Consider the following 72,089-nt stretch of genomic DNA (forward strand, 5'->3'; position numbering starts at 1 on the left):
CCTCCCGTATTGTAGGCTTTAGACACGTCTTTACATATAGACAGACTCCACCCCCTTTCCGACTTCTTCGATCCCTTCTAAACAGACTGTAACCCTGTAAGTTAACTGCCCAGTCATAGCTTTCATCTAACCATGTCTCGGTTATTCCCACTATGTCATAGTTACCTGTAGATATTTCTGCTTCCAGTTCATCCATCTTGTTTGTCAGGCTCCTGGCATTTGCTAGCACGCAGTTTACAAGATTTTGTTTTGTTCCAATCTTCTCCCTGTGGATTGTATTAGAAATTTTCTTACCTCCCTTCCAAGTATCTTGTCTTGGACCTTCTTTGTCGCACTTCATATCTTTCATTAGTATGTTCTCTGGTTGCATGTTCGTGTCCAGCGTTTTTCTTCCCATCCCCTCTTCTTCTAGTTTAACGCCCTCCTGATGAGTGTTGCGAGTCTCCTGGCGAATGTGTGTTTCCCGGGTTTGTTGAGGTGTAGTCCGTCTCTGGCAAGGAGTCCGTCATAGAGGTAATTCACACCGTGGTCCAGGAATCCAAATCCTTGTTGTCTGCACCATCGTCTCAGCCAGTTGTTCACCTCAAGCATCCTGTTCCATCTCCTGACGCCATGCCCGTCTACTGGAAGGATAGAAGAAAAAACTACCTGCGCATCCAGTTCTTTTACTTTCTTCCCCAATGCTTCAAAGTCCTTGCAGATTGTCGGTAGGTCCTTCTTTGCCGTGTCATTGGTGCCAACATGTATCAGAAGAAATGGGTGGACATCCTTGGAACTGATGAGCTTCGGTATCCTATCGGTAACATCCTTGATCTTCGCCCCTGGGAGGCAGCATACTTCTCTTGCGGTTATGTCCGGTCTGCAGATAGCTGCTTCTGTTCCTCTCAGTAGTGAGTCTCCCACCACCACCACTCTTCTTCCCTTCTTGGCTGTCCTTTTTCTTGTCACTTCTGGGTGTTTCTGGGTGCTCTTTCCTTTTTTGCTTGCTGGTAGTTCCTCATCCTTAGTAGTCTTGAGCCACCCCCGTAGTGTTCGAGTTCGGTTCGGTTCGTCGAACACCCGTGTGTTCGCCGAACTGTTCGTCGAACTGTTCGTCGAACACCTTCGAACACCGTTAAAACCAATGGCAGGCAAACAAAAACACATAGAAACACATAGAAAACACCTTCAAAGGTGTCCAAAAGCTGACAAACTGCTCAGAAGACACAACTAACACATGGAAAAGTGACAAGTACATATAGTCATGCGAAAAGAAAAGAGGTGGAGGAGTAAAAGGAGGGGGAGACACAGATATAGGCATGTCATGCCCTTCTAAAATCCAAAAAGCGAGAAGCCGACACGGCCAGTCCGCTCCTGCCCGTGCCACCTCCGTGTCGCCGGGTTTGTGCCAGAGCCGCGGTGAACCCTGATGGCCAGCCCCCCTCTCCCAATACTGGTGCCTGTCCGCTGGTGGGTCGAGCGAGCCCCCCTGTGGTGGAGGCAGCTCTAAGCTTTTTAATTTAAATTGTCTCTCTAATTTGAATGAATACACTTTAAATCCATTTACAAGGATCTATTGGAGGGCAAGTCTCATGCCAGCAGCCGCGTAATTCCAGCTCCAGTAGCGTCCACTAAAGCTGCTGCAGTTAAAAAGCTTTTATAAGGATCGAGCTCGGCTGTGCACCGCAAGGCATCCTACTGCCAGTCCCAGCCCCTATGCCTTGGGGTGCCTCCTGATGCTCTTCACTGAGTATCCCATGGTCCCGAAGCATTTCCTTTGAAAAAATTAAGTGTCTAAACTACAGGTGGTGTAGCTTGCTTAACAGCCGGGATAATCCGCTGACTAGCAGACACTGCTACTAGGCACAAAGTATTTCCTGGGCTAGATGCAGTTAAAAATTTGTAATTAGATACTCTCGTTGGATGCTGAGAAAGCATTCCATAGAGTCTCCTGGCACGCCATATATGATTCTCTTAAAAAGCTTGGGGTAGGGGTCTAGGGGACCCTTTTATAGCCAAAATCACGGCCCTGTATCGCAATACGTCACCTAGGCAGAAGATAAATGGAACTGTAGCACCCTGAGGGCTCGGTTGCTACAGACGTATTGCACCTCACCCAGAGGTGTGATATCTCACTCTCAGGTAAGGATGGAGTGTGGATCAGGACCCCGACACCTGCATGCATTACACCACATTGCCGTGGGGCAGGGCGACCAATATGCCCCTGAGATGGGCACGACAGTCCCTGTCCCTGGCTGGAGTGGGGGGAGGGAACACTGAGGAAGGGGAACCCTGTAGTGCAGGAGCAGGGAGGAAGCAGTTCCTGGGTGCATTGAGAAGGGAGTATAAAAGGTGGGCACCATCTTAGTTCAGTGCAGAGAAGCCTGAGCAGAAGTGAGAGGGAGCAGGGGCTCTGCATGAGCTCTGCTCCAGAGGCGGGCCTAGTAACAGAGGCCCAGGCCTGGAAGAGGGAGAAGGAAGGAAGAGGAGCGGAGAAGGCTCCAGGAACGAGGAATGAAGGGATCCCAGGGGTGCGGACGGGCGAGTCGCCACCGCACGCCCGAATCCACCTGCGTGGAGGGGTCAGGCCAAAGGGGGAGACCGGTCCCCGAACTAGTGGAGGCAGGAAACGACCCTCAGCTAGAAACCGGAGGCTCTGACATTTTATGTGGCGCAGCCCCTCGCTACACCCGCTAGGAAGGCACCACATAGGGTCAGGGAAACTGGCGCCAAGTTTACCAAGAGGAGGCCCGAGGCAGCCTGACAGAAGTGTTGGTAAGAAAGGCCAGACAAAGGACACACAAAGGGGGTCCTGTGAAGTGCTCCAAAGTTATCTGGGAGTTGTCTGAGCCCCTCACCTGGTGAGCACAGTACGACGTGGGCAGCCGTTACCTGCAGACGTGGTCTGGATAATAAGAACTGTGAGTAAAGGCCCTGGACTGCATCACTGACTCCGTGTCGTTACTGCTGCTGCCCTGCACCATCACCCCCATCCTCCGCATACACTGCCCTGAGGCTATACTCCTCCCGTGGGGAGTTATGCTACGCTCTGCTGCACCCACAACACCAGCCTCAGCGGCCTGCCCTGTAGCGGCGGTTCACTCTGACCGCAATCCACGGGTGGCGTAGTCGGACATTTAAACATCAAAACCACATAAATAGTTCCGCCACTGGTTTGACCGCCCTGAGCCACGGAACCGGGTCGCCGCCACGAAGACTACAACCACCAGCATCCACCAAAAAGGGTCCGGCTCCGGGTGTCCCAAGGCCCAGGGGGCGCGTCAGAACATTTTCATCACCTTTCACAATCACCAATGGGACAAGGCAGGGATGTTCTCTGTCCCCTCTCTTATACATCCTAGTGACGGAGCACCTGCTCTCATCAATTCGCCATAACCCCAATATTAGGTGGATTGAGGTGGGAGGCACCGAGTATAAGTGCTCTCTATTTGCTGATGATGTCCTAGTATATATCACTCAATCACATATATCCATCCATGCTGTTATGGCTGAAATAGATCACTTTGTTACATGGTCAAATTTTAAAATCAATGCAGCGAAGTCTGAGGCCCTCGATGTCTCCCTCCCCAAATCCATATAGGATTCCATCCAGTCCAACTTTCCCTTTGCCTGGCCCTCACAGGGTATCAAATACTTAGGAATTCCTATTCATAGAGACCTCTCCCATCTATGTTATCTTAATTTTGGGCCCTTTATTGAACAACTCCATACAGACCACGGTTGGCAAGTTAGAACTGTAAGATTCACTACGTGAACCACTGGTGTTTTGTGGAAAAGCACATGTACACTGTGTTCCAAATTATTATGCAAAAAGTGTTTAGGAGTGATAAGGGAAGAATTTGTTTGTTTGTCAGTTAAACTCATTGATGGTGATGTGTGTCAGGGCTCTTTATATCACTGTAAGCAATTGCAGACACCAGTGCTAATTAGTTTGTCAGGTGTGTCCAATGAAAGGCAAGACTACTTAAGAAGGCTCTCTCACATTATTCAGCAGCCTACATTTTCTGCCAAAATGGGAAAGAAAAAGGATGTGTCGGCTGCTGAGAAGCAACAAATTGTGGAGTGTTTAGGTCAAGGCATGACTACAATCAACATTGTGCGATGATCAGGATGAAGTGTCTTGGCAATCAAGAAGTATGTAGCTGATTCACGGTACACACGTGTGCGTGCTGATAAGGGCAAAATGAGGACTCTTTCCTACAGGCAATTACGTCAGGTTGAAAGAGCAGCGGCAAAAAAGCCTTGTCATAGCAGCAGACAAGTTTTTGAAGCTGCTTGTTCCTCCAACGTCCCCCGAACAATAAGATGCAGGGTCCTTCAGAGGTTTGCAGCTGTGCATACGCCATCCTGTCGACCTCCTCTATCCACTTCACACAAGCAGAAACGGCTCCAGTGGGCCAAACATTACATGAAGACTGATTTCAAAACTGTTTTGTTCACGGATGAGTGCCGTGCAGCGCTCGATGGTCCAGATGGATGGAGTGGAGGATGGCTGGTTGATGGACACCCCACGCAAACACGGCTACAGCGCCAACAAGGAGGAGGTGGAGTAATGTTTTGGGCTGGAATCATGGGGAGAGAGATTGTCGGCCCCTTTAGGATCCCTGAAGGCGCTAAAGATGAACTCCATAATGTATGTGGATTTTCTCAAACAGCACTTCCTGCCATGGTTCAAGAAGAAGAACCGTGTATTTCACAGCAAGATCATTTTTCTGCATGATAATGCACCATCTCATGCTGCACATAAAACATCTGCATCTCTGGCTGATATGGGCATAAAAGGGGACAAACTTATGTTGTGACCCCCATGCTCCCCTGACCTCTACCCCATTCCGAACCTTTGGAGCATCATTAAAAGGAGTGTCTATGATGGCGGGAGGCAGTTCACATCTAAGCAACAGCTCTGGGAGGGTATTCTGTCCTCATGCAAAACAATTGAAGCAGAAACCACCAAAAACCTGACAAATTCAATGGACGAGAGAGTTCAGAAGCTCCTTTCGAACAAGGGGTCCTATGTGAAAATGTAACATCACCTAGAATAAAGTTTTGAGTTGAAAACTGTTTGATTTCAGTTTCTAACAACCTGCTAATGCTTATAATTTCAAAAATGACCATTTTTTTGGTCTTTATTAAAATGAAAAGGTTGATCGAAAAGTTTGGGGGATCTAAGAGTGTGGCAACCCAGTAGTCATGATTACTTCGAATTCTGACAATATGAGGGTCATGCTGCAGGTAGTGCAGCAAGAAGGCACTTATGTGTCTTGCGCATCTCGGAGCCCCAAAATTATTTTCCGGGCTAGATGCAGCTAAAAATTATTTTTAATTTTAAATCTGGTGGAGCTTATTATAGATGGCCTAATAGGATCAGTGCTGCACACTGCTACAAAGCCCAAATTATTTTCCAGTCAAGATACAGATAAACATGATTAGTAATTTGAAAGCTTAAAACATTTGGTAGGGTGATTTTAACCAATCATCAAGCTTTTACTCTCCCCAGGATGACACAGGGGTAGAAAAGTCATTTCGGATCCATGATTTGTTCATCTTTATGAACGTGAGTCTGTCTACATTATCAGTGGAGAGCCGCGTGCGCTTATCTGTCAGCACACCACCAGCAGCGCTGAACACACGTTCAGACAGAACGCTGGCTGCGGGGCATGACAAGATCTCCAAGGCGTAAGTGGCTAGCTCCGGCCATTTATCCAGATTGGAAGCCCAAAAAGAGCAAGGGTCCAGTGACACAGTCGTGGCTTCAATGTTTACTTGGAGATACTCCTGTACCATCGTCTCTAGGCGTTGACTATGTGTCAGACTTCTTGTCTCCTGTGGCCTTGCAAAGGATGGGCTAAAAAAGTGGTGAAATGATTCCGCAAAATTGATGTTACCAGCAGATACTGTGGTTCTGTTACGGTTTGAGTGCTGAACACTTGACGGTCCCACGGTTGGCAAGTTGGAACTGTGAGATTCACTACGTGCACCACTGGTATTTTGTGGAAAAGCACATGTAAGATTCTGCAACAGTCTCTGCTGATACTCCTGCATGCGTGCATCCGTTTCTATGGCAGGAATAATTTCTGCAAATTTACTTTTGTACCGGGGATCTAACAGTGTGGCAACCCAGTAGTCAGGATTATTTCTAATTCTCACAATTCGAGGGTCATGTTGCAGGTAGTGCAGCAAGAAGGCACTCATGTGTGTTGCGCATCCAGGAGCACCAAGTCCCTGCTGTGTTGGTGGCGAGGTAACAATCATGCTTCCTTCCTCTGTCCTCTCCCCCCAACCTCGCACAACAGAAATGTGATCAAGGTCTCCCTCATCTGATGAGTCTTCCATCAGTGCGTCCTCCACTTCTTCCTGGGCTCCTGCACCTTCCTCACTAGTTTGGCTGCTACCATGCGCCCTGGTAAAACCATCTCCCCCACCCTCACATGCCTGCCGCCTTGGTGCTGCCGACCTTCTGGACCTTGCAGATGTTAGCCCTTCCGCATACAACTCCTCCTCCTCTACTTCCTCCACCTCCTCTTGTGCCACCACCTGACTCCGAATTCTGTTTAACATGTGCTCCAGCATGTAAATCACCGGAATAGTCATGCTGATAATGGCATCGTCAGCACTAAACATCTTCGTCGCCATTTCAAAACTGTGCAGAAGGGTGCATAGGTCCCTGATCTGAGACCACTCCTCCAGCGTGATTTGCCCCACCTCTGAATCTCGTTGGCCCAGGCTATACGTCAGAACGTATTGCACAAGGGCTTGTCAGTGCTGCCACAGTCGCTGCAACATGTGCAGAGTTGAATTCCACCGGGTAGGCACATCGCATTTTAGCCGGTGAAGTGGCAGGCCCAACGACTTCTGTAGAGATGTAAGTCGCTGAGCTGCGGGATGCGAACGGCGGAAGTGAGCACACAGCGACCGTGCCCTCTGCAGAAGGCCATCTAGTCTGGGATAGTGGGCTAAAAATTGCTGGACAACCAGGTTCAACACGTGAGCCATACAAGGCACGTGTGTGACATTGCCCCCGGCGAAGGGCCGCACCCAGGTTTGCAGCATTGTCGCACACGGCCTTCCCTGGTTTCAGGTCCAGTGGAGACAACCATTCATGAAATTGGTTCTCCAGAGCTGACCACAACTCCTCAGCTGTGTGACTCACATTTCCCAGACATTTCAATGTAAAAACCGCCTGATGACGTTGAGCCCTACTGCCAGCATAGTAAGGAGGTGTGCAGGATCCCTTCTGCGCAGTTAGAAAGCTTGTGGCATGACCAGACAGGCTTTGGGTGCAGGTGGAAGACCGAGAGGAGGTTGAGGAGGCAGAAGCAGTGGAGGAACTTTGACATAAAGAGGATTGACGCACAACTCGTGGGGACGGCAAGACTTGGACAGCAGCCCCTTGTCCTGCTGTCACCATAGTTACCCAGTGCCCAGTCAGCGACATGTAACGCCCCTGTCCATGCCTACTCGTCCAAGTGTCTGTGGTGAAATGCACCCTGTCACACACAGAGTTTCTCAAAGAAGCGGTGATGTTGTGTGCGACATGCTGGTGGAGCGCAGGCACACCTTTCTTTGAGAAGTAGTGCCGACTGGGCATCTGGTACTGGGGCACTGCGACGGACATAAGGTCTCGAAAATCCTCTGTGTCCACCAGGCGGAAAGGCAGCATTTCTGTAGCCAAGAGCTTGCAGATGGTGAAATTCAACCTCTTAGCTTTCTCATGGCTAGGAGGAAATGGTCTTTTACTTGTCCACATCTGAGGGACCGAGGGCTGGCTATTGTGCTTAGACGGGGTTGATAAGGGTGTCCCCGGCAAACTGCCGGTCTGTGAGGAAGATGCAGGCGGACATGTTAGGTTGCCTTCATCCAAAGGTGGTGCTATCGATGTCGGACAGCGCTCAACACCAGCTGGTGTTACCACCTCCAAAGAAAATGATGACCTGCCAATCACGCTGGCTGTTGCGGGTAAAGAGGTGGCAGGTCTGCGCCCCAAAACAGGTGTGACTGCTGTCCCCCCAGTCACAGAGGATGAAGAGGCCGCGGATGCACAAGATATGGCAGACGGTGGTTGGCCCGGCCGGCTAGGCCGCATTGTAGCACACTGAGCTTCCCACTGCAACTTATGCTTCATGTCCATGTGCCAGTTCATGCATGAAGTACTCAAACTATGTATTTTTTGGCCTCTACTTAGCTTTTGCTGACAAATGTTACAGATAACACGAGTTGGGTCATCTTTATCGATCTGAAAAAATGCCCAGGCTATGCAAGGCTTAGCACCCATGCGACCTGAAGAGCCACCACGACTTGTGGTGAGAGGCAGAGTTGTGTTTGAGGATGCAGTTGTTGACGTGCTTCCAGTACTACGTCTCTGTCCAGGAAGGCGCAACCTGACCTCGTCGTCACTAGCATCTTCCTCCAGCTCCTCTGCTGACCTCATCTCTTGGCTGACTGTGGGTTGACAGTAAGTGGGATCTCCGACCTCATCATCATCACCCTGTGCGTTATCACACCCGTCGTCCTCAGAGCCAACCTGTTCCTGCCCTGACAAAAAACTAAAGTTGTCGCTCCAATCAGGTATTTGAGTCTTATCATCGTCTTCCTCATTGTCTCCACCAACAGGAGTTACAGTTTGGGAATGAGGGTCTACATTATGGTCAGAACCTTCTGCGTCTGGTCCTGGATCCGACTCATAAAGATTCTGGGCATCAGTGCAGATCATTTCCTCGTCTGGTTTCACAGAAGCGCTGGAGTCGACCTCTGATTCCCAGGCTATAGTATGAGTAAACAGCTCTGCAGACTCAACCATCTGTTCTACCTCATACTCAGACGGGCAGCTGGAGATTTGGGAGCTGTGAGGAAGCAAGTGCGATTTGGGTGACACCTTTGAGGACTGGAGTATTTGTGATGTTGAAGTTGATGTGGAGGAGAGCCCACTTAAAGGAGCACTTGATATCCGTTGAAGCACCTGCTGTTTTTGTGCCTCATCTGGAATTTGTAGCGATTGGCGTGGCCGTAAGAAAGGGATCTTATCACATTGTCCGCTAAAAGAAGTAGACATTTTAGTTTGGCTGGAAGATGGTCTTTCTTCTGCAGATGTTACTGTTGCTTTAACACCTACCCCACGGACACAACCTTTTTTCCCCTTCCCAACACGCCTATTCCCCTTTCCACCAGCAGCAGGCCTTTTTCCACTCATTTTGGTGGTTAACTAATTCACAACTCTGGAGTTGTTTGCACAAAAAAACAATGGATGGTAACCGAGCAGAGCTGAGTGGCCAAACTGTGGTATTAGGCCAAAACTATTGGCTGGGTTAGATGCAGAAAAAAATTATTTTGAATTTGCAACCTGATGGAGGTCAGTATAGATGGACTAATAGAGAAAGTCCGACACACTACTAGAAGGCCAAATATTTTTTCAGAGGTAGATGCAGAAAAAAATATATTCAGTTTGCAACCTGATGGAGGTCAGTATAGATGGACTAATACAACAAGTCCCGCACACAGCTAGAAGCCCAAATATTTTTTCAGAGGTACTGTAGATGCAGATAAAAATTATTTTTAATTTGCAACCTGATGGAGGTCAGTATAGATGGACTAATAGAGAAAGTCCGACACACTACTAGAAGGCCAAATATTTTTTCAGAGGTAGATGCAGAAAAAAATATATTCAGTTTGCAACCTGATGGAGGTCAGTATAGATGGACTAATACAACAAGTCCCGCACACAGCTAGAAGCCCAAATATTTTTTCAGAGGTACTGTAGATGCAGATAAAAATTATTTTTAATTTGCAACCTGATGGAGGTCAGTATAGATGGACTAATAGAGAAAGTCCGACACACTACTAGAAGGCCAAATATTTTTTCAGAGGTAGATGCAGAAAAAAATATATTCAGTTTGCAACCTGATGGAGGTCAGTATAGATGGACTAATACAACAAGTCCCACACACTGCTAGAAGCCCAAATATTTTTTCAGAGGTACTGTAGATGCAGATAAAAATTAGTTTTAATTTGCAACCTGGTGGAGGTCAGTATAGATGGACTAATAGAATGATGCTATGCCCAAAAGATTTTACTTCACTAGGTGCAGTAAAAAAATTGGTATTCTATACACAGGTGGTATATCTTGCAACACAGATAGGCTACTCCACTGACTAACACACTCTGCAATAGGCCAAAAAGGATTAGCTTTGCTAGATTCAGCCAAATGCTGTGAAAAAATCTTGCACAGCACTGGCACAGACCTGCCTGGCAAAAACTGATAGGAACTGATGTAACCTAGTCCTGAAAAGGACTCCAATTACAATTAGTCTTTACTCCCACAACCTATCTATTTAAGAGCACAGACCTCCCTGATAAAAGTCGTAGGAAATGCTGTAACCTAGTCCTTAAAAGGACTGCAATCACAACTATTCCCTACTCCCAAGCTATCTGTATATTTGTGCGAAAATTGGCTTGAAATTAACAAGGTATAGCGCACACAGCAACAGCGGTGCCGTCTAACACGCAGCTGCAGCAGTGACAAAATGGTGGCGACGGGGAAAATGGCTTGGTCTTATAGGGCAAGGACATGTGACATACACTGCCAATGACACATGCCCTTGCTTGTGTGAAAAAAAGCACTTCGCTCCGTGTGTGCGCTGCTGATAGGCTGACAGATTGCACCTCCCCACTGTAAATGCGGGAAAGAGAAAAAAAAATGGAGATCTTCATTGTTCCTGCAGAGATCCATCCCCTGCCCCTCCCCCCACCCCGCTGTACACTCAAACTGCGTATTAACATTAATTTTCATCATTACTGAGAAAAATCCAGTTATGATTTTGGTGCACGAACAGTTATCGAACATAACCTCGAACAGCCGAATTTTTCTCAAATTGTTCGTGTTCGCCGAACGGCTCGAACACCGAGTAGAACAACGCTCACCTCTAATCCTTAGGTGTGCCATCTTCATCCTCCACTAGTCCTTGGAATCTGTTTCTCAGTTGTGTGGTTGGTGGTGTCTCCATGGTCTTCTTGCTTCTTTTGGTCACTTGCCTCCACTTGTCTGCCTCTGGAGGTTCTCTGATGCTTCCTTGACTTTCCGTGACCAGTAGTGACGCTTCTGTTCTGTCCAGGAAGTCTTCATTTTCCTTGATGAGTTTTAATGTCGCGATTCTTTCTTCCAGTCCCCGCACCTTTTCTTCTAAAAGAGCCAGTAGTCTACACTTCTGGCAGGTGAAGTTGGTTTCAGCTTCTGGTCGATCTGTGAACATGTAGCACATGTTGCAGCTCACCATGTAGGTTGTCACATCTGCCATGCTGCTCCTTGTCCCTGCTGACTTGATGTCTGTCTTCTTTCTTGTGATACCCTAGGACAAACAAATTAAACAAATTCGCGCGCCGTCAAATTGTCCTCTTCAAGCTTCAATCCCTGGTTTGGCGATGCTTTCCAAGCAGCTGGTCCCGGCTGTACCCAACGATCTTCTAGCTGAAGGAGACTCTTCGCTTTTCCCAGAAGGCACCTGGAATATGCAAATTGTCCTCTTCAAGCTTCAATCCCTGGTTTGGCGATGCTTTCCAAGCAGCTGGTCCCGGCTGTACCCAACGATCTTCTAGCTGAAGGAGAGTCTTCGCTTTTCCCAGAAGGCACCTGGAATATGCAAATTGTCCTCTTTAAGCTTCAATCCCTGGTTTGGCGATGCTTTCCAAGCAGCTGGTCCCGGCTGTACCCAACGATCTTCTAGCTGAAGGAGACTCTTCGCTTTTCCCAGAAGGCACCTGGAATATGCAAATTGTTCTCTTCAAGCTTCAATCCCTGGTTTGGCGATGCTTTCCAAGCAGCTGGTCCCGGCTGTACCCAACGATCTTCTAGCTGAAGGAGACTCTTCGCTTTTCCCAGAAGGCACCTGGAATATGCAAATTGTCCTCTTCAAGCTTCAATCCCTGGTTGATTGGATAGCCTTGAGGGCTATCCAACAAACTGACCCTGGCAGTGTGCAGGAAACGGATAAGCTACTAACAGAACAATTCATAGAAGGTCTGCTGTCTAGCGCCCACAGGGCCCAACTGCACCTCATGTTCTTTCAGAACCCTGATCTGACCTTTGCCCAATTTAAGGACAGGGCCATAAGGGTGCTCCGTGAACCTGCAACCAGTGGCGCTATAAACCCCCGGCGCCCTGCTCTCACCTACCACCAGGAGGCGGCGCCCTCCTCTGTGGACTCCGTGGAGGCTGATGCACAGGCCCTGAACCAAGCCCCGTCGAAAGATCTGCACCACCAAGTCCAGGAGCTGACCAGGAGCGTTGCGGCGTTGACCAGGACCGTCCAGGCGTCCCATCGAGTTGGCTTCAAGTTCGGAGGATGTCCCGTGGCGTCGACAGAGGAGGATCCCGTCGTTCCGAGGGAGGCCCACAGACCGCTACGTAGAGGATGGACAGCCCATTTGCCGTCGATGCAGCCAGCCCGGACACATTTCCAGGTACTGTAATTTAAACGGGTCCAACCTGGGGCAGAGGGCCGACACCCAGGCATAAGATCATCAGGCCCTTATAATTGGCGTGATAAGTACGTGGGGGGGCGCCCGGTTTTACCCGTGGTGCTGGACGGTATCCCCATGAGCGCCTTGCTGGATACTGGGTCGCAAGTAACCACTATCCCTTATGTACTTTTTAAGCAGTATTGGACTGATGCTGATATCACACGGTATCCAGACAGTAACTTGAGCATCATCGCCAGTAATGGCTTACCCGTGCCGCAGATGGGGTTCAAGGAGATGACCATTAAAATTGGTAAAGTTGAACTACCGGCACAGGGAGTGATTATCGTGGACATTGACCGTCGTGAAAGTCACCCTAAAATAACTGTGGGTACTAACGTGATTGAAAATTGTCTTTCAGAGGTAATTGTAATTCTACAACAGGTGGCGGTGAATGCTAGTTCCAGCCAACAGAGAGTCCTCCACAAGGAGATAAAAGCCCTGATGAGACGGCAGCAGGTAGAACTGTCTGGTGGTGAGATCGGTAGCGTAAGACTGAGTGACCCATTCCCCATTTCCATGCCTCCCAAAAGTGAAATGATGATCTGGTGTCGGACTGCAATCGGGTTGAGAGGTAGAGACTACCAAGCCATGGTAGAACCCGTGTACTCGGACAGCAGGCCCACCATTTTGACAGCCCCGGGGGTTGTTGATGTCCGTCATGGGAGGGTGCCCGTCCGCATCCTCAACATTGGGGAGAGGGAAGTACACTTACCCAGGTACGCTACACTCGCCAAACTGTTTGTTGTCGAACACAAAGCTATCAGGGCCGTGGAACCCTTGCCTCCATCTCCACAGGCGGAGGGTAATGGCTCACAGAAACAAAAGGAGGACTGGTGCCAGAAACTCCATGTGGGTGCTGACTCCACTCCCCTGCACCAAAAACAAGGAGTCTACCGGGTGGTACAGGAGTATGAGAGAGTCTTTAGTAAGCACCCGCTAGACTTCGGCAAAGTAAAAGGGATAGAACACCACATCCCCACAGGGAGCCACCCACCAATAAAAGAGAGACACAGACCTGTACCCCCTGCACATTATCAGAACGCCAAGGGTATGCTGCAGGAAATGAAAGAAGCTGGGGTCATTAGAGATAGCTGTAGCCCCTGGGCAGCCCCCCTGGTTCTGGTAAAAAAGAAAGACGGCACCATGAGAATGTGCGTGGACTACAGACAAATAAACCGTATCACCCACAAAGACGCATATCCGCTGCCTAGAATAGAGGAGTCTTTAGCCGCACTAAAATCAGCTAACTTCTTTTCTACTTTGGACCTTACTAGCGGGTACTGGCAGGTTCCTGTGGCAGAGGCTGACAAGGAGAAGATCGCCTTCACCACCCCGATGGGACTGAGTGAATTCAACTGTATGCCTTTCGGGCTCTGCAACGCACCAGGGACCTTCCAGCGGCTGATGGAATGCTGTCTAGGGCACTGAAACTTCGAGATGGTCCTCCTTTACCTGGACGACGTGATCGTCTATTCGAAGACCTACGAGGACCATCTAAAGCACCTGGCCGAGGTGTACGAAGCCCTGGCAGGCTATGGCCTGAAGGTGAAACCATCGAAGTGTCACCTGTTGAAACCAAAGGTCCAGTACCTAGGGCACGTGGTAAGCGCGGAAGGAGTGGCCCCCGACCCTGACAAGGTCACGGCAATCAAGAGCTGGCCAAGCCCCTCGAACATCAAAGAGCTGAGACAGTTCCTCGGGTTGGTAGGCTACTACCGAAGGTTCATCCCTGGGTTCACTAAGATGGTAGCTCCTATGCAGGACCTCCTGATCGGACAGTCTAAGTCCAGAAGTCAAAAGCCACCCTTCAAGTGGGATAAACCGGAAGAGGAGTCCTTCCGCCAGCTAAAGATGGCCCTCACGGGGGATGAGATCCTGGCCTACCCTGATTATGGCCAGCCTTTTATTCTCCACACAGATGCCAGTAATGTTGGACTGGGAGCCGTACTGTCCCAAAACCAACAGGGCAGAGAAAGGGTGATCGCGTACGCCAGCCGGAAGCTGAGGCCCACCGAGAGGAACCCGGAGAATTACAGCTCCTTCAAGCTTGAATTCTTGGCGGTGGTGTGGGCCGTGATGGAACGCTTCAAGCATTACCTGGCCTCCGCAAAGTTCACCGTGTACATGGACAACAACCCGTTAACACACCTGGACAATGCAAGACTGGGTGCCCTAGAACAGCGGTGGATGGCGCGACTCTCGAATTATGACTTCGTGATCAAGTACCGGTCAGGCAAAACCAATGCCAACGCGGATGCCCTATCAAGAATCCCTCACTTACCTGAAGGTGACGAAGACCCAGAAGAGCTGGAGGAGGTAGAACTCCCCGCGTTTCACCGGTATGGGGCCGCTCAGTACTCCCACCGCGTGAAGGAGGAGGATTTGACCACCATTATGATCAACCCCCTGCCTCACCACAGCTGGGCCGAGACCCAAGATAGTGACCCTGCAGTCCGCTTGGTGAAAGATCTGCTGACCCGGGAAGATGCCCGCTTAGATCCGGATGCCCCAGAGGAAGCCAAGCAGCTATGGAAAGAGAAGAGCAAGCTGTTCCTCTATGAAGGCAAGCTGTGTAGAAGGATTGTCAACCACCGGACACATGAGCTGAACTGGCAAGTCGTGGTCCCAAGGCGGGATGCAGCTATGGTCCTGGGGGCTTACCATGACAGAGTGGGGCACTTCGGTTGGAAGAAACTGGAGTTCCTGCTAAGAGGACGGTTATTTTGGGTCGGCATGAGAGGGGCTGTAGAAAAGTGGTGCACAGACTGTGGCCCTTGTCACCTAAGGAGGAAGGACCGCACCAGCCAGAAGACACCCTTGAGGCCCATCGTCACCACGCAGCCTCTTGAGCTGGTAGCTCTGGACCACGTCAAATTGGCTCCCAGCCGGTCAGGATACATCTATGCCCTGACAATCGTGGACAACTATTCCCGTTTTCTAGTGGTGGTCCCGGTAAAAGACTTGACAGCCCAAACAGCGGCCAGAGCCTTCCAGCAATACTTCTGCCGTCCACACGGGTATCCGGAACAGGTCCTGACAGACCAGGGTCCAGCGTTCGAAGCCGAAATCTTCCAAGAGTTCTGCAACCTCTATGGCTGTAAGAAAATTCGTACAACGCCTTACCACCCACAAACCATCGGGATGTGTGAGAAAATGAACAATATAGTCATTGATCTCCTGAAGATGTTGCCCCTGGAGGAACGCAGCCTGTGGCCAGAAAAACTGCCGGATCTAATAGACTTATACAACCATATCCCGGTGAATGCTACAAATTGCACCCCGGCTTACCTGATGCGAGCCAGACCAGGTAAGCTGCCCGTAGACCTGGGGATGGGAGTCCTAACGCCTGAGGACACCTCCCCGGATGCAGACTGGGATACAGAAAGGCAACTGCAGTACAAGAAGGTACAGGAGAGTGTGGAGAGGAGCCTGGCCCAGGTGAGAGAAAGGCAAGAAAGACTCTTCAACCAACACGCCCCTGCTGGTCCCCTAGAAACTGGTGAGCAGGTCCTGAAGTGGAAGAGAAGGCTACATAAGTTGGACGACCAGTGGGAAAGGGAACCCTACACCGTACTGCAGTCTGATCACGACAACCCGAAGGTGTGCGTGATCACCAAGGACGGAGGAGAAACCACTAGTACCGTCTCCAGAGACCACCTCAAAAGGTGCCCCGAGCAACTCCGTAGTGCAGAAGAGGATCAGAGTGACCTTGAACCCACAGAGGACAAGGAAGAAATGATCAGCACCGTTCTCGGAGAGTTCCCTCAGTCCTGGACTCGAATAAACGATTCCATAGTGGTACCCGTCCTGCATTTCCTGCAACCGGCTCAGCAACAACCTACACCAGAGCCGGAAGGTGAAAAAGATCAAGCAGTTCCAGAGGCAGAAGAGCCTGTACCAGCAGCCCAGGAGAGTCAACCCTCTGCTGACAGTGAGCCTGCCATGCCTGCGGTAAGCCAAAGGACCCGCAGACAGCTGCCTGCCCTACCTGTACACCCAGCTGGTAGCTGTACCCCTAACGCTAGTGGGGAAAGCCAGGTCGGTCCACCACCAGACAGTGGGTTAAGGAGGTCAACCAGGAGCACAAAGGGGCAGATACCCGCTCGCTGGAGAATATAGGGTGCACTAAAATTGTAAATAACCCTGTTGCCAAATGTTGAAATGTTTGCAAAGTTACATGCAAGATTGGTAATTCTGTGTTTCAGTTTCTTACAGTTACCGTACGGACTCAAAGGTTATGGACCTTTTATAACCGGGACCTTGTATGGACTGCGTTCGGAGCCTGACCCAGGAATGAACTAAGACTGTAAAGGACTTGGGGTAGGACAGACCCCCACCTGGTTAAGGCTCCCCGTTGTATTGGTGATATGGACACCCGGTCACAGACCACACTGTGACCTTAAGAACGCAATCTGTGCGTCACTTTCCTGATAATGTTTTATGGTCATGTATATTATCTTTGTTTACTGTTTAGTCCCGGAGTACTAAATTCTACTAGGGGGGAATGTGTCACCCTGCCTGGATGCCACAAGTGTAATAAAGCTGTGTCTGAGAGCAAGGGGGAGCTTCTCTAGTCAGGGGAACATTAGCATTCAATACCTCCTGTCTCAGGCCAGTAGGGGGAGCTGGCTGCCCCTATAAAAGCTGGAACTGGGGGCAGGGTTAGAGAGAACTGGACGACCTGTCTCAGCACTGAGAAGTGTCCCAGAGCAGAGAGGGACAGTTGTATTGCACCCTAAGGATTCCACGTCCTGCAGCAGATAACCAGTCTGCAGGGGACTGTTTGTTCCTTGGCCTAAGAAGCCCGGAGGCTCTGACACAACAGAAGGGACCAGCAAAGCCGTACCAGGCCGGGAGTAGAAAGGAACCCACGTTGCAGACCATACAGGTGAGAATACACGGAGAGCTCGGAACCGTGGGCTGTTACCCTATAAGGAGGAGATAGCCAGAAGGAGCGCAGAGAGCACGGTAGGCCTACACCCTCACCCTGACCAGGGCCAATTTCCCAATTGCTCTCAGACATCCAGGTCCCCTCCTAGCCGGGACTGTTTGTGGGTCAGTTTACCTGTTCTAGTAAAGACCCTGGACTGCAACCTGTTGTCTGTGTGCTCCTTGCTCCTCCAGCACCAACGGTACTGGGACGCCCTACACCATCACTCCCATCTTCCATTTTACTGCCCTGGGGCCGCACTCTTCCCGTGGGGAGTCACACCATCCCAGCTGCATGCATCATCAGCCCCAGCGGTCTGCCTGGCAGCGGCGGTCTGCACTGACCGCAATTCACGGGTGGCGTAGTCGGACATACCAACGGCGCATCGCAGACTACCACCGGTCTGACCACCCTGAGCCACGGAACCGGGTTGCCACTACTACCCCCATCGTTCCCCTATTGCCCGGATCGGAGTGCCCCACGGCCCAGGGGGTGAGTCACATGTATCAGCCACTGGCTGTACGATCACAGCCATGTATGTTTGACTCTGAAACGTTGTAGCAACGTTTGCAGCGAGCTGCTCTATTGACTAGTCTTACAGGTGGATCCCCGGCAGCTTTTTTCTCTGATATGCCGTAGCATTTCAGTCAAACATACATGGCTGTGATCGTACAGCCAGTGGCTGATACATGCTGTCCACGGATTGGGCAGCATGGATCACCTGTTAGGTTCCCTTAAATCAAAACTAAGATTTTGGGTGTAAAACTGAACTTTCACTTTGTCATATTTTTGGAAGTTTATCTACATGGATCTCTCTACCTTTCATTCATTTCTCCTGATAATTTCTCTTCTCCCCAATTCAAAATTAATAACCCACCTGTGGTTATACCAGTCATCAGAGCCACCCAGATTAGTTTACATTTGCAGGTATACCAAGATTTTGATATATTTAAAAGACTTAGTGATCAAGATAAGAATAGCTACAGTATATCCATAACATTTAAGACAAGTATGAAGACTGAATTTAGAATTCTGCTTGTTTGGATCATTACAGTTTATTTTAAATATCATAACGTACTTGAAAGATTTTACCTGGAAAATTTACAGAAATTGCAAAATGCATACTAAAAACTGACATGTCAGCTAATTACAATTTATTAGATAATAAAATTAATTGATAATTGAGTTTTTCCCAGAAGTTATGTACATTAAGTTCTGAAATTATTTTCAATAGCTTTAAAATTTTATGGTCTACTAGCACCATAAAAGACCTTACACAAGCTGGTAGATGTTGGATTGATGCTACAGAGTACTTTGACATATGGTTGGGGTGTCAACCACATGGGAATTCCTCCTTGGAGATTGCTGCACCTGACTCATATTACTTGGCATTGCAGGCCAACAAGGCCATTTCTGCTGTTCATGATGGAGCTGCCCACTACCTATCTCAGCAGGGGCGGACATATCAACCTGTGAAGCCGCACAAGGGCCCAAGAGATAAGGGGGTCCACTCCTAAATTCAAAGCAGGGGGAATTATGGATTTTGGTGAGCTTCTGGACTGCGAAGAGCCCATACAGTGTTCTTGCACAGGGGCCCTCTCCTGTCTGTGTCCGCCAATGTATCTTAGTATCCCCAAGAGCAGAAGCTTTGCTACACGACCCTTGGCAGCAGCATGAGGCATTAATTATGGGATGAGAATATCTGCAACTCTACGGGTCATGGTGGCAGCAAGCCATTGTACCAGTGGCAGCCAGTAATTCAACTCCACCTACAGATATACAGTGCAGACCAAAAGTTTGGACACACCTTCTCATTTTAAGATTTTTCTGTATTTTCATAACTATGAAAATTGTACATTCACACTGAAAGCATCAAAACTATGAATTAACACATGTGGAATTATATACTTAACAAAAAAGTGTGAAACAACTGAAAATATGTCTTATATTCTAGGTTCTTCAATGTAGCCACCTTTTGCTTTGATGACTGCTTTGCACACTCTTGGCATTCTCTTGATGAGCTTCAAGAGGTAGTCACCGGAAATGGTTTTCACTTCACAGGTGTGCCCTGTCAGGTTTAATAAGTGGGATTTCTTGCCTTATAAATGGCGTTGGGACCATCAGTTGTGTTGTGCAGAAGTCAGGTGGATACACAGCTGATAGTCCTACTGAATAGACTGTTAGAATTTGTATTATGGCAAGAAAAAAGCAGCTAAGTAAAGAAAAACGAGTGGCCATCATTACTTTAAGAAATGAAGGTTAGTCAGTCCGAAAAATTGGGCAAACTTTGAAAGTGTCCCCAAGTGACGTTGCAAAAACCATTAAGCGCTATAAAGAAACTGGCTTACATGAGGACCGCCCCAGGAAAGGAAGACCAAGAGTCACCTCTGCTTCTGAGGATAAGGACAGGCAACAAGCAGAAGAGACTTGTTTGGGCTAAAGAACACAAGGAATGGACATTAGACCAGTGCAAATCTGTGCTTTGGTCTGATGAGTCCAAATTTGAGATCTTTGGTTCCAACCACCGTGTCTTTGTGCGACGCAGAAAAGGTGAACGGATGGACTCTACATGCCTGGTTCCCACCGTGAAGCATGGAGGAGGAGGTGTGATGGTGTGAGGGGGCTTTGCTGGTGACACTGTTGGGGATTTATTCAAAATTTAAGGCATACTGAACCAGCATGGCTACCACAGCATCTTGCAGCAGCATGCTATTCCATCCGGTTTGCGTTTAGTTGGACCATCATTTACTTTTCAACAGGACAATGACTCCAAACACACCTCCAGGCTGTGTAAGGGCTATTTGACCAAGGAGGAGAGTGATGGGGTGCTACGCCAGATGACCTGGCCTCCACAGTCACCAGACCTGAACCCAATCGAGATGGTTTGGGGTGAGCTGGACCGCAGAGTGAAGGCAAAAGGGCCAACAAGTGCTAAGCATCTCTGGGAACTCCTTCAAGATTGATGGAAGACCATTTCCAGTGACTACCTCTTGAAGCTCATCAAGAGAATGCCAAGAGTGTGCAAACCAGTCATCAAAGCAAACGGTGGCTACTTTGAAGAACCTAGAATAGAAGACATATTTTCAGTTGTTTCACACTTTTTTGTTAAGTATATAATTCCACATGTGTTAATTCATAGTTTTGATGCCTTTAGTGTGAATGTACAATTTTCATAGTCATGAAAATACAGAAAAATCTTTAAATGAGAAGGTGTGTCCAAACTTTTGGTCTGTACTGTAGGTAAAGATATCTGTCCAGTCCACTGGTGAATTCCCATTAGACCACGTTCACGCGTTCAGTATTTTACATCAGTATTTGTAAGCCAAAATCAAGAGTGGAACAATTAGAGGAAAAGTATAATAGAAACACGTCACCACTTCTGTATTTATCACCCACTCCTGACTTTGGTTTACAAATACTGAGGTAACAAAAAGCCAGAGTAAGTGGACTTCAAGTGCGCTGCTGATTCAGGAACTAATCATGGAACAAATTAATTAAAGGTGGTTTATTTGTCAACGCGTTTCAGAGTCAAATCTGACTCCTTCCTCAGGATACCCACATGTGAAAATCACTTTAATATATGGTTGTCCTGAGGAAGGAGTCGGATTTGACTATGAAACGCGTTGACAAATAAACCACCTTTAATTAATTTGTGCTATGATTCATTTTGGAACCAGTGGCGCACTTGAAGTCCACTTACTCTGGCTTTCTATTATATACATATCTGTGGACGTTGCAGCGGCTGACAACTATGCTATGATAGTGATTGTGTCACACACAACCCCTACAGACGAGCAGCTTTCAACTAAATCTCCAGCCTTAATACCCAGATGAGACCCTATTGCACTTTTTTTCATTTTAAAAATACTGATGTAAAATACTGACTAAATATTGAAGGTGTGAACGTGGCCTTATACTACGAAATTGCCATCTCTCCGGGAATGTTCAGGCGACTTCTGGCAAATAAGTAGACCTCCAGGGCCCCCAGTGGAGCTCGCAATTCTCCCAAACACATACCTACTTCTCAATGAATCTGAAAGGTTTCAGAAGGTTTCAGAAGGTTTTATTATGGAGGAGGCACGAAAGAAATGGATAAGGCAGGATTGGATGAGAAATAGGCACAAAATAGTAGTAAATTGTATTTCTAGCTGCCTTTGTATTCAGAAAGGCATTATTTTCTGTTATGTCATGACACCTAGCGTTGTCTTTGGCAGACAACATATTGTGACATAAGGTTTAATCCATTAGAAGTAAATATGAAGAACAGGTGCTTCTGCGAGTTTCTTGGTTTAGAAGTAAGGCTCCTCACTTTCTTCTGTTCATGTTACAATCTTCCCTTTACCAACTGTAAATTAAGGTGGAATCAATCCCAATGTGCTATTATTTGAGTGAGCTGTATATTATAGATGTCTAAAACTAATATATCAGCTCCTAAATCAGGCTGAATACATCATCAAGGGAGAATCATAAATACATTGATTTGTCAAGATTCCTAAAAACATTTGGGAATAATAAAAATGTGTTCACTTAACCCTACTAAAATGCAACATAAAAGTAAAAATGTACATTCACATTAGCCATAGCGCATCGTACGTGCAAAACAAATGTCATTTGCACAAAGCGTTTTTGATAAATGTTCTTTTTGTTAAGTTTTGTTTGGCAACACAAAAGACAGGAGTCGAAATATCACCTAAAGGAGGAAATATATCTTTGTTTTCTGCTTTTTAAAGCCAAAAACATAAATGCTTTATGTTGAGATTCTTATATACTTAACCACACAAAGCGTCTCCAGTGATAACAGCGAAGTCATGTGCTCACAGGCTCCTTTGGTGTGAGAACATTTTTTGACAGAAGTCTTTTCCACCCCTAAAATATAAGCTGTTACTATATGTAACATCCATATGTAGATGTGTAATAAGTTCCATATTACCGTATGTGAGTTTTTAAGAACAGAAACACTATACTGATATATATTATAGATGGGCGGGCAACTATTATGGTTCATATCCAACCAAGAAGATTTAACCCTTTCATGACTAAGCGATTTTCAGTTTTTCTCCTTTTGTTTTTTTACTCCCCTTCCTCCGAGAGCCATGACTTTTTTTCCCCAATCAACATAGCTGTACCAAGGTCTTTTTTCTTTAGAGAGGAGTTATAGTATTGAATCATTTTACCATTAAATGTACGGAAAAATGGGAAAAGTATTCAAAGTGGGTTGAAATGGTGAAAATAAATCACAATTCAGCCATTGTTTGTTTTTCAAAATGGTTTTAGGTGATACTAAAGTTTTTTTTTTAGTAATTAAAACAAAATTAAAAACTTTGCAAAAAAAATGTAGCTTTTCATCTATGGAGCGATGATGTTTAGGCTTGATTTTTGTGAGCCAAGCTGATATTTTTATTGATAACATTTTGGGTAAATATGATGTTTGCTTTTTATTCCAGTGACCAAACTTCAATTCTGTTTTGCTTTTTTTCATTTTCAGCGTTTAACATACAGTTTAAATACGTATATATTTTGATAGATCAGAATTTTATGTACATGATGATAGTAAATACACTTATTTATTTCTTTATTGTTTACCTGAGATAAGTACAGTGGGTATGGAAAGTATTCAGACCCCTTTAAATTTTTCACTCTTTGTTTCATTGCAGCCATTTGGTAAATTCTAAAAAGTTCATTTTTTTCTCATTAAAGCACACTCTGCACCCCATCTTGACTGAAAAAAAACAGAAATGTAGAAATTTTTGCAAATTTATTAAAAAATAAAAACTGAAATATCACATGGTCATAAGTATTCAGACCCTTGACTCAGACACTCATATTTAAGTCACATGCTGTCCATTTTCTTGTGATCCTCCTTGAGATGGTTCTACTCCTTTATCGGAGTCCAGCTATGTTTAATTAAACTGATAGGACTTGATTTGGAAAGTCACACACTAGTGTTGAGCGAGCATGCTCGACACTGCTCGGTACTCGCCCGAGCATCTCACTACTCGGGATGTTCGGTGAGCACCGAGCATTTCCGGGTTACTCAGGCGGGAGCTCGGGTCTCCGCCTTGCATGTTTGGTGCTCTTTACAGAGCCAATGAACATGCAGGGATTGCCAGCCAGTCACTGGAATGCCGCAGCCATGTTGTTTGTGGGCACTACAGTGATTGGCTGGCCGCACAGCGTTACCTCGAGTATTTAAAACCGGGCGCCGCCATCTTGGACACAGTCGCTCCAGATCAGACAGTGAAGGGTCAGTGCTGCTGAGCTAGGGAGAGATTTATACTGCAAAATAGTTAGTGTAGGGTCTCTAAAGCCTGCCAAATCAAAGAATAGTCCTTCTCAGGACTAATATCCATCCCAGATATCAGGCAGGCAGGCAGGCTGTATAAGAGACGCAGTGGTTATACCAACAAACACTGCATTACAGTCCTGTGTGCTGCTTCTGGTCAAATTGCTAGACTTATCCCCAGGTCTCAGGGGCCAGGAAAAATCCTTTTTTTTTCATCTAAATCCTGGTGTTTTTTTTTTCCTCAGTCAGACTGTACAAATACCCGTCTTATTAACCTTTTGGTATTTCCCCCGCCCCCCCCCCCAAAAAAAAAAAATTGAGTGTGTCTGTGAGTGTTCAGACACAAATATATCTGTTTAAAAGATTCTGGTGTAGGCCAGAGAAATAGCACTGTGTTTTTCCTCTTCCACGGTTCAAATCTGAGTGTATTGCTGACTCTTCAGACACAAATATATCTTTTTTAACAAGTATGGTATACACCAGGAAATTATAACTGTGGTTTTGCAGTTCCATTGTTCAAATCTCTGTATTATCCACTTTTTTGTCTTTTTTCCATAAAAAAAAACATTTTCAGTGTCTCGCTGACTGTTCAGACACCATTATATCTGTTTAAAAGATTCTGGTGTAGGCCAGAGAAATAGAACTGTGGTTTTCCTCTTCCACGGCTCAAATCTGGGTGTTATCAATCTTCTTGCCTTTTTTCCATAAAAAAAAACTGTTTGAGTGTGTCGCTGACTGATCAGACACAAATATATCTGTTTAAAATATTCTGGTGTAGGCCAGAGAAATAGAACTGTGTTTTTCCTCTTCCACGGTTCAAATCTGGGTGTTGTCAACCTGCTTGCCTTTTTTCCATAAAAAAAAACAGTTTGAGTGTGTCGCTGACTGTTCAGACACAAATATATCTGTTTAAAAGATTCTGGTGTAGGCCAAGAAATAGAACTGTGTTTTTCCTCTTCCACGGTTCAAATCTGGGGATTCTGGTGTAGGCTAGAGAAATAGAACTGTGTTTTTCCTCTTCCACGGTTCAAATCTGGGTGTTATAAACCTGCTTGCCTTTTTTCAATAAAAAAAAAACAGTTTGAGTGTGTCGCTGACTGTTCAGACACAAATATATCTATTTTAACAAGTATGATATACACCAAGAAATTATTATTATTAAAACTGTGGTTTTGCAGTTCCATGGTTCACATCTCTGTATTATCCACTTTTTTGTCTTTTTTTTTTTAAAAAAAAAACAGTTTGAGTGTCTCGCTGACTGTTCAGACACCATTATATCTGTTTAAAAGATTCTGGTGTAGGCCAGAGAAATAGAACTGTGGTTTTCCTCTTCCACGGTTCTAATCTCCTTTTTATTACCCTTTTGCCATTGATAGTGCTTTTACTTCATTTACAATGGGCAAGGTGCGTGGCAAGGGACGTGGAACTTGACGTTCTGGTGTTGGTGCGTGCCAGGGGCGGACACAGACTGTAGTGGGCCCCTGTGCAAGAAATTTTTTGGGCCCCCCCCCCCTGCGCTTCATAAGGCAACAAAGTTATGTAAACATAACCCCCCCATGTGCAGCTCTCATCCCCCCCATGTGCAGCTCACCCCCCCGATGTATCTCTCACCCCCCCATGTGCATCTCTCACCCCCCCATGTGCATCTCTCACCCCCCCATGTGCATCTCTCACCCCCCCATGTGCATCTCTCACCCCCCCATGTGCATCTCTCATCCCCCCCATGTGCATCTCTCATCCCCCCCATGTGCATCTCTCACCCCCCCATGTGCATCTCTCATCCCCCCATGTGCATCTCTCATCCCCCCCATGTGCATCTCTCATCCCCCCCATGTGCATCTCTCATCCCCCCCATGTGCATCTCTCATCCCCCCCATGTGCATCTCTCACCCCCCCCATGTGCATCTCTCATCCCCCCCCCATGTGCATCTCTCATCCCCCCCATGTGCATCTCTCATCCCCCCCATGTGCATCTCTCATCCCCCCCATGTGCATCTCTCACCCCCCCATGTGCATCTCTCATCCCCCCCATGTGCATCTCTCACCCCCCCATGTGCATCTCTCATCCCCCCCATGTGCATCTCTCATCCCCCCCCATGTGCATCTCTCATCCCCCCCCATGTGCATCTCTCACCCCCCCCCATGTGCATCTCTCACCCCCCCCCCCATGTGCATCTCTCACCCCCCCATGTGCATCTCTCATCCCCCCCCATGTGCATCTCTCATCCCCCCATATGTGCATCTCTCATCCCCCCCATGTGCATCTCTCATCCCCCCATGTGCATCTCTCATCCCCCCCATGTGCATCTCTCATCCCCCCCATGTACATCTCTCACCCCCCCATGTGCATCTCTCATCCCCCCCATGTGCATCTCTCATCCCCCCCATGTGCATCTCTCATCCCCCCCATGTGCATCTCTCATCCACCCCCATGTGCATCTCTCATCCCCCCCCATGTGCATCTCTCATCCCCCCCACTCCTAGTTAATTAATTGTATTTAAGAAAAATAAAACTTGTTATACTTACCCCCATGCGATCCCTGCAGAATCCTGGCACTCATCCATGTCGCTGCCACCAGGTTCTCCTGACGTTCGGCCATGTGACGGTGCCACATACATAGCCAACAGCTTTTGTTTTGGCCAAAAGATTTTTAAAGCCGCCACCACGATAAGGTAGACTCTTCTGGCCGGGCCCTACTCTAACCTATTAAAATTTTCTTAAAATATCCAATACTCTTTTTAGATATATTTTTATTTAGTTTTCTTTAAGGGAATGTGTCATATACATTTTTTTTTAAAATGACCAATAATACCACATACAGGGAATACCGCCACACCATCACCAGACCACATATTACCACAACATAGTGACCGAATAATACCACACAGAAGGGAGAAAAACTGCCACACCATGACCAGACCACATATTACCACCACATTACTAATATTACCACCACATTACTAATATTACCATAAGTGTCATTATACACGGGAGCTCTATACATGGTATGTATAATGTAAGTGTCCAGGTAATCTAGTGATCACCAGTGACATTATACACAGGAGCTCTGTATATAGTGTCAGTGTACAGGTAATACAGTGATCACCAGTGACATTATACACAGGAGCTCTGTATATAGTGTACAGGTAATACAGTGATCACCAGTGACATTATACACAGGAGCCCGGTACATAGTATATAGTGTAAGTGTACATGTAATGCACTGACTCACTGGTGACGTCTCTAGGTGAAGTCCTTCAGCTACGCTTTTCTCCTTCATCCAGCACAGACCGCCATCACGTCTTCCAGCCAGGACTCGTCTCTGCATAAAATAACACAGTTATCTAGAGCACATTCCCCAACTTCTACATTACGCAGCTGAATACAGACGTGCATCCACCATCAATATATGGTTAGTTATTATGCAACCTACCATTCCAAATATAAATTGTAATCCACCACGGTGCCCCCATTAACTGTAAATAGGCACTTAATATATAATTTAATTAGAACTTCTACTCTATACTTCCTGCTCCCCGCATTCATTATTTACATGCACCCCCTGCCCCAATTCATTATATCATGTCCGTGCTCTCCCCACCCCATCGTCATTTATCATTTACTCTCCCCCACCCCACATTCATTATGTGCAGCTCATTATCCCCCTACTCCTAATTCCCCGATGTGCAGCTCATTTTCTCCCAATTCCCCCATGTGCAGCTCTCACCACCCCCCCATGTGCACATCTCTCATCCCCCTCCCCCACATGTGCCCCTCTCTCATCCTCATCCCCCTCCCCCACATGTGCCCCTCTCTCATCCCCCTCCCCCACATGTGCCCCTCTCTCATCCCCCCCATGTGCATCTCTCATCCCCCCCACATGTGCACATCTCTCATCCCCCTCCCCCACATGTGCACATCTCTCATCCCCCTCCCCCACATGCATCTCTTATCTCTCCCCCATGTGCATCTCTTATCCCCCTCCCCCATGTGCATCTCTTATCCCCCTCCCCCATGTGCATCTCTTATCCCCCTCCCCCCATGTGCATCTCTTATCCCCCTCCCCCCATGTGCATCTCTTATCCCCCTCCCCCATGTGCATCTCTTATCCCCCTCCCCCATGTGCATCTCTTATCCCCCTCCCCCATGTGCATCTCTTATCCCCCTCCCCCATGTGCATCTCTTATCCCCCTCCCCCATGTGCATCTCTTATCCCCCTCCCCCATGTGCATCTCTTATCCCCCTCCCCCATGTGCATCTCTTATCCCCCTCCCCCATGTGCATCTCTTATCTCCCCCCCCATGTGCATCTCTTATCCCCCCCCACATGTGCATCTCTTATCTACCCCCCCATGTGCATCTCTTATCTCCCCCCCATATGTGCACCTCTCTCATCCCCCCCACCCCATGTGCATCTTTTATCATCTCCCCCCCCACGTGCACCTCTCTCATCCCCCTCCCCCCACGTGCACCTCTCTCATCCCCCTCCCCCCCACATGTGCACCTCTCTCATCCCCCTCCCCCCACATGTGCACCTCTCTCACCCCCCCCACCCCATGTGCATCTTTTATCATTCCCCCCCCCCCATGTGCATCTCTTATCTCTCACACACACACACACACACACACACCTCCCATTCCCCCCACTCCTAGTAAATTGTATTTTGAATAAAACAAAACTTGTTATACTTACCCCCATGCGATCCCTGCAGAATCCTGGCACTCGTCCAAATCGCTGACACCAGGTTCTCCTGACTTCCGGCCATGTGACGGCACCGTCACATGACCGGAAGTCAGGGGAATCATGAAGGCGCAGCGCTGAGATGTCCCGGACCGGCGCTTAGCATGGGGCCGGGGGCCCCATGAGGAGAGAGACTCACAAGAGGGGGCCCCCAACGGGGCTCCAAGGGGGCCCCTACCGGCTGGGCCCCACACTGGAGTCAGGGCAGACATGCCCTGATGGCGGCCCTGCTGGAGCCTGGAGGGGCCCCCTCTCCCTCGGGGCCCCCGTTCAATGAACGGGCTGCACGGGCGGTAGTTCCGCCCCTGGTGCGTGCAGAGGACGGGGCCGTGGCCAAGGTGAAAATGTGCCACAACCAACAGCCACATCTTCTCGCTCCCACTTCTTGACCGAATTACTAGGGAAGCACGCAACAACAAGACCACTATTGCGAACTCATCAGTGTGAACAGTTTATTAATTGAATAGCAGATAATACTTCCAGTCACCTGGGCACCACAACCTCCGGTCTGTCTTCCACACGGTCAAGTGTTAGTAGCCGTGAGTCTCGACCGCATACTCCTTCTCACCCTGATGCTCCTTCCTCCCACCATGCCGAGTGTCGTCAGACAGCAACTGATCCCACATTAGGATACTCTGAAGAGCTGTTCACTGGTCCATTTCCATATTTGGGCTCCTCGCCTGCTCCGCTTGAAGTGGTGGAAGAGGAGATCCCATGTAGCGATGGCCAAATATTTGAACAGCCACGACCACAGGAAGACGACACTGGTAATTTGTCACAACAGGTGAACGATGACGAGGCACAATTGCAACAAAGTGAGGAGGACGACCGTGTTGCGGAAGTGGAAGAGGAGGAGGTGGTGGATGATCTAGTAACTGACCCAACATGGCAGGAGGACACGCAGAGCGAGGCCAACAGCACACAGGGGGAGGGAGGCAGAGTACCCCAACAGGCAGGAAGAAGCAGTGTGGTGGCCGCAGACAGAAGGCGGGCAACCGTTCCCCGTAACACCAACACGAGGGACGTTGCCAGTACAACCGGTAGGTCTCCCAGAGTCTGGAATTTTTTTAAAGACTCTGCTGGTAACCCAAAAAAGGCCATTTGTGCCACCTGCCATGCCAGCATCAGCAGGGGTGACAAAACTACCAGCCTGACCACCACAAGCTTGATCAGGCACATGTCAGCAAAGCACCCGACTTTGTGGGGCGAACCCCAGGGTCCACGACCAGTGTCAGCGGGTGTCACCACTGCTTCTTCCGGTGTTGTGCATGTAAGAGAACCCCCTGTTGTGCGTGCAAGGCAATCCCCTGTCCATACTGCATGCAAAGATGCCCCCTCCTCTCAGTCTTCACTTGTTATGGCAGTTTCTCAAGAAACAACATCAACGTCCACGTCCACGTCCCACCGCAGCGTTCAATTGTCCATATCCCAGAGCTTTGAACGAAAGAGCAAATTCGAAGCCAACGCCCAACAGGTCACAGTCCTAAATTCGCATATTTCACGACTGCTTGCGTTGGAAATGCTGCCTTTTAGGCTGGTGGATACGAAATCCTTCCGCAACCTTATGGCGGTGGCTGTCCCTCGGTACATAGGGGAAGCAGGGACCCAGTCGGACCTTGGGACGGAACACATCCTCCCACACCGAAGATTGCCGGCCCTATGTCAGTCAGAGTTGCCCCCACAGTGTACAGCTCCTGCGCATCATCCTCCTCCTCCTCCTCATGTTCAGCCTCCATCTCAGATATCACCACATCAGTTACAAGCTGTAAGCACTGCAGTACTGCCTCAGCCAAGCGGCAACAGGCTGTGCTGAAACTCATAAGCTTAGGTGACAAACCTCACACTGCTTGTGAGTTGTGGACAGCTGTGAAAGAGCAGGCAGATCTGTGGCTGAGACCACTGAACCTACATCCAGGTATGGTCGTGTGTGACAATGGCCGTAACCTGGTGGTGGCTCTGAGGCGAGGTGAGATCACACACGTACCATGCCTCGCTCATGTGCTTAACCTCGTGGCTCAGCGGTTTCTTAAATCGTACCCTGAGTTGCCAGATCTGCTCATCAAAGTACGCCGCCTGTCAGCTCATTTTCGGAAGTCGGCTACAGCTTCCGCCGCCCTTGCTGTGTTGCAGCAGCGTTTGCAGCTTCCGGCACACCGACTGGTGTGTGATGTCCCCACACATTTGAACTCTACCCTCCACATGTTGCAAAGGATTTGTGAACAGAAGAGAGCAGTTGTGGAGTACCAGCTGCAACAAGGCCGTCGATATTCAGGTCAGACTCCACACATAAGACCTTAGGAGTTGACCTGGATGTCTGACATATGTACCATTCTGACAAACTTTGAGGAGTCCACCAAGATAGTGAGTGGCTATAACGCCATCATTAGCGTCAGCATCCCACTTGTCTGTCTTTTGCAACGCTCTCTGCAGAGAATTAAAGAGGAGGCATTGCAGCTAGAGTATGATGAGATGGATCAAGAAGCCGTAGCGATTACACACAGCCCAGCATCATCTCATCCCAACGTGCATTGGGGGATAATGAGGGAGAGGAGGAGGAGGAGGAAGAACAGGAGCTGGTATCATGCGCTGTAGACGGTAGTACCTGTATAACTGTCATACCGTCGGTTCAATGTGAGTGGCCTGAGGACAGGGGGGAGGAGGAGGAGGGCATGCTCAGTCGGCATCTTGGTGAGGACAAGGAAGTCTTGCCCGTTACCAGTCTGGCACGCATGGCTGACTTTATGTTACGTTGCCTTAACCGTGACCCTCGCGTTGTCAAAATGTTGGGTGACAGTCATTACTGATTGGTGACACTTTTAGACTCCCGCTACAAGGAGAACTTTCACTCTCTTATTCCTTAGGTGGAGAGGTCTACAAAAATGGGGCAGCACCAGAAGGCCCTTGCTGCAGAACTTTTAAAAAAATTCCCACGCTAGCGGCAGAGGTCACAGTTCGTTGCCCAACCAAGGCGTACAGGCGAGAGAGACGCAACTCCAATCCAGCAGAGGCAGGGGAACACTGTCAACATTCTGGAACAGTTTTCTGAGACCCGCCCAGCTTACAGGCCCTGAGGCGTGGGGTACTCTCACAAGGAGTGGAAAGTTTCAAAAGACAGTGAGGGAGTACCTTGCCAACTGTACAAGCGTCCTCCTTGATTCCTCTGTGCCTTTTAATTATTGGGTATCCAAGCTGGACACTTGGAATGAACTCGCTCTGTACGCCTTGGATGTCATGGCTTGCCCTGCTGCTAGCGTGTTATCGGAGCATATTTTTAGTGCCGCTGGAGGAATTATAACTGATAAGCGCACTCGCCTGTCAACTGACAATGCTGACAAGCTGACCCTTATCAAAATTAACAAGGGCTGGATTGGGCCAGACTTCTCATCACCACCAAATGACAGCAGAGTAACATAAAGTCAAATCCACTGTGTTGTCGTGAGGTGTATTCCCATGCACCCCTTCACACCCACACATGGGTATACACTTCCTCATTTCGGCTGTTTTTTGCTCTTCTCCTTATCTTCAGCCTCCACCACCACTATACCACCAGGGTGACTGTGGTCCGTGTTGCCAGCATTGCAAATTCCTCCGTCCTAATTTTTGGCAGCTTTGGCTTGGAAGGTATATGCAAAGACTATGGGAGAACCACTCCCCAATAATGGGAATAATGTTTTTAAGATGCTGTACTGCATGGCTCTTGTACGGGGCATTGCAAGTTCCTCCGTCCTAATTTTTGGCAGCTTTTGCTTGGAAGGCATAGGCAAAGACTATTGGAGACCCACTCCCCCATAATGGGAATAATGTTTTTAATATGCTGTACTGCATGGCTCTTGTAAGGGGCATTAAAATCATCTTGTTAAGCTACTGTGACCTCCACGTCTCTTCCACGGGGCATTGATATTGTCTTTTTATTCCACTGCGACCTCCACCACTCTTCCAAGGGGCATTGATATTGTCTTTTTATTCCACTGCGACCTCCACCACTCTTCCAAGGGGCATTGATATTGTCTTTTTATTCCACTGCGACCTCCACCACTCTTCCAAGGGGCATTGATATTGTCTTTTTATTCCACTGCGACCTCCACCACTCTTCCAAGGGGCATTAAAACGGTCTTGTTAAGCTACTGTGACCTCCACGTCTCTTCCAAGGGGCATTAAAAGCGTCTTGTTAAACCTCTCTGAACTCCACAGCTCTTCCAAGGGGCATTGAAATGTTGTTTTTAATTACCTCTAACCTCCACGACTCTTCCAACTGGCATTGCATTTCCTCCTAATTTTAGTCAGCTTTTTCTTTTCAATGCCTAGGTGAACACTAAGGGAGACTCACTCCCCAATAATGGGTAGAAGGTTTTTAGTATGCTGTAATCCACGTCTGTTTCAAGGGCCATTGCAGTTCCTCATAGGCCACTGCTTAGGCCAACAGTGTACAGGAGACCCAGTTGCTATAAATGGATAAAACAGTTTAGTTAAGGCCCTCTGACCTCCATGTCACTTCCAAGGGACATTGGAGTGCCTCGAAATTTTTGGTAGGCATTGCACTCACTGTATGCCCTATAACTGTGTAGCCAAACTGCTCCTTTTGGTATAGAAACATATCCTACAAGACATGTGTGGTTGACTGGCCTGATATTGATGTGAATGGTCCCTGTTCCTCCTGCCCTTTCTCCTTTGCCACCACCTCATCCATCATTCATCACCTGAAGTTTTGTTTTAACGGGAGTCATAGAACTGGGAAAGTAGCAGGAAAACATCCAGCAATCCTCGGAGGAGGTAGGATATGCGCCAAAACGCTGACCACCTCAGGCCTAGCCGCTGCTACATACATGCGTTTGCATTCCAAGGAACAGAAAGCTAAGGAGATGGATGGCCTCATGATCATGAATAATTTACTCGTTGTGTAGGGTGCCGACCACTTCTGCTGTCTACCTTCTGAACTTTGTGTTGAAGCCTGATTGACCCAGGACCCGCAATCCTCTATGTCTGGAGGACGTGTTGCATCCCAGTGTCCAACTGTGTCCCGGCTTCCACAATATTAACCCAGTGTGAAAGCGTTAGTGAGATCGACCATCCCTGGCCACATTCACTTGTCCACGTGTTTGTGGCTAGGCTGTCCTTCCCACTAAATGCACTGGGGAGGCCACAGGTAATGTTTTGGTATGCGCGCTTGTGTATGGATACCACGCCGCTGACGCAGCCATGACATGGTGGCCGGCGTCTGCCTCCACAAGCCTAAAAGGCCTCATTTCAAGTACAAGCAAGCTAGCAGTATGGTATTGCTGCCTGGGGGAGGTTGGGTGGCAGGCTGCACACTTACGCTTGCATTCCATGAAAACAAAGCAGATGCTAACTTCTATCATCATCATCATGCTCCTCACCTTGGCACTCTCAACTCCCCTGATGGAGAAGTCAGGGCCCACCGGAGGAGTCTGGTTGAAGGACTCCCAGACTATGAGAAATAAGATTCTATGGTCTGATGAGACAAAGATAGAACTTTTTGGTGATAATTCTAAGCGGTATTGTCATCACCTGCCCAATACAATCCCAACAGTGAAATAGGGTGGTGGCAGCATCATGCTATGGGGGTATTTTTTAGCTGCAGAGACAGGACGACTGGTTGCAATCGAAGGAAACATAAATGCGGCCAAGTACAGAGATATCCTGGATGAAAACCTCTTCAAGAGTGCTCTGGACCTCAGACTTGGTCGAATGTTCACCTTCCAACAGGACAATGACCCTAAGCACACAGCTAAAATAACAAAGGAGTGACATCATAACAACTCTGTAACCATTCTTGACTTGACCCAGCCACAGCCCTGACCTAAACCCAATTGAGCATTTCTGGAGAGACCTGAAAATGGCTGTCCACCAACGTTCACCATCCAACCTGACAGAACTGGAGAGGATCTGCAAGGAAGAATGGCAGAGGATCCCCAAATCCAGGTGTGAAAAACTTGTTGTATCATTTCCAAGAAGACTCATGGCTGTACTAGCTCAAAAGGGTGCTTCTACTCAATACTGAGCAAAGGGTCTGAATACTTATGACCATGTGATATTTCAGTTTTTCTTTTTTAATAAATTTGCAAAAATTTCTACATTTCTGTTTTTTTTTCAGTCAAGATGGGGTGCAGAGTGTACTTTAATGAGAAAAATAATGAACTTTTTAGAATTTACCAAATGGCTGCAATGAAACAAAGAGTGAAAAATTTAAAGGGGTCTGAATACTTTTCCGTACCCACTGTAGGTAATTTAAACTTTTCTTTTATTTAAAAAATGTAAAACATTTTTTTCTTTTTAACCCTTTTACAACCTTAGACGTATCCATACATCCACGTCGCCTGGGACTTAATGACCTTGGAAGTATGGATACGTCATGGCGAATTTGTTCTCACAGAGGCTGTGCACACTCGATCTCACAGATCACCTGTGCGCAGGTGATTCTGACAGCTGACACCCGTCACTCAATGCCAGGAGCAGTGCCCACACCGCTCTCAGCTCTTTAACCCCCTAAATGCTCCGATTGCTGAAATCGCAGCATTTAGCGAGCAGGCAGAGGGAGAGAAGCCCCACTGCTCTTGGCACCCTCGCTATGTTATTGCGGGGGCCTGATCATTGCCATGGTAACCCGATGATGTCATGACATCCAGGTCACCAGGTATCAGCAAGGTAGTTAGATCATGCGCAGTGCATGATCTAACTAACTTATGTCTGCAGGGCTGACAATTATAAGTCATAGCAGTGCTCCTGCATTGCTATGCCTTATAACAGCGATCAGCCTGCAGAAAGTGAAAGTCCCATAGTGGGACTAAAAAAAAGAGTGAAAAAAAAGGTGAAAAATAGTTGTAAAAATAATTTTTAAAAAATCACAAAATAATAAAAATAAAAAATATATATATTGTACCCATAAAAAACAATAAAAGTACACATATTTGGTATCGCCACGTCCGGAACGACCCAACCTATAAAATTGTCCCACTAGTTAACCCCTTTAATAGACACCGTGAAAAAAAAAGAGGTAAAAATCGATGCTTTATCATCATACTGCTGAACAAAAAGTGGAATAAAATGAGATAAAAAAGATGAATGGAAATAAAAATGGTATTGCTAAAAACTTCATCTTGTCACACAAAAAAGAAGCTGAGAAGCTGCTATAAAGCTCCATCAGCCAAAAAATAAAAAAGTTATAGCTCTCAGAATAAAGCGATGCAGAAATAATTATTTTTTCTACAAAATGGTTCTTATTAGAAAAAACCTAAAAGTCTGAACTGAAACATAAATTGATGTGCATGCAAACTGTAAATGCATGTTCACACAAGGCCACTAGACAAAGAAAAACCAAAGACAAGCAAAATACCCAAGTAACTGGAAGCAAATGGGTAAATCGCACAGTGCAAAAATAATAATAAATAATGAATAGTGTTGAGCGAGCACTAAAATGCTCGGGTGCTCGAAGCACGGGCCGAGATCGCCGTGATACTCGGGTGCTCGACCCGAGCAATGAGCCCAATGTTAGTCTATGGGAGACCCGAGCATTTTTGCGGCGGCACCACCGGCAGTCTGTAGAAAGCCTAAAAAGTGCCCAAAACGATAGTGACAGTGCTCAAAAGACATGGGGACAGCATGGGCATCGCCCCTGGAAGCATTTATGACCCCCAGGTCACTGCTGTCAACAACGTGGTCAGAGGTATTAAGCCACTTTTACGGGCTCACAATAAAACTTTCAAAAACGAAACTGAAACGGTTTTCCTGTGAAATATGTTAAGGAACTTCCTACCCAGGGTAAAGACTTGTGTATAAGGTAAAATAAATAACCAAAAACAAAAATGCTCCTCCACACCTTGGGCTATGTTCACAAGTAGCATTTTTTATGCACTTTTCTATTGCTTTCAACCGTGACAAATGCATTCACCGGGAAATGTCATTTTAACATTTTTACAATCTTATCTGGCCATGTGCTGTGTGACACATGCATACAGTGCTGAAAAGACAAGGGAACAGCATGGGGAAGACCCCTGGAAGCATCTCTGACACCCAGGTCACTGCCTAAAAGTGTGCCCATCAGAAGTGATCCTTGCCGCATCAGAAGATGCAGACTTGCAACTATCCCCTTGCAAGTCCTTGTCCCAGGGCAGTATTCAATTGTACCTCCCCCATTCCTTGCAATGCAAGCGCAAGTATGCCGCCTGCCACCCACCCACCCCCAGGCTGCAATACCATACTGCTAGCTTGCCTGCACTTGAAATTGGGCCTTTTAGGCATGTGGAGGCGGAATCTGGCCACCACGTCATGGCTGTGTCGGCAGCCTGGTATACATACTCAGTCCCCAGCCGCCCGGCGGCCGGGTGTCCACGCTCGGTCCCCAGCCGCCTTGGGGCGGCCGGGTGTCCATAAACAGTCCCCAGCCGCCCCTATTTCTCCTTGGAACATCCCACCACACACTTTTCTTAGCCCGGCCTGCCTTAGGGCAGCATTGGACGAGCCCACCAGAGAACCCGACTCCTCCGGTCGGCCCTGGCTTCTCCATCAGGGGAGTTGAGAGTGCCAAGGTGAGGAGCATGATGATGATAGAAGTTAGCATCTGCTTTGTTTTCTTGCAATGCAAGCGTAAGTGTGCAGCCAGCCACCCACCCACCCCCAGGCTGCAATACCATACTGCTAGCTTGCTTGCACTTGAAATTGGGCCTTTTAGGCATGTGGAGGCGGAATCTGGCCACCACATCATGGCTGCGTCGGCGGCCTGGTATCCATACTCAGTCCCCAGCCGTCAGGCGGCCGGGTGTCCATACTCAGTCCCCAGCCGCCCTGCGGCCGGGTGTCCATAAATGGTCCCCAGCCACCCCTATTTGAAGGACAGCCTAACCACAAACACGTGGACAAGTGAATGTGGCCAGGGATGGTCCATCTCACGCCTTCACACTGGGTTAATATTGTGGAAGCCAGGACACAGTTGGATACTGGGATGCAACACGTCCTCCAGACATAGAGGATTGCGGGACCTTGGTCAATCAGGCTTCAACACAAAGTTCAAAAGGTAGACAGCAGCAGTGGTCGGCCTCCTACACAATGAGTAAATTATTCATGATCATGAGGCCATCCATCTCCTTAGCTTTCTGATCCTTGGAATGCAAGCGCATGTATGTAGTAGCGGCTAGGCCTGAGGTGGGCAGCGTTCTGGCGCCTATCCGACCTCCTCCGAGGATTGCTGGATGTTTTCCTGCTACTATCCCAGTTCTAAGACTCCTGTTAAAACAAAGCTTCAGGTGATGAATGATGGATGAGGTTGTGGCAAAGGAGAAAGAGCAGGAGGAACAGGGACCACTCACATCAATATCAGGCCAGTCAACCACACATGTCTTGTAGGATATGTTTCTGTACCAAAAGGGGCGGTTCGGCTACACAGTTATAGGGTAAACAGTGAGTGCAATGCCTATCAAAAATTTTGAGGCACTCCAATGCCCCTTGGAAGTGACATGGAGGTCAGAGGGCCTTAACTAAACCGTTTTTTCCATTTATAGCAACTGGGTCTCCTGTGCACTGTTGGCCTAAGCAGTGAATGGAAGGCTTTCCAAAAATTATGAGGAACTGCAATGGCCCTTGAAACAGACGTGGATTACAGCATACTAAAAACCTTCTACCAATTATTGGGGAGTGGGTCTCCCTTAGTGTTCGCCTATGCATTGAAAAGCAAAAGCTGACTAAAATTAGGAGGAAATGCAATGCCCGTTGGAAGAGTCATGGAGGTTAGAGTTAAATAAAAACAGCATTTCAATGCCCCTTGGAAGATCTGTGGAGTTCAGAATGGTTTAACAAGACAGTTTTAATGCCCCTTGGAAGAGACGTGGAGGTCGCAGTAGCTTAACAAGACGGTTTTAATGCCCCTTGGAAGAGACGTGGAGGTTGCAGTAGCTTAACAAGACGGTTTTAATGCCCCTTGGAAGAGACGTGGAGGTCGCAGTAGAATAAAAAGACAATATCAATGCCCCTGGGAAAAGTGTTGAAGGTCGCAGTAGCTTAACAAAACGGTTTTAATGCCCCTTGGAAGAGCCATGCAGTACAGCATTTTAAAAACATTATTCCCATTATTGGGGAGTGGGTCTCCCACAGTCTTAGCCTATGCCTTCCAAGCAAAATCTGCCAAAAATTAGGAGGGAGGAACTTGCAATGCTGGCAACACGGACCAAGGTCACACTGGTGGTATAGTGGTGATGGAGGCTGAGGATAAGGAGAAGAGCAAAATACAGCCGAAATTAGGAAACGTATACCCATGTGTGGGTGTGAAGTGGTGCATGAGAATACACCTCCAGAAATAACACAGTGGATTTGACTTTATGTTACTCTGTTGTCATTTGGTGGTGATGAGAAGTCTGGCCCAATCCAGCCCTTGTTCATTTTGATAAGGGTCAGCTTGTCAGCATTGTCAGTTGACAAGCGAGTGCGCTTATCAGTTATAATTCCCCTAGCGGCACTAAAAACACGCTCCAATAAAACGCTAGCGGCAGGGCAGGCCAGGACCACCAAGTCGGACAGAGCGAGTTCATTCCAAGTGTCCAGCTTGAATACCCAAAAATGAAAAGGCACAGAGGAATCACGGAGGACGCTGGTACGGTCGGCAAGGTACTCCCTCACCATCTTTTGAAACTTTCCACTCCTTCTGAGAGTACCCCGCGCCTCAGGGCCTGTAAGCTGGGCGGGTCTCAGAAAACTGTCCCAGAATGTTGACAGTGTTCCCCCACCTCTGCTGGATTGGAGTTGCATCTCTCTTGCCTGTACGCCTTGGTTTGTCAATGAACTGTGTCCTCTGCCGCTAGCGTGTTCAGATGGAAATCTTTTTAACAGTTCTTCAGCAAGGGCCTCCTGGTACTGCCCCATTTTTTAAAGACCTCTCCACCTAAGGAATAAGAGAGTGAAAGTTCTCCTTGTAGCGGGAGTCTAAAAGTGTCACCAACCAGTAATGACTGTCACCCAACATTTTGACAACGCGAGGGTCACGGTTAAGGCAGCGTAACATAAAGTCAGCCATGCGTGCCAGACTGGTAACGGGCAAGATTTCCGTGTCCTCACCAAGATGACGACTGACCATGCTCTCCTCCTCCTCCTCCTCCCCCTGTCCTCAGGCCACCCACGATGAACCCGATGGTATGACAGTTGTACAGGTACTACCGTCTACAGCGCATGATACCAGCTCCTGTTCTTCCTCCTCCTCCTCCTCTCCCTCATTGTCCTCCAATGCACGTTGGGATGAGATGAGGCTGGGCTGTGTGTAATCGCCCGCTACGGCTTCTTGATCCATCTCATCATACCCTGGCTGCAATGCCTCCTCTTTAATTCTCTGCAGAGAACGTTGCAAAAGACAGACAAGTGGGATGCTGACGCTAATGATGGCGTCATCGCCACTCACCATCTTGGTGGACTCCTCAAAGTTTGTCAGGATGGTACATATGTCAGACACCCAGGTCCACTCCTGAGGTCTTATGTGTGGAGTCTGACTTGAATATCGACGGCCTTGTTGCAGCTGGTACTCCACAACTGCTCTCTTCTGCTCACAAATCCTTTGCAACATGTGGAGGGTAGAGTTCCAACGTGTGGGGACATCACACACCAGTCGCTGCAAACGCTCTACAACACAGCAAGGGCGGTGGAAGCTGTAGCCGACTTGCCAAAATGAGCTGACAGGCTAAATACTTTGACGAGCAGATCTGGCAACTCAGGGTACGATTTAAGAAACCGCTGAACCACGAGGTTAAGCACATGTGCCAGGCATGGTACGTGTGTGATCTCGCCTCACCTCAGAGCCGCCACCAGGTTACGGCCGTTGTCACACACGACCATCCCTAGATGTAGGTTCATTGGTCTCAGCCACAGATCTGCCTGCTCTTTCACAGCTGTCCACAACTCACAAGCAGTGTGAGGTTTATCACCTAAGCTTATGAGTTTCAGCACAGCCTGTTGCTGCTTGGCTGAGGCAGTACTGCAGTGCTTAAAGCTTGTAACTGATGTGGTGATATCTGAGATGGAGGCTGAACATGAGGAGGAGGAGGATGATGCGCAGGAGCTGTACACTGTGGGGGCAACTCTGACTGACATAGGGCCCGCAATCCTCGCTGTGGGGAGGATGTGTTCCGTCCCAAGGTCCGACTGGGTCCCGGTTTCCACTACGTTTACCCAGTGTGCCGTCAGGGAGATGTACCGTCCCTGGCCACAAGCACTTGTCCACGTGTCCGTTGTCAGGTGGACTCTCCCAGTAACTGCGTTGTTGAGGGCAGGGCAGATGTTTTGGGACAAGTGCTTGTGTAGTGCGGGGATGGCACACCGGGCAAAATAGTGTCGGCTGGGGACCGAGTACCGAGGGACGGCCACCGCCATAAGGTTGCGGAAGGATTCCGTCTCCACCAGCCTAAAAGGCAGCATTTCCAACGCAAGCAGTCATGAAATGTGCGAATTTAGGACTGTTGCCTGTGGGGCGCTGGCTGAGAATTTGCGCTTTCATTCAAAGGTCTGGGATATGGACAAATGAACGCTGCGGAGGGACGTGGACGTGGACGTTGATACTGTTTCTTCAGAAACTGCCATAACAAGTGAAGACTAAGAGGATGGGACATCTTTGCATGCAGTATGGACAGGGGATTGCCTTGCACGCACAACAGGGGGTTCTATTACACGCACAACAGCGGAAGAAGCAGTGGTGACACCCACTCCTCTGACACTGGTCATGGACCCTGGGTTTCGCCCCACAAAGTCCGGTGCTTTGCTGCCATGTGCCTCAACATGCAGGTGGTGGTCAGGCTGGTAGTTTTGTCACCCCTGCTGATGCTGGCATGGCAGGTGGTACAAATGGCCTTTTTGGGGTTATCAGCAGAGTCTTTAAAAAAATTCCAGACTCTGGAAGACCTACCGGTTGTACTGGCAACGTCCCTCGTGTTGGTGTTACGGGGAACTGTTGCCCGCCTTCTGTGTGCGGTCACCACACTGCTTCTTCCTGCCTGTTGGGGTACTCTGCCTCCCTCCCCCTGTGTGCTGCTGGCCTCGCTCTGCGTGTCCTCCTGCCATGTTGGGTCAGTTACTAGATCATCCACCATCTCCTCCTCTTCCACTTGCACACCACGATCCTCCTCCTCACTTCGTGGCAATTGTGTCTAGTCATCATCCACCTGTTGTGACAAATTGCCAGCGTCGACTTCCTCTGGGCATGGCTGTTCAAATATTTGGCCATCGCTACATGGGATCTCCTCTTCTACCACTTCAAGCGGAGCAGGCGAGGGGCACAAATATGGAAATGGACCAGTGAACAGCTCTTCAGAGTGTCCAAGTGTGGGATCAGTTGCTGTCTGACGACACTCGGCATGGTGGGAGGAAGGAGCATCAGGGCGAGGAGGAGTATGCGGTAGAGACTCACGGCTACTAAAACTTGACCGTGTGAAAGACAGACCGGAGGTGGTGGTGCCCAGGTGACTGGAAGTATTATCTGCTATCCAATTAATAACCTGTTCACACTGATCAGTTCGCAATACTGGTGTTGTAGTGTGGTTCCCTAGTAATTCGGTCAAGAAGTGGGAGCGAGAAGATGTGGCTGTTGGTTGTGGCACATTTTCACCTTGGCCACGGCCCCGTCCTCTACACGCACCATCACCAGAACGTCAAGTTCCACGTTCCTTGCCACGCGCCTTGCCCATTTTAAATTAAATAAAATAGCTTACACTCGCACTATCAATGGAAAAAGGGTAATAAAAAGGAAATTAGAAGCGTGGAAGAGGAAAACCACAGTTCTATTTCTCTGGCCTACACCAGAATCTTTTAAACAGATATATTTGTGACTGAACAGACAGGGAGACACTATTTTTTTTTTTGACGTAAAACAGGCAAAAAGCTGGATAATACAGGGATTTGAACCGTGGAACTGCAAAACCACAGTTATTTTTTTCTGGTCTACACCAGAATCTTTCAAACAGATATATTTGTGTCTGAACAATCAGGGAGACACTATTACTGTTTTTCTTTATGGCAAAAAATGCCAAAAACAGGATAATAAAGAGATTTGACCCGTGGAACTGCAAAACCACAGTCATATTTTTTTGGCCTACACCAGAATCTTTCAAACAGAAATATTTGTGTCTGAACAATCAGGGAGACACTATTACTGTTTTTCTTCACGGAAAAAAATACCAAAAGCTGGATAATACAGAGATTTGAACCGTGGAACTGCAAAACCATAGTTATGTTTTTCTGGCCTACACCAGAATCTTTCAAACATATGTATTTGTGTCTGAACAATCAGGGAGACACTATTACTGTTTTTCTTTATGGAAAAAATACCAAAAGCTGGATAATACAGAGATTTGAACCGTGGAACTGCAAAATCACAGTTCTATTTTTCTGGCCAACACCAGACTCTTTTAAACAGATATATTGGTGTCTGACCACTCAGGGAGACACTATTATGTTTTTTTTTTACGGCAAAAAATGCCAAAAACAGGATAATACAGTGATTTGACCCCTGGAACTGCAAAACCACAGTTATATTTCTCTGGCCTACACCAGAATCTTTCAAACAGAAATATTTGTGTCTGAACAATCAGGAAGACACTATTACTGTTTTTCTTCACGGAAAAAAATACCAAAAGCTGGAAAATACCAAGATTTGAGCCATGGAACTGCAAAACCACAGTTATATTTTTATGGCCTACACCAGACTCTTTTAAACATATATATTTGTGTCTCAACAGTCACAGGCACACTCAATTTTTTTTTGGGGGGGGAGGGGGAATACCAAAAGGTTAATAAGATGCGTATTTGGACAGTCTGACTGAGGAAAAAAAGAAATACAGGAATTAGATGAAAAAAATAATAATTTTTCCTGGCCCCTGAGACCGGGGTGATAAGTCTAGCAATTTGACCAACAGGAGCACACAGGACTGTAATGCAGTGTTTGCTGGTATAACCACTGCGTCTCCTAAACAGCCTGCCTGCCTGATATCTGGGATGGATATTAGTCCTGAGAAGGATTGTTTGTTTGATTTGGCAGGCTTTAGAGACCCTACACTAACTATTTCGCTGTATAAATCTCTCCCTAGCTCAGCAGCACTGACCCTACACTGTCTGATCCAGAGCGACTGTGTCCAAAATGGCGGCACCCGGTTTTAAATACTCGAGGTGACGCTGTGCGGCCAGCCAATCACTGTAATGCCCACAAACAACATGGCTGCGGCATTCCAGTGACTGGCTGGCAATCCCTGCATGTTCATTGGCTCTGTAATGAGCGTCAAACGTGCAGGGGGGAGATCCGAGCTCCCGCCCGAGTTACCCGGAAATACTCGGTGCTCGCCGAACATCCCGAGTAGTGAGATGCTCAGTCGAGTACCGAGCAGTGTCGAGCATGCTCGCTCAACACTAACAATAAAGGGTATTTAGTTAACATAATTTTGATCAAAATAATGTAAAAGCTATCCCGCAACATCACGGCAACCCTTATGGGACAGTCCTAACTCTAATATTAAAACCTTACTGTCACAAACCGATCGGAGCCACGTGCCCCTGATCCTTCCTCACAACTTCCGTGAGTTCCGGGTTTAGGATAATGTGAAGCGAGCTTATAAATTTTATATATCTATTTACTCAAAAGAGCGATGCTAGGTACAATATATACAAGCGGTTACAAGATATATATATACAGTAGTCAGACAAATACAGTAAGGAAGCAGTAATACGTTACAGTAAAATTAAAAGGAATAAAAGTGAGTATACCACACTTTCATCAAAGGTCTCTGGACACGGCAGGGAGGGTGCTGTCATGGATCCAGGGCAGTTCCTTCTGTCTTTCTGCCCATCTGTAGCGACAGGTGACCCTCAACAGAAGACCCCTCCTCTCTCACAGAGGGACACATTTATACATAACTTGGGCAGAGCAGAAAATAGGCGATTTACATGTAACCTCCTTTTCCCTTCTATCAGACATTTCATAATCGATTTCCCAGCAATATTCTCATTGTAAGATGCACATGGTAATTGATCTAACACAGGAGCTTCCCCTAACTTCAGAGGTAATTCAATTAGCTATTCCTCATTGCCATGATTCAATTAGCTCCCCCATACTCTTGTCAGGAATAGGCGTTTGCACTACAAAGGGATATATCCTAGCTTACCTGTATTCAATTCTCTCCTGGCTTGTCACCCTGGAATCGAACGGAGTCTCCCAGGGGTTGATGTATTGAAGGGAAACAAATGCTGATGTAAATACTTTGTCCTCTCGGAGGTGAGACTGCAGGCCCAGGTACCCATTGTGTTAATGCTGATTACCTGGAAGCAGCAGGAAGAAGGGGGGAACACATGGCCCTCCAACCCCCTGCTGACCATCCTGTATGCCAACCTCCAATACAGTGTCCTATAGCACAAGCAGAACATCTCACCTTGTACATAGTACACATCATATTGCAGGCTGCTATCATTATGGTCTATGTAATAACTATCCCATCAATGACGCAATATATGATGTTGTCCCTCACACCTAGCACTATACCTTTCTCTCACGGCATATTCCTTACATTGGTCAGCTGCTATGACAATCAGTATTACTCGTTATAAACATTGGTCGTGTCCCTGTGAACCCCATCCTGGGCAATAGCATCCCTTTGGTAATTGCCTTTTGGAGCCGGCATAGTAACGCAATGGTAATTAAGTCATATCCTGACTATGGGGATTACACCATTTCCCCTGGGGTCCTTTGAAGTCAGACAGACTAGCATTCCTGCTGAGACCTTTTTTGCTGGGAATATGAATTTCTGGTCCCTGGCCTCACCACACCTCCCCCTTTTAGAGTGCGTTCGGAGGAAGACCTCGTCGGTCATTATCCGCAAGCACTTCAGCTGCCTCTGGGAACAGGGGAATCTGCCAATACCATCGGCTCAAGTCCATGATGGTCAAGTACTGAGCCTTGCCCAACCGGTCAAGCAAGTCGTCGATGCGCAGCATGGGGAACGCGTCATCGGCGGTAATGGCATTGAGCCCCCTGTAATCCACACAGAACCGGGTGGTCTGGTCCTTTTTGGGTACGAGGACTACAGGTGAGGCCCATGCGCTGGTGGACGGGCGGATCACCCCCAGCTCCAGCATCTCGGCAATCTCCTTCCGCATTTGCTCCTGTACCTCCAAGGAGACGTGATATGCCATTCGCCGGATAGGGGCGTGATTCCTCGTGTCCACTCGGTGGACTGCCAGCTTTGTCCGCCCGGGCATTCCCGAGAGGAGGCCAGGGAAAGGGCGCATGATCTCCTTCAGCTGGGACCGTTGGTCCTCAGACAGAAGGGTGTTCATGGGGGCATCCTCCATGGACCCTCCCGCACGGGCATGTGCGAGCAGATCCATGAGGTCCTCCTCCTCCCCTTCCTCCGGCAGACTACACACCGGAAAGGCACAGGCTTCCCTGTCATGATGCGCTTTCATCATGTTGACATGGAAGACCTTCTGCCTGTTCCGGACCGGGTCAATTGTGACCAGGTAATTGACCTTGCTGAGCTGCTGATGCACGTCATAAGGGCCCTCCCATCTTGCCTGAAGCATGTCCTGGGGCACAGGGACTAGGACCCATACTTTCTGCCCTTCCTGGTATGTCCTCTCCCGAGCATTCTGGTCATACCAGCGCTTCTGCTCTGCCTGGGCCTGGACCATGTTGTCATGCACCAGCTGCGTCAGAGCCTGCATTCTGTCATGGAATCGCAAGACAAATTCCACGACTGAAATGCCCAGGGTGGCTGCTTCTTCCTCCCAGGATTCCCTCACGAGAGCGAGGGGTCCCCGTACCCATCTTCCATACAGGAGCTCGAAGGGGGAGAACCCAGTCGAGGCTTGAGGCACTTCCCGGTAAGCAAACAACAGATGTGGGAGGTGTCGCTCACAGTCGCGTCCCTGGGACTCGACCAACATTCGGATCATGTGTTTCAACGTGCCATTGAACCGTTCACACAGGCCATTAGTCTGTGGGTGATACGGGCTAGACACCAGATGTTGCACCCCTGTTTGCTTACACAGGCTCTGCATCAAGTCAGACATGAACTGGGTCCTTCGGTCCGTGAGCATCTCCTGGGGGAAACCAACACGGGTGAAGATTTCCTGCAGGGCTTTGGCCACTACGTCTGCCCGGATAGAGGACAGCGCGACAGCTTCTGGATACCTAGTAGCGTAATCTACTACCGTTAGTATGTAGCGTTTCCCAGAGCAGCTGGGAATGGGCAGCGGCCCAATGAGGTCCACAGCAATCCGCTGGAAAGGCTCACCTATTATGGTCAGAGGTATCAATGGGGCTTTAGGGCCTGGCCCCGCCTTCCCCATCCTCTGACAGGTGACACACGAACGGCAGTAGGCAGCTACTGCTGTCCCCATCTTAGGCCAATAAAACAAGTGGGCTAGCCGAGCCTTGGTCTTAGCGACCCCTAGGTGACCAGCCAACGGAATCTCATGCGCGAGCCGTAACAACTCAGCCTGGTACGGCTGAGGTACCACTAGGTGCCTCTCACCGCGCCAACCTTCTTGTCCATCTGTGGCCAGTGTTTCCCTATACAGCCTCCCTTGGTCCCAGAACAAGCTGTCCTTGTCTGTCTCCAAGGGGGGCTTACCTGCGCGTTTCTTCAAGGCTTCCAGGCTGCTGTAGGCTTGGACAGCCGCCTGGAACTCCTGGCTGGAGCCCGCTAACAGGGACCTGAAGGCCGCACTCTCGCCGAAACCCTCAGGGAACGGCGCTGGGGGGTTAACACCAGTGGGCCCAGTCCCAGACCCAGGTGATGGGGTGGAGGAGTCAGGGTGCAAAGCGGCCTCAGCCTCCTGAGCCCTCCTGCTGCTGGTGACCACAGCAATGCCCGGGGTCTCCTCAGGGAGTCCCGGTCCCCTTCCCTCACCTGGATGGGTTGTGGGGTCACTGTGGGTTGCCCCAACATGTGATACACACTTGACAGGTTCACTAGGTTTTGAGCTGCTGGAGGGATCATGTGCAAGCTGACAGTTGGGAGGGGCAGGCAAGGCCCCCACCAGCTCCTCAGCCAAGCCAGAGAGTTCATTAGCACGACAAAGAATTACATTAGCATTTTCACTGAAAAGTTCAGAGCTGGACATGTCAGCTGAGAGAGCAGGAAGGGGGCTAATTCCCCCCCAGCTGCACTCCTGTCAGCTGGCACGTCACTACAAGGATCAGTATGTATGGTACCACAAAGTATAATATCACTTACAGATGCATTACCATGGGGCAGTGGGGTTGCTCTCTTCCCATACTGAGAGGTGAGAGGCCCCAAGTCTGTCCCCAACAAGACATTAAGAAACCAAAGACAAGAAAAATACCCAAATGATTAAAAGTAAATGTAAAAAACGCACAGTGCAAAAATAATAATAAATAATAAAGGGTATTTAGTTAACATAATTTTGATCAAAATAATGTAAAAGCTGTCCCGCCACATCACGGCATCCCTTGTGGGACAGTCCTAACTCTAATATTAAAAACCTTACCATTTGTCAAGTGACATACATATGGACAAGGACAGAGAGACTGGATCCCTAGTGCAAGTGGCGCGCCCCCTGGGCCAGTGCTGTTTGGGGATTACCCGGAGCCGGATCAGATGGGGGTTGTAGTCTCCGAGTGGCGGCGACCCGGTCCGTGCCCAGGGTGTCAAACTCAGTGTGTGGCAGTCTTTACAGATGTTGTTAAATGTTCTTTAGTGTCGACTACGCCACCCGTTGATTTGCGGTCAAAAGGCCGCCGCTGCAGAAGGGTCCGCTGAGGCTGGTGGTATGTGTGCAGCTCTTGTAGTATAACCCCCAACAGGAGGGGTATAGCCTCAGGGGGTCAGATGTAGAGGATGGTGGTTGTGAAGGTGCAGGATGATTAAACAAGGAGACTCAGAGTCGGGCTGTGCAGTTCAGGGGTTTTTACTTACGGGTGTTCTTATGGTCACTCTGGCCTGAAGCGACCACCCGAGCCGTGCTGCGTCCACCAGGTCCTGGACTCGGCCAACCCCCCAAGTAATTCTGGAGCGTGGTCCTGAGCTCCTGTCTGACTTTCCCTCTCTTCTGGCCGTTCTCACCAGGGATCCACCTATGTCCGGCTCCCTCGGGTCTCTTGGTGGGTACACCTCTTCTGGGTTCCCTGACCCTATACTTGGTATGCCCTCTTAGTGGATTTAGTGAGGGTCGTGGCAGATCCTGCCCACGACCTCCGGTCTCTGGCTGAGGATTAGTGGCCTCCACCAGCTTGGGATCCGGTACCCTGGGTGCCAACCCTTCACCCTGCTGCTTGTATTCTGGGGTCTTGGGGTTCCTTCTCCTTTTCTCTGGGTCCTTCTGACTCCTCTCTCTCTCTCTCAGTCATGGCCTTGGAGCTGGGCCCAGCCGGAACCACAACTCCCTGTCAGCCCTTCTGGCTGAGCTTCTCTGCTCTGCTCCTCTGACTCAACTCTGACAGACTGACCCTGATCTAAGATGGTGCCCACCTTATATACTCCCTCTATGTGTGAGCTCAGGTGACCAGCACCCAATGAGCTCCTAGCTTTACCCAGACTGCTCCCCCTATCTGCCCCTACACTACTGGGATGTTCCACCCCCCTCCCACTCCAGCCAGGGACAGACACTATCGTACCTGCACATAAACTGGTGGGAGTACCGTCGATCTGTCCCCTGGAAATGGGATGTATGTAGTGCATGCAGCTATCTGAGCTCAGTTCCACACTCCATCCTTACCCGGGAGTGGAATACCACACCTCTGGCTTGAGGTGTAATACCCCTGTAGCAGCCGAATCCTCAGGGTGCTACACAAGCATAAAACCGAGGCAGGATCAGCGTCCCAGCCCAGACAAAGGGCGGCCACACCCTTTTATATGCACTCAAGCATACTAACTGCAAAGAAAAAACCTGAAGGTGTGAACTGGAACATAAATTGATGTGCATGCAAAATGTAACTTCATGTTCACACAAGGCCATTAGACAAAGAGAAACCAAAGACAAGAAAAATACCCAAATGATTAAAAGTAAATGTAAAAAACGCACAGTGCAAAAATAATAATAAATAATAAAGGGTATTTAGTTAACATAATTTTGATCAAAATAATGTAAAAGCTGTCCCGCCACGTCACGGCATCCCTTGTGGGACAGTCCTAACTCTAATATTAAAAACCTTACCATTTGTCAAGTGACATACATATGGACAAGGACAGAGAGACTGGATCCCTAGTGCAAGCATAAAACCGAGGCAGGATCAGCGTCCCAGCCCAGACAAAGGGCGGCCACACCCTTTTATATGCACTCAAGCATACTAACTGCAAAGAAAAAACCTGAAAGTGTGAACTGGAACATAAATTGATGTGCATGCAAAATGTAACTGCATGTTCACACAAGGCCATTAGACAAAGAGAAACCAAAGACAAGAAAAATACCCATGCAGTTACATTTTGCATGCACATCAATTTATGTTCCAGTTCACACCTTCAGGTTTTTTCTTTGCAGTTAGTATGCTTGAGTGCATATAAAAGGGTGTGGCCGCCCTTTGTCTGGGCTGGGACGCTGATCCTGCCTCGGTTTTATGCTTGCACTAGGGATCCAGTCTCTCTGTCCTTGTCCATATGTATGTCACTTGACAAATGGTAAGGTTTTTAATATTAGAGTTAGGACTGTCCCACAAGGGATGCCGTGACGTGGCGGGACAGCTTTTACATTATTTTGATCAAAATTATGTTAACTAAATACCCTTTATTATTTATTATTATTTTTGCACTGTGCGTTTTTTACATTTACTTTTAATCATTTGGGTATTTTTCTTGTCTTTGGTTTCTCTTTGACTAATGGCCTTGTGTGAACATGCAGTTACATTTTGCATGCACATCAATTTATGTTCCAGTTCACACCTTCAGGTTTTCCCAACAAGACATTAGCAGGGAGATGAGATGTAACCCCGACCTCTACCAGCCCCTTGTCAACACCCCAATCCAGATACACACAAGCCATGGGTAGAGTTATCTTCTCCGTACCAACCCCACTGACGGTCAGCATCTTTCCAGGGATGATACTCTCCGGGGGTACCAGTTCAGGCTGTACTAGGGTCACATCGGCCCCCGTGTCCCTTAGTCCCATAACCACTTTATTCCCCACAGTCACTTGCTGGAGATTGTCATTGGGCCTGGCCCCACCCCTCCCCACCACATAAACTGTTGGACCCGCTGCTGTGGTTTGGGAAGTAGGGGGGTTCCTCTTCCGGCTAGGGCAGTTCGCCCTGTAATGTCCCTGCTGATTGCAGGCGTGACATCGAGGGGGTCCTCCCTGGGGCTTGGAAGGTTTTCGGGCGGAGGTAGTCTCAGGGGAAACTGCAGGGTTACCCGCAACAGGATTGGTCTTACCCCCCCTCCAGCCGGTGCTGACGGGTCTCCGCAACGTCCGGTTGGCGATGTACTCATCCGCTAGCTCCGCAGCAGTTCTGGCATCTTGGGGTTTCCGGTCCAGGACATATTGTTGCACGTCCTCCGAGCAAATGTTTAAGAATTGCTCCTTGAGGAACAGATCCAAGGTTGCTTCGTCGGGATTGTCTATCTCTCCCTCTGCCCATCTGTGAAGCTGGACACTCATCTGGAGCAGAGTCTCTAGGTGGCTTTGGGTCAGTCATTTCCTCAGGCTGCGGAATTTCACTCTGTACACCTCAGGCGTGAGACGATACCTCAGGATCAGCGCAGCTTAATGAGGTCATAGTCCTGGTGCTGGGCTGCAGGGAGAGACGAGAAAGCGTCCAGGGCTCTCACTCTTAGCCTGGTGGACAGGGTGTGTGCCCAGTCAGCCTTGGGTACTTGGTACTGGAGGCACACCTGTTCAAACCCATTCAGGAAAAGGTCCAGGTCTCCATCATATTCCAGGACAGGCAGATCCTCTGAGCACAGCTTAGCTTTTGGGGCGGCTGGAGTCTGTGCTGTTTGAGCCGGTGGGTCCTGCCGGCTCCGCAGCTGGGCTAACTGTAGCTAGTACTGCCTCTCCTCCTTTCTTTCCTGGGCATCTCGCTCAGCTTGCCACGCATCTCGCTCAGCTTGCTCCTTTCTTTCCTGGGCATCTCGCTCAGCTTGCCACATGTGGAGCACGGCCTGGCTCTGCTCCTGCTGTCCATCTCTCAGAGCCTGGAGGTAGGCCTGCATAAGAGTGTCCAGGGCCGGGTTACTGGCCCCTCCAGCAGCAGCTGTGGATTGCATAAGAGAATGTCCAGGATTTTCGTGGGTGTCGGGGGCACTTCCACCCTCCTCTGACACCTCAGTCTGGTCAGCGACTGGCACCACACTGCCACCTTCCATCTGCTCAGCGTCCCCTCTGGTAGCACTCATCTGGGAACCTTTGCTTCTGAGGCAGTATGCCACCCACCAGAGACCGTAAGCAAATAAAAGATAGGACAGAAAACTAGGAGGGGGAAGGGTACAGTATCGTACACACGCTTTCCCTGTATACTATGTCTGATCTACTAACTAGCACCGAGCCCAGTTCACAGATAGCCAAATCCCACCGCTGCCACCAATTGTCACAAACCGATCGGAGCCACGTGCCCCTGATCCTTCCTCACAACTTCCGTGAGTTCCGGGTTTAGGATAATGTGAAGCGAGCTTATAAATTTTATATATTTATTTACTCAAAAGAGCGATGCTAGGTACAATATATACAAGCGGTTACAAGATATATATATATATACAGTAGTCAGACAGATACAGTAAGGAAGCAGTAATACGATACAGTAAAATTAAAAGGAATAAAAGTGAATATACCACACTTTCATGAAAGGTCTCTGGACACGGCAGGAAGAGTGCTGTCATGGATCCAGGGCAGTTCCTTGTGTCTTTCTGCCCATCTGTAGCGACAGGTGATCTTCAACAGAAGATCCCTCCTCTCTCACAGAGGGACACATTTATACATAACTTGGGCAGGGCAGAAAATAGGCGATTTACATGTAACCTCCTCTTCCCTTCTATCAGACATTTCATAATCCATTTCCCAGCAATATTCTCATTGTAAAGTGCGCATGGTAATTGATCTAACACAGGAGCTTCCCCTAACTTCAGAGGTAATTCAATTAGCTATTCCTCATTGCCATGATTCAATTAGCTCCCCCATACTCTTGTCAGGAATAGGCATTTGCACTACAAAGGGATATATCCTAGCTGACCTGTATTCAATTCTCTCCTGGCTTGTCACCCTGGAATCGAACGGAGGCTCCCAGGGGTTGATGTATTGAAGGGAAACAAATGCTGATGTAAATACTTTGCCCTCTCAGAGGTGAGACTGCAGGCCCAGGTACCCATTGTGTTAATGCTGATTACCTGGAAGCAGCAGGAAGAAGGGGGGAACACATGGCCCTCCAACCCCCTGCTGACCATCCTGTATGCCAGCCTCCAATACAGTGTCCTATAGCACAAGCAGAACATCTCACCTTGTGCATAGTACACATCATATTGCAGGCTGCTATCATTATGGTCTATGTAATAACTATCCCATCAATGATGCAATATATGATGTTGTCCCTCACACCTAGCACTATACCTTTCTCTCACGGCATATTCCTTACATTGGTCAGCTGCTATGACAATCAGTATTACTCGTTATAAACATTGGTCGTGTCCCTGTGAACGCCATCCTGGGCAATAGCATCCTTTTGGTAATTGCCTTTTGGAGCCGGCATAGTAACATAATGGTAATTAAGTCATATCCTGACTGTGGGGATTACATCATTTCCCCTGGGGTCCTTTGAAGTCAGACAGACTAGCATTCCTGCTGAGACCTTCATAGCTGGGAATATGAATTTCCAGTCCCTGGCCTCACCACACTTACCATTTGTCAAGTGACGTACGTATGGATAAGGGCAGAGAGACTGACCCCCTAGTAGAAGCATAGACCTGAGGCAGAATGAACATTTCAGCTCAGACAAAGGGCGGCCACACCCTTATTATTTATTATTATTTTTGCACTGTGTGATTTACCCATTTACTTCCAGTTACTTGGGTATTTTGCTTGTCTTTGGTTTTTCTTTGTCTAGTGGCCTTGTGTGAACATGCATTTACATTTTGCATGCACATCAATTTATGTTTCAGTTCAGACGTTTATGTTTTTTCTTTGTAGTTCAGTGTGCTTTAGTACATATAAGGGTGTGGCCGCCCTTTGTCTGAGCTGAAATGTTCATTCTGCCTCAGGTCTATGCTTCTACTAGGGGGTCAGTCTCTCTGCCCTTATCCATACTTACGTCACTTGACAAATGCTAAGGTTTTAATATTAGAGTTAGGACTGTCCCATAAGGGTTGCCGTGACGTGGCGGGATAGCTTTTACATTATTTTGATCAAAATTATGTTAACTAAATACCCTTCATTATTTATTATTATTTTTGCACTGTGGGATTTACCCATTTACTTCCAGTTACATGGGTATTTTGCTTGTCTTTGGTTTTTCTTTAAAATGGTTCATATTGTATAAAAGTGCCAAAAAATAGAAAAAACTATATAAATGTGGTATCGCTGTAATTGTACTGACCCGAAGAATAAAGATGCCTTATCAATTTTACCATACACGGAACGGCATAAAAAAAAAACAATTCCTGAATTGTTGCTTTTTGTTTATTTTGCCTCCCAAAAAATGGAATAGAAAGCAATCAAAAAATGTTAAGTGCCTAAAAATGGTTTCAATAAAAATGTCAGCTCATCCCGCAAATAAAAAGCCCTCAGATGACTCTGTAGTCAAAAATATGGAAAAATTATAGCTCTCAAAATATGGTGATGCAAACACTAGTTTTTGCAAAAAAGGCGTCTTTTAGTGTGTGACAGCAGCCAAACATAAAAACCCGATATAACTCTGGCATCGCTGTAATCGCATCGACCAAAAGAATAAAGTCGTCTAATCATTTATACCGCACGAGGAACGGCGTGAAAAATAAATAAAACCAATTCTTCACCCGCTGTTTATTTGTTCATTCTGCCTCCCAAAGATTTAAGTATGGCTCAGCTCACATTTATCCTGCGCTCTACGTTTAGAGCAACGTGTAAATTTATGAAATAGGTGACTCAAACAGAACCCCTGGCCGAAGATTCCCTATGATGAGGCAGATGAAGGCACTGTGGATGCCGTCTGGCCTGCTATTTCACGGTGTCTGTCTTTTTATTAGGTGTGTATAAAAGTGCCGTCGGTCACAGTTTAGTGCACCTCTGAAAAAAATGACACCGCTGAAAAGAGGCCAGACGGAGTCCAGAGTAACTCTGCTGCCTCATTATAGTGAATGAATCCCTCAGGGGTTTCATCTGATTCACGTCACTCGGAGATTTAAATGGAAACCCCGATATAAGTGCTCAACGTAGAGCACAGGATAAATGGAAACATTTTACTTAACATTTTGGATCACAATAAAAGCTTAGACTCAATCCACAAAAAAAGCAAATCCTCACTCAGGTCCATCATCTGTTAACGGAAATATAAGGAGGTTCCATGTTACTGGTAGCACAAAGGCTCTGGAAAAGCAAAATGGCTCTTGCCCCCATAAAGAAATTCAAGCAAATTCTGTGCTCCCACATCCAAATACCCCCCTCCCTTCTGAGCCCCACAGTGTGCCTAAACCACAGTTAGCATCCACATGTTTGGCATTTCTGTAGTGATGAGAGCCTTTAGGAAAAAAAATAGTTGTCAGCTCCCCAATTTTCCAGAGTGGTGCATGGAACTCCATCCTGTTCCTCACGTAGTTAGGCAATGGATTAAAGAAATACATATTTTACAACCCATGGTACAATTAATTACTGGTTATATTAAAGATTCCAAGGATATCTTGAAGCATTTTTCTCATAAAATTTGGCACCAAAATTTCACTTGGCTAACTTGTGACGTAACGTCCTTGTATACTTCTATTCCCCAAGACGTTGCTATGAGAGCTTTAGAATTTCATTTGCATAATTTTAAAAATATTCTGTGGATTTGCAGGAATACACGTTACAAGTGGCACAGTATTTAATGACCCATAATTTTTTCTCTTTTGATCGTCAATTCTTTTTACAAACAAAAGGATTTCCTATGGGTGTCGAGTATTCACTAGTGTTGAGCCACCCCCGTAGTGTTCGACTTCGGTTCGGTTCGTCGAACACCCGTGTGTTTGCCGAACTGTTCGTCGAACTGTTCGTCGAACACCTTCGAACACCGTTAAAACCAATGGCAGGCAAACAAAAACACATAGAAAACACCTTCAAAGGTGTCCAAAAGCTGACAAACTGCTCAGAAGACATAACTAACACATGGAAAAGTGACAAGTACATATAGTCATGCGAAAAGAGAAGAGGTGGAGGAGTAAAAGGAGGGGGAGACACAGATATAGGCATGTCATGCCCTTCTAAAATCCAAAAAGTGAGAAGCCGACACGGCCAGTCTGTTCCTGCCCGTGCCACCTCCGTGTCGCCGGGTTTGTGCCAGAGCCGCGGTGGACCCTGACGGCCAGCCCCCCTCTCCCAATACAGGAGCCTGTCCGCTGGTGGGTCGAGCGAGCCCCCCTGTGGTGGAGGCAGCTCTAAGCTTTTTAATTTAAATTGTCTCTCTAATTTGAATGAATACACTTTAAATCCTTTTACAAGGATCTATTGGAGGGCAAGTCTCATGCCAGCAGCCGCGTAATTCCACCTCCAGTAGCGTCCACTAAAGCTGCTGCAGTTAAAAAGCTTTTATAAGGATCGAGCTCGGCTGTCCACCGCAAGGCATCCTACCGCCAGTCCCAGCCCCTATGCCTTGGGGTGCCTCTTGATGCTCTTCACTGAGTATCCCATGGTTCCGAAGCATTTCCTTTGAAAAAATTAAGTGTCCAAACTACAGGTGGCGTAGCTTGCTTAACAGCTGGGATAATCCGCTGACTAGCAGACACTGCTACTAGGCACAAAGTATTTCCTGGGCTAGATGCAGTTAAAAATTTGTAATTAGATACTCTCGTTGGATGCTGAGAAAGCATTCCATAGAGTCTCCTGGCACGCCATATATGATTCTCTTAAAAAGCTTTGGGTAGGGGTCTAGGGGACCCTTTTATAGCCAAAATCACGGCCCTGTATCGCAATACGTCACCTAGGCTGAAGATAAATGGAACTGTAGCACCCTGAGGGCTCGGTTGCTGCAGAGGTATTGCACCTCACCCAGAGGTGTGATATCTCACTCTCAGGTAAGGATGGAGTGTGGATCAGGACCCGACACCTGCATGCATTACACCACATTGCCGTGGGGCAGGGCGACCAATATGCCCCTGAGATGGGCACGACAATCCCTGTCCCTGGCTGGAGTGGGGGGAGGGAACACTGAGGAAGGGGAACCCTGTAGTGCAGGAGCAGGGAGGAAGCAGTTCCTGGGTGCATTGAGAAGGGAGTATAAAAGGTGGGCACCATCTTAGTTTAGTGCAGAGAAGTCTGAGCAGAAGTGACAGGGAGCAGGGACTCTGCATGAGCTCTGCTCCGGAGGCGGGCCTAGTAACAGAGGCCCAGGCCTGGAAGAGGGAGAAGGAAGGACGAGGAGCGGAGAAGGCTCCAGGAACGAGGAACGAAGGGATCCCAGGGGTGCGGACGGGCGAGTCGCCACCGCACGCCCGAATCCACCTGCGTGGAGGGGTCAGGCCAAAGGGGGAGACCGGTCCCCGAAACTAGTGGAGGCGGGAAACGACCCTCAGCTAGAAACCGGAGGCTGTGACATTTTATGTGGCGCAGCCCCTCGCTACACCTGCTAGGAAGGCACCACAGAGGGTCAGGGAAACTGGTGGCAAGTTTACCAAGAGGAGGCCCGAGGCAGCCGGACAGAAGGGTTGGTAAGAAAGGCCAGACAAAGGACACACAAAGGGGGTCCTGTGAAGCGCTCCAAAGTTATCTGGGAGTTGTCTGAACCCCTCACCTGGTGAGCACAGTACGACGTGAGCAGCCGTTACCTGCAGAAGTGGTCTGGATAATAAGAACTGTGAGTAAGGGCCCTGGACTGCATCACTGACTCCGTGTCGTTACTGCTGCTGCCTTGCACCATCACCCCCATCCTCCGCATACACTGCCCTGAGGCTATACTCCTCCCGTGGGGAGTTATGCTGCGCTCTGCTGCACCCACAACACCAGCCTCAGCGGTCTGCCCTGCAGCGGCAGTTCACTCTGACCGCAATCCACGGGTGGCGTAGTCGGACGTTTAAACATCAAAACCACATAAATAGTTCCGCCACTGGTTTGACCGCCCTGAGCCACGGAACCGGGTCGCCGCCACGAAGACTACAACCACCAGCATCCACCAAAAAGGGTCTGGCTCCGGGTGTCCCAAGGCCCAGGGGGCGCGTCAGAACATTTTCATCACCTTTCATAATCACCAATGGGACAAGGCAGGGATGTCCTCTGTCCCCTCTCTTATGCATCCTAGTGACGGAGCACCTGCTCTCATCAATTCGCCATAACCCCAATATTAGGTGGATTGAGGTGGGAGGCACCGAGTACAAGTGCTCTCTATTTGCTGATGATGTCCTAGTATATATCACTCAATCACATATATCCATCCCTGCTGTTATGGCTGAAATAGATCACTTTGTTACATGGTCAAATTTTAAAATCAATGCAGCGAAGTCTGAGGCCCTCGATGTCTCCCTCCCCAAATCCATACAGGATTCCATCCAGTCCAACTTTCCCTTTGCCTGGCCCTCACAGGGTATCAAATGCTTAGGAATTCCTATTCATAGAGACCTCTCCCGTCTATGTTATCTTAATTTTGGGCCCTTTATTGAACAACTCCATACAGACCACTGTTGGCAAGTTAGAACTGTAAGATTCACTACGTGAGCCACTGGTGTTTTGTGGAAAAGCACATGTACACTGTGTTCCAAATTATTATGCAAAAAGTGTTTAGAAGTGATAAGGGAAGAATTTGTTTGTTTGTCAGTTAAACTCATTGATGGTGATGTGTGTCAGGGCTCTTTATATCACTGTAAGCAATTGCAGACACCTGTGCTAATTAGTTTGGCAGGTGTGTCCAATGAAAGGCAAGACTACTTAAGAAGGCTGTCCCACATTATTAAGCAGCCTACATTTTCTGCCAAAATGGGAAAGAAAAAGGATGTGTCGGCTGCTGAGAAGCAACAAATTGTGGAGTGTTTAGGTCAAGGCATGACTACAATCAACATTGTGCGATGATCAGGATGAAGTGTCTTGGCACTCAAGAAGTATGTAGCTGATTCACAGTACACACGTGTGCGTGCTGATAAGGGCAAATTGAGGACTCTTTCCTACAGGCAATTACGTCAGGTTAAAAGAGCAGCGGCAAAAAAGCCTTGTCATAGCAGCAGACAAGTTTTTGAAGCTGCTGGTGCCTCCAACGTCCCCCGAACAACAAGATGCAGGGTCCTTCAGAGGTTTGCAGCTGTGCGTACGCCATCCTGTCGACCTCCTCTATCCACTGCACACAAACAGATACGGCTCCAGTGGGCCAAACAATACATGAAGACTGATTTCAAAACTGTTTTGTTCACGGATGAGTGCAGTGCAACGCTCGATGGTCCAGATGGATAGAGTGGAGGATGGCTGGTTGATGGACACCCTACGCAAACACTGCTACAGTTCCAACAAGGAGGAGGTGGAGTAATGTTTTGGGCTGGAATCATGGGGAGAGAGATTGTCGGCCCCTTTAGGATCCCTGAAGGGGTAAAGATGAACTCTATAATGTATGTGGAGTTTCTCAAACAGCACTTCCTGCCATGGTTCAAGAAGAAGAACCGTGTATTCCACAGCAAGATCATTTTCATGCATGATAATGCACCGTCTCATGCTGCACATAAAACATCTGCATCTCTGGCTGATATGGGCATAAAAGGGGACAAACTTATGGTGTGACCCCCATGCTCCCCTGACCTCTACCCCATTCAGAACCTCTGGAGCATCATCAAAAGGAGTGTCTATGATGGCGGGAGGCAGTTCACATCTAAGCAACAGCTCTGGGAGGGTATTCTGTCCTCATGCAAAACAATTAAAGCAGAAACCATCCAAAACCTGACAAATTCAATGGACGAGAGAGTTCAGAAGCTCCTTTCGAACAAGGGGTCCTATGTGCAAATGTAACATCACCTAGAATAAAGTTTTGAGTTGAAAACTGTTTGATTTCAGTCTCTAATAACCTGCTAATGCTTATAATTTCAAAAATGACCATTTTTTTGGTCTTTATTAAAATGAAAAGGTTGATCGAAGAGTGTGGGGGATCTAAGAGTGTGGCAACCCAGTAGTCAGGATTACTTCTAATTCTGACAATCTGAGGGTCATGTTGCAGGTAGTGCAGCAAGAAGGCACTTATGTGTCTTGCGCATCTCGGAGCCCCAAAATTATTTTCCGGGCTAGATGCAGCTAAAAATTATTATTAATTTTAAATCTGGTGGAGCTTAGTATAGATGGCCTAATAGAATCAGTACTGCACACTGCTACAAAGTCCAAATTATTTTCCAGCCAAGATACAGATAAACATGATTAGTAATTTTAAATCTGGTGGAGCTTAGTATAGATGGCCTAATAGAATCAGTACTGCACACTGCTACAAAGCCCAAATTATTTTCCAGCCAAGATACAGATAAACATGATTAGTAATTTGAAAGCTTAAAACGGTTGGTGAGGTGATTTTAGCCAATCATCAAGCTTTTACTCTCCCCAGGATGACACAGGGGTAGAAAAGTCTTTTCGGATCCATGATTTGTTCATCTTTATGAACGTGAGTCTGTCTACATTATCAGTGGAGAGCCGCGTGCGCTTATCTGTCAGCACACCACCAGCAGCGCTGAACACACGTTCAGACAGAACGCTGGCTGCGGGGCATGACAAGATCTCCAAGGCGTAAGTGGCGAGCTCCGGCCATTTATCCAGATTGGAAGCCCAAAAAGAGCAAGGGTCCAGTGACACAGTCATGGCTTCAATGTTTACTTGGAGATACTCCTGTACCATCGTCTCTAGGCGTTGACTATGTGTCAGACTTCTTATCTCCTGTGGCCTTGCAAAGGATGGGCTAAAAAAGTGGTGAAATGATTAAGCAAAATTGATGTTACCAGCAGATACTGTGTTTCTGTTACGGTTTGAGTGCTGAACACTCGACTGTCCCACGGTTGGCAAGTTGGAACTGTGAGATTCACTACGTGCACCACTGGTGTTTTGTGGAAAAGCACATGTAAGATTCTGCAACAGTCTCTGCTGATAGTCCTGCATGCGTGCATCCCTTTCTATGGCAGGAATAATTTCTGCAAATTTACTTTTGTACCGGGGATGTAACAGTGTGGCAACCCAGTAGTCAGGATTATTTCTAATTCTCACAATTCGAGGGTCATGTTGCAGGTAGTGCAGCAAGAAGGCACTCATGTGTCATGCGCATCCAGGAGCACCAAGTCCCTGTTGTGTTGGTGGCAAGGTAACAATCATGCTTCCTTCCTCTGTCCTCTCCCCCCAACCTCGCACAACAGAAATGTGATCAAGGTCTCCCTCATCTGATGAGTCTTCCATCAGTTCGTCCTCCACTTCTTCCTGGGCTCCTGCACCTTCCTCACTAGTTTGGCTGCTACCATGCGCCCTGGTAAAACCATCTCCCCCACCCTCACATGCCTGCCGCCTTGGTGCTGCCGACCTTCTGGACCTTGCAGATGTTAGCCCTTCCGCATACAACTCCTCCTCCTCTACTTCCTCCACCTCCTCTTGTGCCACCACCTGACTCCGAATTCTGTTTAACATGTACTCCAGCATGTAAATCACCGGAATAGTCATGCTGATAATGGCATCGTCAGCACTAAACATCTTCGTCGCCATTTCAAAACTGTGCAGAAGGGTGCATAGGTCCCTGATCTGAGACCACTCCTCCAGCGTGATTTGCCCCACCTCTGGATCTCGTTGGCCCAGGCTATACGTCAGAACGTATTGCACCAGGGCTTGTCGGTGCTGCCACAGTCGCTGCAACATATGCAGAGTTGAATTCCACCGGGTAGGCACATCGCATTTTAGCCGGTGAAGTGGCAGGTCCAACGAATTCTGTAGGGATGTAAGTCGCTGAGCTGCGGGATGCGAACGGCAGAAGTGAGCACACAGCGACCGTGCCCTCTGCAGAAGGCCATCTAGTTTGGGATGGTGGGCTAAAAATTGCTGGACAACCAGGTTCAACACGTGAGCCATACAAGGCACGTGTGTGACATTGCCGCGGCGAAGGGCGGCTCCCAGGTTTGCAGCATTGTCACACACGGCCTTCCGTGGTTTCAGGTCCAGTGGAGACAACCATTCATGAAATTGGTTCCCCAGAGCTGACCACAACTCCTCAGCTGTGTGACTCACATTTCCCAGACATTTCAAAGTAAAAACCGCCTGATGATGTTGAGCCCTACTGCCAGCATAGTAAGGAGGTGTGCAGGATCCCTTCTGCGCAGTTAGAAAGCTTGTGGCATGACCAGACAGGCTTTGGGTGCAGGTGGAGGACAGAGAGGAGGTTGAGGAGGCAGAAGCAGTGGAGGAACTTTGAGATAAAGAGGATTGACGCACAACTCGTGGGGACAGCAAGACTTGGACAGCAGTCCCTTGTCCTGCTGTCACCATAGTTACCCAGTGCCCAGTCAGCGACATGTAACGCCTCTGTCCATGCCTACTCATCAAAGTGTCTGTGGTGAAATGCACCCTGTCACACACAGAGTTTCTCAAAGAAGCGGTGATGTTGTGTGCGACATTCTGGTGGAGCGCAGGTACACCTTTCTTTGAGAAGTAGTGCCGACTGGGCATCTGGTACTGGGGCACTGCGACGGACATAAGGTCTCGAAAATCCTCTGTGTCCACCAGGCGGAAAGGCAGCATTTCTGTAGCCAAGAGCTTGCAGATGGTGAAATTCAACCTCTTAGCTTTCTCATGGCTAGGAGGAAATGGTCTTTTACTTGTCCACATCTGAGGGACCGAGGGCTGGCTGTTGTGCTTAGACGGGGTTGATAAGGGTGTCCCCGGAAAACTGCCGGTCTGTGAGGAAGATGCAGGCGGACATGTTAGGTTACCTTGATCCAAAGGTGGTGCTATCGATGTCGGACAGCGCTCAACACCAGCTGGTGTTACCACCTCCAAAGAAAATGATGACCTGCCAATCACGCTGGCTGTTGCGGGTAAAGAGGTGGCAGGTCTGCATCCCAAAACAGGTGTGACTGCTGTCCCCCCAGTCACAGAGGATGAAGAGGCCGTGGATGCACAAGATGTGGCAGACGGTGGTTGGCCCGGCCGGCTAGGCCGCATTGTAGCACAATGAGCTTCCCACTACAAATTATACTTCATGTCCATGTGCCGGTTCATGCATGAAATACTCAAACTATGTATTTTTTGGCCTCTACTTAGCTTTTGCTGACAAATGTTACAGATAACACGAGTTGGGTCATCTTTATCGAACTGAAAAAATGCCCAGGCTATGCAAGTCTTAGCACCCATGCGACCTGAAGAGCCACCACGACTTGTGGTGAGAGGCAGAGTTGTGTTTGAGGATGCAGTTGTTTACGTGCTTCCAGTACTACGTCTCTGTCCAGGAAGGCGCAACCTGACCTCGTCGTCACTAGCATTCTCCTCCACCTCCTCTGCTGACCTCATCTCTTGGCTGACTGTGGGTTGACAGTAAGTGGGATCTCCAACCTCATCATCATCACCCTGTGCGTTATCACACCCGCCGTCCTCAGAGCCAACCTGTTCCTGCCCTGACAAAAAACTAAAGTTGTCGCTTCAATCAGGTATTTGAGTCTCATCATCATCTTCCTCATTGTCTCCATCAACAGGAGTTACAGTTTGGGAATGAGGGTCTACATTATGGTCAGAACCTTCTGCGTCTGGTCCTGGATCCGACTCATAAAGATTCTGGGCATCAGTGCAGATCATTTCCTCGTCTGGATTCACAGAAGCGCTGCAGCCGACCTATGATTCCCAGGCTATAGTATGAGTAAACAGCTCTGCAGACTCAACCATCTGTTCTACCTCATACTCAGACGGGCAGCTGGAGATTTGGGAGTTGTGAGGAAGCAAGTGCGATTGGGGTGACACCTCTGAGGACTGGAGTATTTGTGATGTTGAAGTTGATGTGGAGGAGAGCCCACTTAAAGGAGCACTTGATATCCATTGAAGCACCTGCTGTTTTTGTGCCTCATCTGGAATTTGTAGCGATTGACGTGGCCGTAAGAAAGGGATCTTATCACATTGTCAGCTAAAAGAAGTAGACATTTTAGTTTGGCTGGAAGATGGTCTTTCTTCTGCAGATGTTACTGTTGCTTTAACACCTACCCCACAGACACAACCTTTTTTCCCCTTCCCAACACGCCTATTCCCCTTTCCACCAGCAGCAGGCCTTTTTCCACTCATTTTGGTGGTTAACTAATTCACAACTCTGGAGTTGTTTGCACAAAAAAACAATGGATGGGAACCGAGCAGAGCTGAGTGGCCAAACTGTGGTATTAGGCCAAAACTATTGGCTGGGTTAGATGCAGAAAAAAATTATATTCAATTTGCAATCTGATGGAGGTCAGTATAGATGGACTAATAGACCAAGTCCCACACACTGCTTGAAGCCCAAATATTTTTTCAGAGCTAGATGCAGAAAAAAATTATTTTTAATTTGCAACCTGATGGAGGTCAGTATAGATGGACTAATAGACGAAGTCCCACACACTGCTAGACGGCCAAATATTTTTTCAGAGCTAGATGCAGAAAAAAATTATATTCAATTTGCAACCTGATGGAGGTCAGTATAGATGGACTAATAGACCAAGTCCCACACACTGCTAGAAACCCAAATATTTTTTCAGAGCTAGATGCAGAAAAAAATTATATTCAATTTGCAACCTGATGGAGGTCAGTATAGATGGACTAATAGACCTAGTCCCACACACTGCTAGAAGCCCAAATATTTTTTCAGAGCTAGATGTGACTCGCCCCCTGGGCCGTGGGGCACTCGGATCCGGGCAATAGGGAGACGATGGGGGTAGTAGTGGCGACCCGGTCCCGTGGCTCAGGGTGGTCAGACCAGTGGCAGTCTTTTAGATGTTTTAGATAATGTCCGACTACGCCACCCGTGGATTGCGGTTATTAGGAACTGCCGCTGCAGGGCAGACCGCTGGGGCCGATGGTGGGTGCAGCTGGGATGGTGTGACTCCCCATGGGAAGAGTGCGGCCCCAGGGCAGTGTAGTGGATGGTGGGAGTGATGGTGGTGGGAGTCCCAGTACCATTAGTGCTGGAGGAATGAAAGAGTACACAGACAACGTACTGCAGTCCAATGTCTTTTACTCACAGTTCAGGTACTCCGGGTCACTTCTGTACAGGTAGTGACCGCCCGAGCCGTGCTGCGTCCACCAGGTGAGGGGCTCGGTCAACTCCCAGGCAGCTCAGGAATATGGCACAGGACCCCCTTCTTTCCTTTCTCTGGCCTGCCTCACCAGTGACCCACTTTTGTCCAGCTGCCGCGGACTTGTGCGGGTAAACGTGGGCCCCGTTCTCCACTGTCCTATATGGTGCCTTCCTAGCAGGTTTGATGAGGTGTCGCACCAATAAATGATCACGATGTCCGGTCTTTGGCTGAGCGTAATTTCTCCTCCACCAACTTGGGATCCGGCACCCTTAATCTGCCTGACCCTTCACCCTGTATTTTCGTGGGTTCTTAGGGTCCCTTCCACCTTCTTGTTCCTGAGCCCTTTTGTTTCTCTGTCTCTTCTTCTCCTTCTCTGTTCCTTTCTGTTCCTTTCTGTTCCTTTCTCGTGGAGCTGGGATGAGACTTAATCACAGCTCCCTTTCACCTCCTCTCTCTCTCTCTCCTCGGCCTCTCTTTGGCCCGTTCCTGAGTGGAGCTCCTACAGAGCCTCCACTCCCGGTCTCCTCCTCTCACTGAACTTCACCCAGAGCTAAGATGGTGCCCACCTTTTATACCTCCCTCTGACCATGAGCCCAGGTGACCAGCAACCAATGGGCTCCTTCCTACGCTCAGGAACCAACCCCTATCTGCCCCTACAGCACTGGGTACTCCACCCCCCCCTTCCCACTCCAGCCAGGGGCATAGTAGGTCGTGCCTGCACTTCTGTCTAGTGGGAGCACCGTTGAGCTGTCCCTCGGAAATGGGGTGTGTGTGCTGTATGCAGCTAACTGAGCCCTGGTCCATACTCCATTCTTACCTGGGAGTGGAATACCACACCTCTGGCAGAGGTGCAATACCCCTGTAGCGGCCGAACCCTCGGGGCACTACAGATGCAGATAAAAATTATTTTTAATTTGCAACCTGATGGAGGTCAGTATAGGTGGACTAATAGACCAAGTCCCACACACTGCTAGAAGCCCAAATATTTTTTCAGAGCTAGATGCAGAAAAAAATTATATTGAATTTGCAACCTGATGGAGGTCAGTATAGATGGACTAATAGACCAAGTCCCACACACTGCTAGAAGCCCAAATATTTTTTCAGAGCTAGATGCAGATAAAAATTATTTTTAATTTGCAACCTGATGGAGGTCAGTATAGATGGACTAATAGACCAAGTCCCACACACTGCTAGAAGCCCAAATATTTTTTCCGAGCTAGATGCAGAAAAAAATTATATTCAATTTGCAACCTGATGGAGGTCAGTATAGATGGACTAATAGAACAAGTCCCACACACTGCTAGAAGCCCAAATATTTTTTCAGAGCTAGATGCAGATAAAAATTATTTTTAATTTGCAACCTGATGGAGGTCAGTATAGATGGACTAATAGAACAAGTCCCACACACTGCTAGAAGCCCAAATATTTTTTCAGAGCTAGATGCAGAAAAAAATTATATTCAATTTGCAACCTGATGGAGGTCAGTATATATGGACTAATAGAATGATGCTATGCCCAAAAAGTTTTACTTCACTATGTGCAGTAAAATAATTGGTATTCTATACACAGGTGGTATATCTTGCAACACAGATAGGCTACTCCACTGACTAACACACTCTGCAATAGGCCAAAAAGGATTAACTTTGCTAGATTTAGCCAAATGCTGTGGAAAAAACTTGCACAGCACTGGCACAGACCTGCCTGGCAAAAACTGATAGGAACTGATATAACTTAGTCCTGAAAAGGACTGCAATTACAATTAGTGTTTACTCCCAACCTATCTATTTAACAGACCTGCCTGATAAAAGTCGTAGGAAATGCTGTAACCTAGTCCTTAAAAGGACTGCAATCACAACTATTCCCTACTCCCAAGCTATCTGTAGATTTGTGCGAAAATTGGCTTGAAATTAACAAGGGATAGCGCACACAGCAACAGCGGTGCCGTCTAACACGTAGCTGCAGCAGTGAGAAAATGGTGGCGACGGGGAAAATGGCTGGGTCTTATAGGGCAAGGACATGTGACATACACTGCCAATGACACATGCCCTTGCTTATGTGAAAAAAAGCACTTCGCTGCGTGTGTGCGGTGCTGATAGGCTGACAGACTGCACCTCCCCACTGTAAATGCGGGAAAGAGAAAAAAAAATGGAGATCTTCATTATTCCTGCAGAGATCCATCCCCTGCCCCTCCCCCTGCCCCGCTGTACACTCAAACTGCGTATTAACATTAATTTTCATCATTACTGAGAAAAAATCCAGTTATGATTTTGGTGCACGAACAGTTATCGAACATAACCTCGAACAGCCGATTTTTTTTCAAATCGTTCGTGTTCGCCGAACGGCTCGAACACCGCCCAAAACAGCTTGAATTTGAGACTGGCGAACAGTTCGAGTCGAACAACACTCATCTCTAGTATTCACCTTCTATAGCTAATTTAGTGATAGAATTTTGGGAGAGTAGATTTATTTTTTCGGTTGACAATCCATTTGCACAATATATTCATTGGTATGGCAGATACATCGACGACCTACTCCTGGTGTGGGTCAAAGATGTATCTGCCATACAGGATTTCATGTCTTTTATAAATAATAATGAATTTAATCTTGCTTTCACCCATAAGTCACATGTTTCATGTATTTCGTTTTTAGATCTCAAGCTTATGGGGGAACCTGGGAAAATTATAGATACATGCACCTACAAGAAGCCATTGTCTGGTAATACTATACTGCAGGCCAACAGTAGTCATCCAGCACATACAATAAAATCTATCCCTGTTGGTGAATTTACCAGGTTGAAAAGAAACTGTAGCCGCCAGTACAATTTTAATGAGGAGTCGGTTCACTCTAAGAATAGACTTATGGAAAGGGGTTATTTTAATTGGATGCTAGATCGGGAGACCAATATTGTCAGTCAAAAAAATCATGAGCAATTGTTAAAACGTGAGAGAGCAAAAAATAATACGGATCAAGGTTCCTATCTGTTTAAATCCTGTCTGTCCTTACAATATAGTCCACAATTCTCAAGTATCAAAAATATTTTCCTCAAGTTTTTACCTATTTTAAGTGAGGATCCGATTTTGAAGAAGATTTTGGACAATGGCTGTAATTTTGTGGCTAGAAGGGCACCAACGATAGGGAACATAGTTTCTCCAAGTCTATTTCTTTCCACTACACCCCACAGAAACTGGCTTAAATGCCAAGGTTTTATTAAGTGTGGTGGGAGACAATGTAAAACGTGTAAATCTTCGAATAACGTTAAACATTTTTTTCAATAGTGACAACTCAGTTAAATTTTGTATTAAAAAATGTATCAACTGTAACACAGATAATGTGATATATGCTATAGTATGCAATATATGCTCTAAAATGTATATTGGTTGGTTGTACTAGCTGTAATATGAAGGTCAGTATTTCAGAACACCGTTATGATATCTTTAATGTCAATAATAATCAATGCAGCGGCTAAACATTTCATTACTTGTTACCAACATAATGTGATCTCTTTCCAGGCTTTTGGTATTGAAAGGGTGAAAAGACCCTTCCGTGAAGGAGACATGCGAAGAAGGCGCCTTATCCGTGAGGCATACTGGATATATAAGCTGGGAACTAGATCGCCAAATGGACTGAACAGAAGAAATGAGATCATGTTTCATTACTAAAAGGAAAGGGAGAAAGGACAAGGCAAGGAGGGAAAGGGGGGGGGGAACTAAAAAAAAATAAATAAAAATGAATTTTCTTTTTGCAGAGGGATTTTTTTTCTGCAAAGAAATGTTTTTTCCATTTTTTTCCCTTTTTTTTGGATGTCTATATTCCAATCTGGATCTGGATAATTTTTTGTTTTTAATGTATGTGTATTTTATCATGTATATATTTGTTTGCTTATGCAATCTTTGTTATTTGAATGTTATAACATAATCACTATTTGTTTGAGGACCTGCGTAAATGACGCATCACGTGACATTTTGTGATGAATTGATTGGATAGTTGATATATATACAGGGTGGTCCAAAAGTAGGTGGACAGAAAGTGTAATAAGGTTATGAAGGGGGAGATTTATCAAACATGGTGTAAAGTGAAACTGGCTCAGTTGCCCTTAGCAACCAATCAGATTCCACTTTTCATTCCTCACAGACTCTTTGGAAAATGAAAGGTGGAATCTGATTGGTTGCTAAGGGCAACTGAGCCAGTTTCACAGATCTAGTTTTCACTGATAGATCTCCCCCAAATCTGTTTTCTTTTCAGATAATTCAGATAACACATAATGGCAAATAATGTACAAATACAGATCAAAGAAAATGGATTTTAACAGAGTATTGAAAATCTCAAAATGCTGAAACCGTTAGAGCAAATTGGGTTGAAACATTTGGCACTCAAGCCCCAAAGAGACAAACCATTTACCGCATTCGTGACAAATTCAATGCCACTGGCTCAATCCTTAATGCTCCAAAAACTGGTAGACCCAAAACAGTCTGTACAGAAGATAATAAACAACTTGTTGCTGAAACATTTGTTCAGAGTCAAAAAAGTCCACCAGAAGAGCCTTTTTGGAATTGGGAATTTCACGAGCTTCTATCATGCGAATCCTGAAATCTATTTGATGGAAAGCTTATCATCCACGTCTAATTCATGGTTTATTGGAGGATGATCCAGACAGGCGGCTGCAATTTAGTGAGATTATGCTTAACGAAATTGAAGAAAATCCAGTAATTTTAGATAACATTATGTGGAGTGATGAAGCTTCTTTCAAATTATCCGGCCATATTAACAGACATAATTGTATTTACTGGTATAATGAGAACATGCATTTAACATTAGAGCAACAACTAAATGAGCCTGGTGTCAATGTTTGGGGTGGTATTTCAAGTTTTGGTGTTTTAGGACCAATATTTTTTGATGGAACAGTCACAGGAGATAAGTATCTCGAAATTCTCATGAATCAAGTTGTTCCCCAGTTACAGCAACAGCCTAATTCAATTGTTATTATTTTCTGTCCACCTACTTTTGGACCACGCTGTATATACTAGGTTCTGTAAATTGTGAGTTTAGCTGGGATAAAGACTGCAGTTGCAGTTGAAACTCCTAGCCTATTATCCTCTTCTCTGTGCGTTTTTTGTATGGTTGTTACATGGTATTAGCCACTGTGGCCCTTGTATCCTGTCTGTTTTAAAATAATTTTTCTCAAATTAAATTTTCTAAGAAATTTTTTAAAAATTTACTTTTTGGAGCTGGAACATTTATTTCTTTAATTTAGTGATGACAGCCTGCCTAATTTATGGGTGTATGTATCCAGAATCATGAGCTGGGCACAACGTACTGGTCACTACAAAGTACTGGTCACTCCAATGGCAGTTTGCAATTTTCACTCAGCAACATCTACTGCTGCTTGTTTCTGGAAAACACCCATGTAGTTAAAATCCTCACCACACCTGTAGATAAATTCCCAAAGGGGTATAATTTCCAAAGTGGAGTCACTTGAGGGGGAATTCTGCTCTTCTAGCACTTAGGGGCTCTGTATATGGAGTCTGCAAACTACTGTAGGAAAATCTGTGCTCCAGGAGGCAAATAGAGCTCCGTCCCTACGGAGTCTCGCCGTGTGTGGCTAAGCAGTACTGTACAGCCACATTTAAGGGGTATTTCTACATTCAGCAGAAATTGTGTGACAAATTTTGGTGGCATTTTTACCAATTTCCCAGTGTTAAAATGTAAAATTTGGGGCTAAAACAAAACTTTGGTAGTAAAAATGTAATTATTTTTTCTTCACCGCTCAATGGTATAAAACTCTGTGAGACACACGTGGTGTCAACATGCTCACTACACGCTTAGTTGAATTACTTGAGAAATGTAGTTTGAAAAATGGAGTCTCTTATGGGGGGTTCTACTGTTCTGGCACCTTAGGGGCACTGCCAATGTGACATGGCACCGCCAAACCAGTCCAGCAAAATATGAACTCCAATATGGCGCTCCTTCCCTTCTGATCTTTCCCCTGTGCCTCAACAGTAGCTTTCAACCACATATGGGGTATCGGCATACTCAGGAGAAATTGCACAACAAATTTTGGGGTCAAATTTCTCCTGCTATGCTTGTGAAAATGAAAAAAATGGGGGCTAAAACAACATTTTTGAGGGAAAAATATATATTTTTAAATTTTCACTGATCAACGTTGTAAAATTCTGTGAATCACCTGTGGGTTCAAGGTGCTCTCCACACACCTAGATCAATTTCTTGAGGGGTCTAGCTTCCAAAATGGAGTCACTTGTATGGGTTTTCCACTGTTTAGGCACATGAGGGCCTCTCCAAACTTGACATGACACCTGCAGACCATTCCATTATAGTCTGCATTCCAAAACACCACTGCTTCTTTTCTGAGCTCTGTCGTGTACCCAAACAGTAGTTTGCCCACATATATGTGGTATCTGCATACTCAAGAGAAATTGGACAAAAAATTTTGGTTTCCATTTTTTCCTGTTACCCTTGTGCAAATAAAAAAAATTGGTGCTAAAAGAACATTTTTGTGGGAAAATTTAGATTTTTTTTTATTTTCACAACTCTACGTTATAAACTTCTGTGAAGCACCTTGAGGTTCAAAGTGCTCACCACACATCGAGATAAGTTCTCCAATGGGTCTAGTTTCCAAAATGGTGTCAATTGTGCGGGGTTTCCACTGTTTAGGCACATCAGGGGCTCTCCAAACGCAACATGGAGTCCACTAATTACTGCAGCAAATTTTTTATTCAAAAAGTAAAATGTAGCTCCTTCAATTCCGATCCCTGCCACACGCCCAAACAGTGTTTTTTCCCACACATATGGGGTATTGCCATGCTCAGGAGAAATTGCACAACAAACTTTGAGGTCCATTTTTTCCTAGTACCCTTGCAAAAATAAAAACATTTGGGTCTAAAGTAAAATTTTTGTGAAAAAAACTTAAATGTTAATTTTTTTCTTCCACATTCCAAAAATTCCTGTGAAGCACCTGAAGGGTTAATAAACTTCTCGAATGTGATTTTGAGCACCTTGAGGGGTGCAGTTTTTAGAATGGTGTCACTTTTGGGTATTTTCTGTCATATAGTCCACAAACAAATTTCATATCCTCCTGGGAGGTCACCCTCAGTGAAGGTGCACGGTGGTTTCAGAACACTATTAACCCCGTATCTTCTGGTTAATTGCATTTTTTTACGTGACAGGTTCCCTTTAAATGTATTTTTTACTATTTCTTTGCTCTTTTAATGGAAAACCTAGCTATGACTCTGTCCAGAATTTCAGTGGTATATTATTTGTGAATATACAGAAGTAGCAAGGGCCACCTGTACAGATGGTACCCCAG

The sequence above is a fragment of the Phyllobates terribilis genome, unplaced genomic scaffold (assembly GCF_046119375.1).
Source record: "Phyllobates terribilis strain yellow unplaced genomic scaffold, ASM4611937v1 Scaffold_1__5_contigs__length_1240528914, whole genome shotgun sequence".
Lineage (NCBI taxonomy): Eukaryota > Metazoa > Chordata > Amphibia > Anura > Dendrobatidae > Phyllobates > Phyllobates terribilis.